Below are 72,089 nucleotides of genomic sequence, written 5' to 3'. Positions count from 1 at the left end.
TTAGGAGCTGTGGAAAGTCAAAGTCAAAGTGAACTTTATTGTCATCTCAACCATATACAAGTATACAGATAGACAAAATTGTGAAGCTCAGTGTCCACAGTGTAACAATATGACATGCAAATAATAAATAAAAATAGAATTTAAATTTAAAATTTAAAATTAAAACACAAACAAGACAAGACATTGTGCAAAGACAAGACAAAGAAGTAGCAGCAATATTGATGTGTAAGATATGTAATTTAATAAATAAATAATAAATGATAGATATAGATAATACAGAAATTATCAGTGTATGATAATAGTTGTTTAAGACGTGTAAACAATGACAGATCAGAATGTTTCACAGCAGAAGAATATCAAGAGTGTCAAAATATTTAAAAGTCAGTATGAGATTTTCAGTTCTTTTTTACATGCACACTCGTCTTTGCAGGAAAGTGGCTTGCATGTATAAAAGTTCTATTTTTAGAGGTGGTTGAGGCCATGTGGAAGATCCCAGGGGCGGCATGGTGTTAAGGAGTCTAACAGCTTGAGAACACCCTTACATAGAGTCATAGGCAACATCTTTTTATGACGACTCAGATTGGCAGCAGAATTTTGTTTCGCTAACCTTTTCCTTTAGCATTTTAAGTTCTCCCCTTAATAATCTAATTTTTATTGAATAAATTAATCATTTTATTACTTTAAGACTCAACTTGACACTATTCTAGGTTTAGAGAAACAAAAGTAATGGTCTTTGTGTTGTAGTGTTGTCACTTGTACAGACAATTAAAGTTTTACTTGCCTCTCTGGCCAACTCAGCACCATAATAAAAAGAATGGATTAATATACTTAAAAGAGATGTGCAGGCCTCATTTGTGAGAGGTCATCTATCCAGTGCACCCACTGATGATGTTGTCACTGAAGTGAGGTCCATTTAAGCCCATTACAATTTCTTTTCTTTCCTCACCCAAGGAAAGTGGCAAGCAAGATGGAGACATGATAAGACACAAGGGCAATTCATGAGGGATTTGAAGAAGAAATGTCCCCTTAAATGTGTCTAAATCAAAACCAGTAAAATATGCGTACTTTTTGTCAAACCCAGAGTGAATACTGAAGTTACATTGCATTATTATACAAGCTCCTCTCTGTAGTTACTTTTACACATGTATTTGTCCCTGTCTACCATTGACATTAGTGGGAAGAAAATGACATCCAACTGTTCCAAACCTGTTTGATGGTCTGTAGTTCTCTTGTCGCTCTATTCAAAATGTTGCTGCAAGAATCATTACAAAAACTAAAAGGTATGACCACATAACTCCAGTCCTTAAGTTCTTACACTGGCTTTCATTTTAGCTTAGGGCCAATTTCAAAATTCTTTTTCTTACATATAAAGCCTTAAATGTCCAGGGCCCTGCTTACTTGTTTGAACATATTGTTACTTACAAACCAGAGCATGCTTTAGGATCTGAAGGTGCTGGCCTACTTAAGATTCCAATGATTAATGCAATAACAGTAGGAGGTTGAGCTTTTGGAATGATCTACCTGCTAATATAAAAGATACCCCTTTAGTCTCAGATTTTAAATCTGAAGACTCACGGCTTTAGTCTAGCATAGCCTGAATAGAGATGCCATACTGTAGCCCTGTGTCTTAATCATTTGTATAAAGATACAAGTAATACAATAATTATGAACCTGTATTAATCCTCCTCTATTCTGTTTCTCTTTTTGGTTTCCTGCTGTGGTCATCTGTACCACTGCTCTACATCCAAGTGTCTTTCCTGGCCACAGAAAAGACATCTGAGAAACAGGGAGCATTGAAATCAAAAAATTGAAAGGTTCTGTCAATATATTAGACAGCCCAGCACAGACTCTGCTATAGAATGCTCAGAAGAGGGCATGTGGCCAGTTTTAAAGGGTATATTGAACCATTCTCAACGCTGGACATGGATATCTGTACAACTATGTTATGCATTAGAATAGCAGCCATGTGAGTGAGAACTGTTCAGATGAAGGCATTTACCATATTCAAGTTTTACCTTGATAAAGAAACTTAGACAGACACTCATCCACTCAGCTATGCACTTTATTGAATTAGATAGGTTGAAATGAATCATCTGTTCCCACTGCATGTGTGGGGGAGAAAATGAGGGGAGACATCCACTTCATGTGGGATCAGGAGCCTAATCTTGGCTGCGGACTGGATTTTATGCAGCAGAGCTTTTCAAGATTTGACCTTCGATCCAATCCCAGTACAGTGCCACATTTGTGAAGACAGTTTTATGGTTAGGATCTTCACAGTTTTCGTCACCTCGATTTGACACAATCCCCACTGCTTTAGATTTTCTTATTTTATCCAGACAAATAAGGGGGCCTCCTGAATCTCCCTGAAAGAGACATGATTTGTAAGAATGTATAAAAACATCAAGCATATCATTTCACTAGGCTTCTTTCAAAATGCAATATTGTTTGGATTTAACAAAACAGACTTTGGCTGCCAGAGTCTATGGAGATGAGAGTCATCTATCCTTACATTGCAGGCCCCCATGGTCCCAGTGCCTCTTGTGCAGATGTCCGATGCAAATTTGCATTTTTCCTGGATGACCACCTCCACCTCTCTAAGCACCTTGCTTGACGATCCATTACACGTGGTTCTACCCCAACCTGCCACAACGCAGCGAGTGCCAGGCTTGATGTGCTCATATCTCTCGGGGATGCTGATGCTTTTCACTTCATCTTTCATTTTGGCATCGTGCTTCAACTGTTTAGGAAAAATCGAGATACCATCAGTCTTATCATTAATTACTAGAGCCTACTAAACCTGCCCTGGCATATGTATAGAAAAAAAGCCCACTGTGCCATCTTACACTAAGAGGTCAGACTCAGTTGGGAGTGCTGATTATATTTTAAAGGGGTTTCACTGGTAGATATCAACAAAATGTATCACCATTTCATTTTTTTCCTTAATTGGTCCTATGGGAAAGTTTGGCCTTTAGCATTATATACCTTAGGTTTTATGAACTTTAAGAGGGGTTGAATTACACGTCAAGACTGATTTATATGTCACTCCAAAAACGTATTTCTGCACAACGATGGGCACATGCCACATAGTTGGAGAAGTTGTCATGATTTTATTATTGTGTTTACTTTCTATTAATATTTGCCATTGTTTTGTTTGTTTTCTGCCATTTTGTATTTCCAACATGTCACCATGCCACACATCATGTTAACTCTATAAAATGTGGTAATACAAATTAACTTGAGTCTGATTTTTAAGACAGCAAGGGTGCGTTTACCAAAAACGATGATTCTTAACGATTAACAAGTGACTTTACAATGTGCATACTTAAAGTATGAGTTACTTTTTTGTGCATTTCCCAAAACCCTTCTTAAGCAGCAACTTTAGAAACGAGCATGAAATACTACTTTGTTAATACCAAGTTGCCTTAGAAACAGTATCACAAGTTGATTGAAAAACATTTGATTGGCAATGCTTTCATTATAATCCTCCTGTGGTATGGAAAATAGTTGTGAAATGTGTTCTTCATAATTAAAAAACAATATAAAATAGCACAAAGTTGAACGTGTATTGCTCCAGAAAAATATTGTTTCTGAAAAAAAAATACATTAAAATGAGGAACACACATAAAAATCAGTTATCTAAAAATAAATAAAGAAAATAAACCCATCTTTGGGATAACACCAGAGTGTCGTGGTTTACTAAGGTACAGAAATAAGAAGAGAGTGAGATGATGCAAGCAGACCTGTGAGGAGTTTGCATGTTTTCCCCCACTAAATTTCCTCAGGTTCTCTGGTTTCCTTCCACAGTCCAAGACATGCAAATTCGAAGAATTACCTTTGTTAAATTAGCCCTATTCACTGTGTGTGTGTGTGTGTGTGTGTGTGTGTGTGTGTGTGCGTGTGCGTGTGCGTGTGCGTGTGTGTGTGTGTGTGTGTGTGTGTGTGTGTGCGCCTTATCCAGTCTCTGCCTTGCTCCCGATGCTTGCTAGGATAGGCTCCAGCCTCCCCATGACCTTGTCCTGCATAAGTGGAAATAATAAGCCTGCACATCACAACCTATTAAACTCTCTTTAGGACACATAGTCACCACTTGGGCAGTCTGGTGGAAATGTATACATTATTCAAGTTACACAAAGTAAATTAATTCCATTATTTTTTAAAAATTCCCACACTCCTTCGGACATTGCAGGGTGTGTTTATTTCTCAACTATATACTGACCATGATGCAATGCAATAAAAAAACAAAACAAACAAACAATACTTACGAAGACACATGTTCCACATACAACAGTGCACTCCCATGCTACTTTCCCACAGTATCCCTAAAAATTCCTTACAACAGGTGTAGCGAGACTCCAAGAAGGTGGATGTAACAATGGTACCAGCTACAGCCCACTTATTTAATTCAATTAATGTGTAAGTGCTGGGTTTTTGCGCTGGTGGTCGAAAACACAAAAATAGGATTCAATGGATGTTATTCTGGATGGGCTTTCTTTATCGTGGTTTTCTCTTTTTCCATCCAAACGTATCAACACCCAGTTCCAGTCCTTCTTTTTTCCTTCTTCTACCACTCAATGAGGGTCCAACCAGGCCATAAAACATATATTTTTGTACGTAATCTATTGGTTTACATGTGAGCACTTAATTTTTGAGTATTTACTACTGACTTGTGTATGTACAATACTGGTTTCATTCACATGATATATATACGTTCATGTCTGTATATTTATCAGTCAGAATTTACAGATTTCCAACACAAAGCTGCGACAGGCTGCGTACATATAACTGGTTTGTTTCGAAAGTGTAACCGATATGGTAAACACATAAAACCAGCATGTTACACTTGCAAAATTGACAAAGTACACACATAAAACGTGTTGTGCACACACAAAGGAAATAAGTATGCATGCAAACCAAAAAGCAAGAAATCCAAAACCATCTCAGATTGTAATTTCCCCAAAAGTATCTATATGTCTATCCCAAGCTTTTGTTGTGTGCTGGGTGCGGCAACATGCTGTACCAGTGCACGCTTCTTAACCTGACTTGACCTAGTGTGTGTTCAGACCATTGTGTGTATATTTATTTAGTTATGAATTTATTTATTTAAAAAGCTTCTGTAAAAAAAAGCCAAATTTCTTCATGGGGACAAATAAAATTCTATCTATCTATCTATCTATCTATCTATCTATCTATCTATCTATCTATCTATCTATCTATCTATCTATCTATCTATCTATCTATCTATCTATCTATCTATCTATCTATCTATCTATCTATCTATCTATCTGTTTCGTTCCACATTTGCATGAATATTTAGTTATTTAAAATGTTAAACAAAATTTAGTTAGGCACTTTCTGTTTCAATGAACTCCTTTTGAGTATTAGTTTCAATGTTTTCGACTATTTCCTTTATAAATTACTTACAAATTGTTTTTTGTTCTCACAAATCACATCAGCAGTCACAAAGAAGAAACCCAGGCAGAAATAGTAAAGATAGGTGAGCAGAGTAGTGTTGAGCAAAATGGTTTGGGTGAAACTGAATTTGCAGCAGAACTTCCAGAAATTCGAATTCATTCAGATTACTTTGAAGAGATCTGTTTCCACCTTGACATTAAAGAGTCTTTTTACTTGACAAGTGTTAAAAAAGCCGGATTAAACAAACTGTGATTCAATGTTGTAAAACAATAAAATAGGAGAACTTCCTAGGGGTTGAATACTTTTCATTGGCACTGCATACTTTAATCTTACATGTAGAAATGTGCAGAACGTGATGTTTCTCTTAGCAAGGAGGGCAGTGTGCTGTGGTGTCCATGGCATTGATTGACCTTAAGATTGTCTGTTCAGCTTGCATGGCTGACTAAATGAGTAACTCTGAGTAAATCACTTAACTCTCTCTAACTGTAATTCTATGTAGAGATTTGCACTTGTGGCCTCATGTTGTAAGTTGTCAGACAAATATTTAATAATAAATGTACAGTGGACAGAAGGTTTGCCCTCAGTAACAGGAGGTTTCATCATATCCACTTTATTCCCTTTAACATCCAATAGTATGTCTTCCTCATGTATCATTGGCTCATGGCGTGCCAGCTGCATTGTGGGAAGTGTGGGAATCAATTCCAGCCACCTTTTGCTCATGTGCAATGAAATGGCAACTGTTATGCCAGTTATGAAAACACAAAGTGGCCCAGCAGCTCCACAGCTCAGACACCCACCTCCTGCCTCATTCCCAAACTGACCGCCTTGAGTAATCTTCTGACAAAGAGTGTTTAAGAGCAACTGTATGATGTTTTAAGCAGCTAAACAGGAAATACAAGTTTAGGGAATAAAACCATAAACAAAAAAAGATTTTTCCCATAGACTGGAAATAAAGCTGAAAGCACCATTGGCTAAGGATTGAGAGTTGTTTTTCAATCCAGAGGGTTACAAATAATCATACTCAACAAGGATTACAAAGGCTGGCCCACCAAACTTATATTATTTTTCAAGAGTGAAAACACTAAACTGCACATTAAGTCTAAAATACAAATTAAGTCAAGAAGAAAGAGCTGCAAATCAACTAGAGTACTGAAATCTGGGATATCTAACCGCACTTACTCACTGATCAAATCTACATCTCGGACAAAGGAGCCCCTGCACAGCACAATGTGACGCAAGTCAAGGAGGAGGTCCACAGCAACCCATTATCCACCTGCAATGGCTTCCAACATGGCATTGTGACAAAATTCAGGTTTAAATGAAAAAAAAAATGCTCAACTTTCTCAAACAAGGAAATAAAATTCAAACGTATTCATAAAAAACAAAGCTCAAAAATTAAGCTTCCAAAATATAAAACCCTGAAGACCCTGAAAAATGATCTGAAGTACACAAAAAGTTTCTACCCTGACAAAATGGCTCTCCGAATTCTTAGCAACAATGTGCCTTCATGCTGAGTTGATTCCGAAGAAGGAGAGAAAAACATCAGATTTTGATAAGCAAATACAACATTCTGCTAAACAAATTTCTGTATTGCCTTTCAGAAGAATATCCATAAGCATGGTCACTCAGAGCAATGAAAGAGCTTCATAAGCAGTGAACGTGGCCAACATAGCTCAATTACCTGATTCCACTTCATGATCAAGATGAATCTTAAAAGACATGGAGGAGGCATCGTTTCCCAGTCATTATGTATTCCATCTGCCCCTCTGCACACATCATGGCACTCACCTTTAAAAGCATGATGTCATTTTCATGGGTCTTATTATTATATTTTTTGTGATGGAAGAATTTCTGCACTGGTATCATCTGCCAGGACTTCTCCTTTTTAGAGACATCATGAGCTCCCAGAAGAACTTTGATGGGCCTGTTGATGAGAAAACAGGTGGCAAGTCAGGGAGGAGTATAGGGAGGGTACTGTTGGTTGCTAAGTGATTGTTGTACGAGATTTCTCATGAGACGTGTAAGGCCATCACTACATAGATATGACATAAAAGAGAGGCATGTACTGCAATAAAGAAGGAAAAACTTGTAGAAAGACAAGAAAGGGCAAAGCCATAAGGCTAGAAATGTGTTGAACATGACCATACTAAATAAAGACTAGAAAAATGAAGGAACCAAAAGAAGGAAGTCTAGGCTGAAATCTTCTATATTTTTAAAGGAAGTGCTTTGTATTTTGCTTTTTTAATTTTTTCAAATAGATGTGAGATGTCCACCAGTTTATGAAGTAACTAGCTGCTGTGACCCAGTTTAAGAATGTCTATCTGTATAAAATCCAACATCTGTCTGTCTGCTTTTCACGAGAGAACTTCTTAATGAATTTAGATCGGGTTTTTTCTATAATTTGCTTGAACATTCTGGATGATTTTGCAACCTCTCTCATCGCACTAAGCATCATAGTTCGCTTCCGGTACCGATGTATTTATGCAAATCCAAGAGAGAGGCTGCGGGCCATGCCAGCCTCCGCTCGAGTCGCTCTACCTCTCACCACGTGTTGGAGTGCACCTTGCCTCTGCTTAGCTAGTGATACCTGTTGGTTCAACAGACATTATCACCTACAGATTGTTAAGGAGTAACGTTTGACATTTTTGAGAGAGAGATCAGAGCTACTTGAGTTTGGTGGGTAGCTGCTGATTGGCAGAGATATCATGCCCACATACTTTTCTCCCCCACGTGGGGGACACTCTCCTGTTAGACCTGAACATGATCAGATACAGAGCCAACGTCTATTGATTTTTAAAGTTTGTCCTGTTTCACTACTATGTAGGGACAGCCGCGGGGGACAGTTAGTATAAAATAAATAATAAAAATCACACTCTTAAAACCAGGAGTACAAAACTTTTAGTCAACTTCTAAGGGCCACTATAGGCATCTTGAGAGTTTCTGTCTGGTCTGTGCCACCATTTCCTTTCTGAATCTGCTTTTCCTATGAAAAGTTTGCAAAGTCGCATACTGGGTGGTCCATAATAACTGGTGTTAAACATGTGTGCTTTGGGCACGGCTTAATGGCTCTGGTGACTAACACCTCTACTCTTCCTCCCTCTGCAGACTGGATGATTGACAGCCCTACCACCTCTGACATCACCTCCAGTGTCCATCCCTCTGGACCCACCTCTTTCTGCCTGGCCTATACTTAACTAGAGGTGTCACCTTCTTGAAGCACTCAATATTGAGACTCGCATCTGCAGAGACATTTTGCCGTTCCTGACCCATTTATACTTTGAGTTTTCTTTCAGTTATGTGGGGTTTGCCTGTGGGTGCCCCAACTCTTTATGCTTGTTTTTACTTTTCATTATACTGGGTGTACTTGCTTGCTAAATGTTGGGTCAGTTATGGTCACCTATTAACCTACAGTTAAGATTAGACCTCACCTAGATCTTAACCTAGTAGTTAAGATTAGAGTAATTAACCTTTGTGTTGCTCCACTTGGTTCTGAGCTCCTCACTTGTGATGGTCATTTTTATAACCGTGACCTGTAACACTTGTTTCAACACAATCCCCAAGAGTGACGTTATTCAATTTCGTCACTATTGAAACAAGCTTCTGCTAATGAGTAAATGTAAATGTAAACCTAATGCACACAAGTATCCAATGAAAATTTACACTGATGCGGATTAAAGGATTACCCAAAAATAATCCTTCTTTTATCTGTTACTTGTGCTGTTTTGTTTATAGTAATGGCAGAGAAAAACGTTAAATTTCATGTTTTTATGGAGAACAGAGATCCTGACATAGTAGGCTTCTATGTGAACCAACACTGAACAAACAGCAAACAATCTCAAAACATCCACGATGAACATCCCAATTTACTCCTGTCACCTAACCCAGATGTCTGATATTCAGTCCTCTGTTCACATCTTCACAATTATGTGTGTTCTGGTTAAAATGTTGTTAAATAAACTACTCCCAAAATATCATCTCATGAACAGTGAGATAGACGACAAGGATCTTTTGAACTGAAGACAGACTGGACAGAATCCAAACACTTACTCTTCATAGCAATGGGCGGCTGTCAAGACGTAGTTGGGGAGAATTAGAAACCCTCCGCAGATGTGCTCTCCTTTCGCATTTCTCAGAGAGGCCATGTAGGGCCGTCTGTGGGCTTTGGTTTCCTTTCCATTAATGATTGTGTATCCAGAGACATCTGACAGGAGAGAAGTTCAGCATGTGAAATGAGGCTGTAACTCAAAAAAGTTTGCAATTGTCATACTTGCTATCATGCTTTAGGTTTTAATTTCAAGTTTAAGTACATTGAGAGTCTTACTTCTATATCTCCAGAAATGATGACAGCAGACAATGAATACAACATACAACATCAGGTGATAGATAAGTAAACACACCTCATGTACACTCAATCAGTTGTTAATACGCGTAGCTGTCAAGCAGGATAAAAACCACTACTGAATCCCATGGTAATGGTCCTGGATGGAGCTGGGAGAAAAGTGTCTGTGCAGGACAGCAGATGCCTTTAATAATATTATTAGCTTTTCTAAGTCAGTATGTGTTATTTATATCCTGCATAGAAAGCATCTGGGTGCCAGTAATATTCTGTGCCACCTTCACCACCCCCTGTAGTGCTTTGTGGTCCTGAGGTGCCTTAACACGATGTTATGCAGCCACACAGGGTGCACTCTGCTGTGCACCTGAAGAAACTGGTTAGCATAGATGAAGACATTTTGGCTTTTCACAGACGTCTAAGTAAGTGAAACAGTTAGCCAACCCTCTTGCTGATAGTCAAGATGTGTTGTGCCTCCATCAGTTCCTCAGAGATTTTAACTCCAAGATATTTAAAGCTACTGACATCCTCCAAAGCAACCCACCACAAATGATACACGATAGTGGTCTGTTTACTGCCCCTATAGTTTATGACCACTTGTTTGACTTTGCTGACATTAAAAATGAGATTGTTATCCTGGTACCACTGAGCCAGCAAGTAGATCTCTTTTTTGTAAGCTGTCTTATGATTGGTGGTGATCAGGCCTGTGATGGTGGTTTCTTTCGATATACTGTACTTTATTATTGAAATTGATGGTGGTGTCATCACCAAGCTTAACAATGGAGTGTGGACTGTGTCTGGCAACACAGTAATGGGGAGCTCTTATAAGCACTTCCTGAAACCAGGAAAACATAACTGACCCCTACAAGTGACAACTTGGGACCCAATCCATTATGTTTGTTATGTAGTGGGTGCAGCAACACGCTATCAGTGCTTGCTCCTCACCTCCTCCTATGAAATAAAGAATGGGAACTAATGACCTTAATGTAAATTATCAAATGGGTAAGTGGAGTTAACACGCACAATACTGATTAAATACAGAAGGCCTACTCCTCTCTGGACCCCTCTATTACAAGATAGAGACTTTCTATACTGCAGATACCTACACCTCCCACACTTTTATTCTAAACCACCCTGGCCTTTCTTCTTCGTTGCCTGGTGAGTCTTTGTTTCTCCACTGTGTCCAACTCCATGCTCATCTGACCTGAGGCAAGGAGGTCATTTTACAAAAGCATCCATGAAATACTTCCTGGGCCAAGCTTGGACCTCTGACACCAGCTGGACTATATATCCCAGGGTATCTCCTGGTGACCCCAGGCATCCCTGAAACTTCATTGGGCCTTCCTTCCTTAAAGGGCCAAGAAATTCTGCAGGAGCCTGAAGAACAAAAGCTGCTGGACTCAGTTGCTTCCACCTAATGACTCAATGGGAAGACCAGCCAGTGATCCCCACTGTTCTTCCATTATTAATATATTCCTGGTGTCAGGTCAGGTCAGATTACCATAATTTCAACCCTCACAATGTCTAGACTTATTAACAGTGTAGTTAGTAATAGGTTTATAGAGTCATTGTTGTCTTGTGTGAAGAGTGGAGTGAAATCGTTACTTGCACATGCTAATCAACATGCAACATGTTCACCACTCTCCAGCAGAATTATTATTGAGTATAATAGGCCTACCTTGAAACATCTGTCTTCCATACTTCAAAAATCTCAAATCACAATAGGTCAATAATATTCATGCAGATGTAGTGAATCATTTTTTTCTCATATATTTTTTAGATTTATGCATTGCATCATGTGAGCTTCAAACCATCTGAACATTCTATGAAACTGAGTTAGATGCAACACCAGTCCAAAAACTAAAAGATAAATCGGATATCAAGTAACACATCAATAGATATTGAAGCAATACAAAGTTTTGCTGAGGTCCAGCATAGTTAATTATCAACATTAATAAACATCTAACACATTCTTTTGAATCTTTGCATACATTCTTATGAAGTAAATGTTATGTTTGTTAACTTTATGTAAAGCGGGATGTCCTTTTCTTAATGTGTTAATGTGCACAGATTAGGATTCTTCTTTTTGAGCAGAATAAGGCAATGTAAGTTGCCACAGCTGATTTAGCATTAAGCAGTGAAAAATCCCATATTGTGCTTTTAGAGGGTTAGGTGCATCTAAAACTATCCGAAAAATAAATAAACAATGTGTCCCAGCAGGTCTGAGTGTGGGATATTCCCTAGAATTTGTGAGTCAAAAAATGCAGGTGCCTGATGACAGCACTCACAATTTGTGTATTTTGGTTAATTCAAGTCTAGACTAACATGTATATTGTGTAATTCTGTGTTGAGCTGAATCAGGTTTCATGGCAATTGATGAGCAGAGTATTTTATTATTAACATTAATTTAATATTCATAAAATCTTTGATTTATTCTTGAAAAAACCAAACCAATGATATGCATGAGTGACAGATATAATTTAAATGGATGTCACGGTATAGTGAAGGTCTTCAAATGAATGCCCCCAGTCCCCCATTTCAGTTTACCTGCCAGTGCAAAGCAGATGATAACGGCGGCGCTCCAACACAAACTCCTCATGGCTTCACACCTGAGTGTCTTCATGACTCTCAGCCTCTCAGTTCTCATTTTTATATATTGAGATGGTCACAGTGGAGTGTGACGCTTACAAATGGACCACAAACCACAGCACAGTCACTGCAGTCAGATGACTAAACCAATGTCTTCCTCTACAATTACTGGTAGGGTGTTGTAACTCTTTAGGTGATTTCAATAGTTGTATCAACCTCATAGCCAGCAGTGATCAAAATTTAGATGAAGCGAATGTCTCAGACTCTTCACCACTTTTAGAAACAATCTGGTGATTATGCCAATTACTTCTATGCAGGACATGAAGAGTGGAGAACATACAAGTCAAGCCTCATCTATCTTTGAAAGAAAGCTCTATCACCAGTGGCAAGAAGAAAACCATATGAAGTGCCTTTCATCCTCTTCTTGTCTGTTTACCTCGTTCAGGGTTGCCAGGAGCAGATGTTTATCACAGCAGCAGTAAGCAGAAGTTGAGAATCAACCCTGGATGAAGTGTCTGTCTATTGACATAGACACACAGTGTGTGAGGCCAGTTTAAAATCCCTAATCATCCTAATGCAAGCTGGTGGGAATACTTGGTGGAAAACTCCACACAGACAATGACTGGGTGTGGAATTTGAACCCAGGATGCATGAGCTGTAAGGCAGCAGAGCAAACTACTCAATTATCATGCCTCCTCCAAACAAATATACTGATAAAATTTATGACAAAACTCGATAAATATGTAGGGAACATCACATGAAACATACACTTTAGTAGGGAGGAAAGTTTAAAGAGTGTCTAAGAAGGCACACTGCAAGGCACCCTAGATCATTCATTTTGCTGAAACTGTTTGTCCTCTGGGTGGCAGGAAGCAAAGGTTTTATCCAAAAATAATGAGCATAGGGCCCAAGGAAACAGTTCTGTCTGTCAAATGCCTAAAGGTTATCTTCTTCTTCTTCCTCTTTAAGTTTTCACACTTCTATGTGGTATCAATGTGTCTGATCAGCCTTCTCCAAACAACCTGGTCCTGCACCTCCTCCTCAGTCAAACCCTTTTCCTTCAGATCTTCTTTTACTTTCCATATTCATCTCTGCTTTGGTCTTCCTCACTTTATCTTCCATTATACCTTAATTCCCAACATTCTTTTGCCCACATATTCATTGTCTCTTCAAATCCCATATCCATACCAGTTCAACTTACTTTCCTGTACTTTCTTAGATGTCTCTACAAGTATTGTTGTACCTCTGATTGTCTTGTTTCTTATTCTGCCCTTTTTTGAAACTCCACACATCCCTCTCAACATTCTTATTTCTGCAACATCCAACGTCTTCTCCTGTGCCCACTTTCCTTTCAGGTCTCAGCTCCATACATTATTGATGGTCTTACCACTGTCTTAAACACCTTACTTTTACCCTTCACCTTAATTCTTTGATCACACAATACTCCTGATACCTTTTTCCCACTTGATCCATTCACACAGCACTCTCTGGGTTTCTCTGCATCTAATTCTCCATCTTGGGCTACCACTGGTCTTAGATATTTAAATGTATCCACTATTTTCAAATGCTCTCCCTACAGACTAACTTCTGAACCCTGATCATCATTAAACCTCAAATATTCTGTCTTCTTCCTATATATTTTTAACCCACTGTCTTCCAAAGTCCTTCTCCATTCTTCCAACTTCCTCTCCACCTCATCTTTTCTGGTTGCTACACAACACAATGGTATCAGCAAAAAGTCTGCACCAGGAGGATTGGTCTTTTATCCTACAAGTCAACACATCCATAACCAGATCAAAAAGGTAAGGACTTAAAGAAGATCCCTGGTGAAGACCTACTCTAACTGAGATCTTGTCTGTTACCCCAACACTGCTTTTAACCCGAGTCCCCACTCCCTTATGTCCCAGCCAATCCTCACATACTTCTCTAGTACTCCTTTCTCTCTTATGCACCTCCACACATCTTGACGTGGCACTCCATCATAAGCCTTCTCCAAATAAATAATCATGTATGCAAGCCTTTGTGTTTTTCTTTCTGTTTCTCTAGCTGTTTCAATGCAAAGATGGCATCTGCTGTTCCTCTTCATAGCATGAAATCAAACTGTTCCTCTCCTAGGTGATCTCTTTCCTGAGCCTTCTCTTTATAACGTTTTCCCAAATTTTCATTTTGTGTCACATCAGTTTTACAGTTTCCACATTTCTGAATATCTCCCTTCTCCTTATAAATGGGTATAATCACACTGTTCCTCCACTCCTATGGTATTCTCTCCTGTTTATAGATCTTCTGCATTAGATCCCAAAACATGTTGACTCCCTCTTCTCCTACACCAACATTCTTTGGCAGAAATTTTAAGGGTCATGTATGCCTCACTAACTTGTAGGCCTTTGGATGGTTTAATTAATTTATTCATTAATGTATTCATTCATTCATTCATTTTAACTCTGTTTTTTCCTGTTGAGGGTTATTTGGCACCATGCTGAGATGAACAGGCCAGCCCTTGCTATATTCAGCTATTCCATTTGACAGTCCATTTGAGGATTCCCAGACGCTCCCAGGACAGTCAAGAGATATAACCACTTAGCATATCTTCGGTCTACACCTCAGCCTTCTCACTTGTCCATTCTGGTTACGTGCCCATACTACCTCAGATGATTTTTCTTGATCTGGATGTGCAGTATTTCAATCTACAGTACGTTCCTCATCCTCATCCACAGTCACAGAGAGGGAGCATATCAACCATGTACAGAAGCCTCATTTTGGCTGCTTGTACTCACAATTTTAGGTGAGAATGGGGCTGCAGACACCAGTAAATCTACAGCTTCTTCTGTGCACTTTTGCTCTTCCTTCACTAACATGGTCGGGTACAATGCTTATAAAATTGCTGTGACTGCCAAGAAAAGAGCAGGACCTCAGATTCGGAGGTTCAAAATCTTGGGTCTGAATGGGTCAAGTCTGATAAGGCCAAGAGGAAAATACAGTCTGAAAAAGGCAGAAACAAAGTTTTTTTTTTTTTTTTTTTAACATTTACTTATTAGCAGTGGTGGGCCACGCATTTCACACTTAGGCCTTCAGTGGTGTCCTACCTGAATTAATCCACCTCTTAATACCATCATTATGATGCCACAGCTATAGAAACCATCAATATTAAACAGAAATGCAGTATAACAGGGCATTGCATCACAGACAGGTATCTCATGTAGCAAGAACAAATGCCATTACTAAACCAATAAACCCAATTAACACAATTCAACAAGACTCCTTTCACTGCAGCCACAGATGCACCACATACATCATCTCTAGCAGAAGCATCAATATTAACCTAATAAAATGACAAAAATATAAATAAAATGCATTGTATTTTTTCAATATTTCCCTATTTTTCTTCACCTTGCTGTGTTTCGTTTCCCTGCACACTTGTTTGTTGAGCTGTTGATCCACTCTGGTTTCCCCAAACGTTTTCAAAAGCACAGTTGCTTGTAAGTGTCCGGCTGTGCTTTGGTGTCTCACTGCTGCCTTGGTTAGACAACTCAAGTTTTGAAATCCAGTGTGGCTCCAAACACCAAGTCGATCCATTGCAAATGACAGGCATTCCCAGCAATGCAATTTGCAGTGCTCCATGGAGGCTGTGAGCTCGTAGTTATTGGATTGAAAGTGGCAGACAAACCCTTTCCCCAGCTGGGACAGGCTTGCTAGCTTCGGGGTTGGCCAACCTTTTCTCACGATGTCCAGCTTTTCTTGAAATGTCCATCTTGAAAATGGCTTTGTAAGTAAATCTGCGACCAAATCGGTTTCCTCTCCTCTGTCAGCCATTGTGGGTTGACAAAACAGCTATTAAATCTACACGAATATGTTTTGGCTTGAGCAGGTTGCTACAGATCACTCTCTGACCATCCAATCACAGGACATGAAAATGCCAACGTCAGCGTATGCCTGCTAAATGACCCCTGTGTCCCCAAATTGCAATCTTATTGGTTCTAGTTTAAACTATAGGCACCCGCACTGTTGATTCTGAAGGCTCAAGGCAGATTTCTTTTACCCTGACAACACATGATGACTGAAATATAATTGGATAAGAGCTCTAACATAAACATATACTATTGGAAGCAGCTCAACCAAGAGAAAACCTATGAAATGAATAGAAAAGACTATTGGGAATTATTTAATACACATTCATGGAAAAATATGGTAATAAAAAATAAAAAAAATAGTACAAAAAATGTAAATCATTTTTGTGATTGTGTTTAGGCCAGCAAAGAAAGACTTGCTGGCCTTGACAGCCCACCACTGCTTATTTGGCTGACACCAATATCCAAGGCAACTTACAATATCTATGATGTGATTAGTTACGTTTGGCTTTCCAATTGGAGCACAGGCAGGTCAAGTGACTTTCTCATGGTCACAAAGTCCAAAGATTCCCAAACTGGATACCCTCCAACGGTGAGCTGTACCTTGATATCCTGTCAGTAAAATTCAAGAAGAGAAGGGATCAAATTTTTACTTTAATATTGCTGTATAAATCAAGTAGACTTGAGACCACCTTGACCTGCCAGTCCTCCAACTTCTTCATAATATGGCAGCCAATAATGGTAGCCAAAGGTGTCAGCGATGGCTCAAACTCCCTTCAATCCTGAGTTTGATTCAGTTAGCTTTGAGAATGTTATATTATTATCATTCATATCCTTCCATCCATCATCCAACCCGCTATATCCTAACTACAGGGTCATGAGGGTGCAGGGTGAAAGGCAGGAACCAAACACCAGGCAGGGCGCCAGCCCACCGCAGGGCACACCTACACCCACACACCAAGCACACACTAAGGACAATTTAGGATCACCAATGCACCTAACCTGCATGTCTTTGGACTGTGGGAGGAAACCCATGCAGACACGGGGAGAACATGCAAACTCCATGCAGGGAGGACCCGGGAAGCGAACCCAGGTTTCCTATCTGTGAGGCAACAGCGCCATTCACTGTGCCACCGTGCCACCCTATCATTCATATTTATTTAGAAAATCACCATTTTTCATATTGTATTTGTGCAAATACAATGCTAATAATGATTAGAGAGAAAAATGTAAAACAGCAAAAAACTATAACTCTATAAATTGATGAATGAATTTGCTTGACAGTGGATGGGGTCAGTACTGCTCTAGTTATCTAGGAGAAGATACAATCCTTAGAAATAACTTTTAAATGCTGAATTAATCTACAAAAGTTTTCTGTAGATCAGAAAGCAGATCAGGTGTGTGGATTCTCTCAGACTTGCGGCCAGCTTTAGAAAGCTGTCGAGCTGAACACACCAGAGGTCTGAGGTTTCACTTTCCTGTGCATCTGAACTGTTGACGGGCAGATCTTATGAAGCCTCCCGGCATCAGATACTTTATGTTTAAACTAAAATCTTCTCACTATACCTTTTGTTAAAAATGTGTTTAATATACATGTTTAATAGTATTCCTCAGGAAAAAAACTGAATGTAGACTTCATAAATTGGAAATGCAAATACAGAAATGACAGGGAAATGCTGAAATGGGGGGAAACACCTGAAAATGTCCCGGAGTCTGATCAGTTTAGGAAACTATGATGGAAAAACACCCAGAAGTGGACTGAAAGTAAGAAGTGATTCATGAGAGCAGCTTTACAGGACCAAAAGAGAGAAAATAAAGAAATGGCGAAAAAGAAAAGTGCACTTTGAAAGATCTGATTAAAAAAATAATCTCACAGACAGCTTCAAGCAGAGACCTCCACACAGGTGAATACAATAAGTGATCATAACGACTTTGGTGTCTCTGTACATAACTATACACCAAGCAGTCACAACACTAGCACCACCAGCCTGATAGGTGAAGGTCCCCCTGGAACCACAAAAAAACAGCTCTGAAGGTGTCCTGTGGTATCTGGAACCACGACATTAGCAGTAGATCCTTCAAGTACTGTAAGTAAGCGACGTGGATTGGACTTGTTTTTCCAGCACATCCCACAGATCCTTAATCAGACTGTAATCTGGGGAAGTTGGAGGCCAAGTCAACCACTTAAACTCGTTGTCATGTTCCTCAAACCATTCCTGAACAATTTTTGCATTGTGGTAGGGTGCATTATCCTGATGAAAGAAGCCATTGTCATCAGGGAACACATTGCCATAAAGGGATCTGCAACAATCCTTAGTTAGCTGGTACGTGTCAAAGTAACATCGAATTGAATGTCAGGAGCCAAGGTTTCCCAGCAGAACATTGCCCAGTACATCACACTGCCTCCGCCGGCTTGCCTTCTTTCCATAGAGCATCCTGCTACCATCCCTTCCCTGGGTAAAAGATGCACAGACACGGATGTCTACATAATCTAAAAGAAATTGGGATTCAGCAGGCCAGGTCACCTTCTTTCATTGTTCCATGGTCCAGTTCTGATGTTCACGTGCCCTTTGTAGGCACTTTCAGTTGAGGACAGGGGTCAGCACGGGTACTCTGTCTGGTCTGCGGCTAAGCAGCCCCATAAGCAACAAGGTGTGATGCACTCCATAAACAACAAGGTGTGATGCACTGTGTGTTCTGACACTTTACTCTCATGGCCCACATTATTTTTTTGAGCTCTTCTATGGGACTGTAACAGACGGCTTAGCCTTGAGTCTTGTGCGCCCATGACCCTGTCGCTGGTTCACCAGTTGTCCTTCCTTAGACCACTTTTGGTAGGTACTAATTACTGCATACCAGGAACACCCCACAAGACCTGCTGTTTCAGAGATACCACAATTTGGCCCTTGTCAAAGTCACTCAGATCCATATGCTTGCCCATTTTTCCTGCTTCTACCATAACTCCTTCAAGAACTGATGGTTGACTTGCTGCCTAATATATCCAACATCTTGACAGGTGCCATTGTGATGACAAAATTAATGTTGTTCATTTCACCTGTTGGTGGTGGTTTGAATGTTGTGGCTGATTGGTGTGTATGGAACAAGCATGAAAGTGTTCTTTGGGCAGATTTAACAACTGTCGCAGGAGGCTGGGGGACAGACCTGGAAGGACTGGGAGGTGGCATATTCGTCCTCCGGGCCATGAGGAGGCAACCGCCCTGGATCGAGAGAGGACCACGGGAGAGGAGCAAGGAGGCTCAAGCCCGTTGGGGCCCATGGCCCCCACCAGGGGGCGCCCCGAGCCTCAGGGAGCCCGGGAAACGTGTACTTCCGCCACACCCAGGAAAATGGAGGATAATCCTGCCATGGATGCCCGGAGTGTTTTCGGGTGCAAGACCAGCATTTCTGCCACACCAGGAAGTGCTGCCGGAAGAACATCAAGCACCTGGAGCACATCCAGGTGAGAATAAAAGGGGCCGCCTCCTTCCAATTAGACAGCTGGAGTCGGGAGTGGGAGCAGGACGAAGCTCCCATGGAGAGAGGAAAGGCGGCCCACGAACAGTGAGAGAGAAGCCCGGAGGAAAGGTGATTAGTGCTGGGACCACAGTGTATTGTGCGGGACTGTATTGTGCAGAGAAGAGCTGTAATAAACGTGTGTGTTTTATAAAGATGCGGTGTCTGTCTGATGGTGTCTCACACAACAATTCCAAATCTATTGAGTACAGGCACAACAGATGTAGCTGGCATAAAGTGCAGATCATAGTGGTCATGTGTTGAAGAAAGTGGGACAGAAAATGAATGATTTGTGGAGGATGTTCCTTTATTTAGAGTGTTTTTTGATTTGAAAGGCATTGTAGCTACGTTTTCCCAAAGTTTCTAAAGTTCTGCAGCTCAAACTCAAAAAATGGGATTCAGCAAAGGCCTGACGCGCAGAAATGATTCCACAGACAAAATATCTTCGTTTTTAAAAGTTTAGTTAAATTTTAAAAGTAAAACAGTTCACACAAAAATAAAGGAAGAAAAATTAAAATAGCAAAAAAAAATAAAAAAATTATAATAAGAAAAATTTACTTCTAAGCTTAATCTTGTTACATCTTAAATCGTTACTAGTCACTTATAATTTCTGAACCATTTCAAAACGGTCAGAAAACTGTATGCTTATCCCATTTCTAAACTTAAAATGGTTTTATCAAATCCCTCTTTACTGGGACCTGTTCTAAACACAACTAAACTTAATATCACACTGTTTCTCAATTATAGCAAGAAGATGCTATCTCTTACTAACTTATAGGGGGAAAAAGACTACACCATTGTCTATGACTATAGAAGAAATTATGTTCTATTCAAATAAAGCAAACATTAATATGAGTTTAACTCAAAACTTTAACTTTCTAAAATTGGCTCTTACAGGCACTATACAAGACACAGTAACTGGTTTGACAGTAAAAGGCAAGCAAGTGCCAACTTGTAAGTAAATAGATAGATAGATAGATAGATAGATAGATAGATAGATAGATAGATAGATAGATAGATAGATAGATAGATAGATAGATAGATAGATAGATAGATAGATAGATAGATAGATAGATAGATAGATAGATAGACAGGAAAGGCACTATATAACAGATAGATAGATAGATAGATAGATAGATAGATAGATAGATAGATAGATAGATAGATAGATAGATAGATAGATAGATAGATAGATAGATAGATAGATAGACAGGAAAGGCACTATATAACAGATAGATAGATAGATAGATAGATAGATAGATAGATAGATAGATAGATAGATAGATAGATAGATAGATAGATAGATAGATAGATAGATAGATAGATAGACAGGAAAGGCACTATATAACAGATAGATAGATAGATAGATAGATAGATAGATAGATAGATAGATAGATAGATAGATAGATAGATAGATAGATAGATAGATAGATAGATAGATAGATAGATAGATAGATAGACAGGAAAGGCACTATATAACAGATAGATAGATAGATAGATAGATAGATAGATAGATAGATAGATAGATAGATAGATAGATAGATAGATAGATAGATAGATAGATAGATAGATAGATAGATAGATAGAGGAAAAAAAAAGTTTGGGGCAGCCACCATGTATACTTGAAGATTTGGCCAGAAAAAGAGAGCAAAAACTCATCAATATGTCTTTACAGAGATGAGTCCAAAACAAAACTGATTCTGACTTCTTTGTTAACAAGCTAGCATTTTTAAAGTCAGATGGAGGAAGTGATGTAATCAGGCCAGGAACTGGAAGTAATATCATTGGGCCCATTCATGGAAGTGTCATTGTTGGGTCCAGAAATGGAAATGATGTTTGATAACCAGGCAGAATTTCCCTCGGGTGGTCTACAGAAGAAAAAGAGAACACACAGAGAGCACACTGATACCCCCTGGTCCGGTGTAGGATTTCCATCTTTAGCTAGGCACATGTGTGACAATAGATAAATAGATAGAACTTCACTATGTTTCACGTTCTGTCCAGAAAAATTGTTCCGTCTGGAATGCTCATTAGAATGTTTATATGCCACAGTAGTACTTTTTTAAACCACTCCATCCAACTCAGAGATTTCATTAAAGAGTATCAATTTGCCAGACCTTGATGCATTGAAATAAACCCTGGATATGGATCTGTGTGCAATGAACTTTCTGCCCATAACACTGCTTTGTTTAACACAAGGTCCATCACAGGATGCAGCAGTGCTACGTATGACTTCATCGTGGACTTTAGTCTTTGCACTGTCATGTAAAAAAGTAAAGGCACTCCACTGAAATTGTTGACTTTTTCAATGTAGTTTGAACAGATGAGCTGTTGATCTTCATGCAAACAGTGCTCACAGATAAAGATGATCTACTTGGAACAAAAACTACAAAATAGCCTTTTCAATTGTTTATTCAACAAAAATATCAATAGATATAAAGGTCTGCTGGGGAAAATTAAGTCCACCCTTGGTCTCAGAATCCAGTTTTGCCCTCTTTAGCAGAAAGGCGCTCTTGTGTGTATTTTGCATAACTGTCCATCAGTCTTTGACACTGACTTGAATAAATCTTTGACCAATCAACCATGCAAAATTTCTTCGGCTGCAAGATGTTTGTGGGTTTTCTTGCATGTACCACCCATTTCAAATGCCCCCACATTTCAATGGGATTCAGATCAGGGCTTTGACTAGGCCAGTCCATAATCCTTCATTTCTTCTTTAGACATTCCTTGGTGGGTTTGCTGATGTACAGTACTTTGAATTGTTAATGTGTTAAAATGTCCATTTTGGACAGATTGCCTCATATTCTCCTCAAGCACACTTATTTATATGATGCAACATTCACAGCTGAATTGATGACTGCAGCCTGTTCAGACTCTCAAGCGACAAAGCAACCCCAAACCATAATACTTCCACCACCATGCTTCTGAAATGCTGTCTTTGGTATATGTCTACATATATCTTCTGTTACTGTGGCCAACCAACTCTACTTTTGAGTCATCTGTCAAGAGCACATTGTTCCAGAAGGCCTGGTCTTTGCCTGGATGTGCAATGGCAGGCTGTAGTCTTGCTCTAATGATCTTTTTGGGCAACAAAGGCTTTTTTCCTGGCACACTTCACATACAGCTCAAATTTCTTTCTGATTGTAGATGCATGAACATGTAACCTGCAGTTCCTATGGTAAAATTGTAGGGTTCTTGGTGACTTTTAGTATCAAACGTTCAGCTTATGGGCTGAATTTGCTGGGCCGGCCAGTCCTGAAAAAATTAGCAGTCACTTCAAATCTATGCCATTTGTAGATTTTACTTACAGTGGAATGATTGATTTCTAATAATTTGTCAGTCTTTTGAAATCTCATGCCAGGCCCATGGGCATCTGAAACCTTTATTCCGAGGGTCTTAGAGAACTCTTTGGATCTTGGCATGATAACACCACAAAGGGCAATAGCAAAGAGAACAGCAGACCCTCGGTATCTGTGGTTTAAATAAGACCACCTGCATACACCCTAAGGAGGTTCTAAACATTGGTGCCTAGTAGTGTGGAATGGCTGATTCTGTTTTAATGGATCTGAAGTGCTGATAAATGTAGGGATGGACTTACTTCTTCCATGTCACAAAATCTGCACTTATATTATAAGAATGGATACACTATGTCAGTGTTATGTGTCATTTGTTCAAGTATATCACTTTTGTCTGTATGCACTAATGTTTGCCTGTTCAGATATGTAGAAAATGTCAACCATTTACATGGGGTGTGCTTACTTTTTCACATGACTGTATGTTATGCTGAACTGGCACATTGCAAATACTGAGAGTCTGAGTCTCTAAACGATGAATTCCATCTGGTCTGTTAACTTGCAGCTTCTCGCAGCTCAGATCAGGGTGGCAGTCTGGCTGTAAATTGAAAAACTTGATCTCAGCATCAAAAGAGCACCAATTGAATGGCCATTGTCCACAAGGGCTTGGCTCTGAACAGATAATAAAATCCGGTCTTTATGGTATAGTGGGTCCACAGCTTAACAATAAGGAGCCTGTTTTAATAAATGAATTAATTGGCCGGCTCGATCTCTGTGGGTGTGTGTGCTTGCGTAGCTGCAGGAGGTTGGTGGGGTAGTTGAGGCGAGATACACCTGCACGTGAGGGTGCCGTCCATCTCAATTGTTTTATCAGCCTTCTGCAGTGTGAGATTGAGGTGCTGCGCCCATGGAGGCATATAAGGGGGGAGCCAGCATGACGAAAAGGATTGGATAGGGAAAAACAAAAGCAAAAAAAAATGGAGTTTAAAGGAACGAGAAAGAAAGGTAGGAGTGAGTGATGCTGGTGCAAAACAGGAAGAAGCAAGCGGACGGGAATGGAGCCCCAGGAAGGAGCAGGTGGCCAACGCTTAGGTGGGGGCTATAGAATTGCTCCTGTTAAGAGACCAAGTAGCAGGAGCGGCCATTATGCTCAGGGTGCACTCTCGGCCAGGAGGATCCAGCGTTTGGCAGTGGTGGGAGCAGAGCAGGGCTCGGAGAAACGTGGGACTGGTGGCAGGGACAAGGGCCGGAACAAAAGGTTGTCTGTGCCTGTTGGATGGACATCTCTCTATGCTGCGGGTCCCAATCAGGGTAAGATGGAGAGATGTCAGTTTTAAAAGGAAGCAACCAGGGCTCAGAAATGTAAAGGAGAGTTTCCTGCCTGTGTTTTTAGCCTAGCTTTAATGGATTCTTATTTATTTGTTTTTAACCTCCACTTTACACTGTTTTTATGCATTATTTATTGTGGTAAAAAATAAGGCATCATACAAGAAAAAAGGTTTGGGGATGGCCATTCTGTATATTGAAAAATTGGCAAAATAAAAGAAACATGTCTTTAAAGATTGGAGTTCACAACTGAACTGAACTAACAGGGTGAGTCTTCTCTATAAGTATAATGGATAGGAGGAAGAGGTGGAGTCAAGGCAGCCAGATCAGGAACTGATGTGGCAGGAAGGTGAATTCTGGGTACTGAAAGTGATGTCAGAAGTGATGTTAGTGAGTGGACCGGTGGTGATGTCACAGAAAGGCAGGGCCTTCAGCTGAACTGCAGAGGAACAAGAGGAGAGAGGATCAGGTGAGAGCACCAATCCCCCGGTCTGGATGTTGAAGAGCACTATTTGAGTCTGTAATCTGTCCCCCTATGCTCACGTATGTGACATTATTTATTGACTGATGGAGCATTGCCCTGTTTTTCGACACTTGATTTCTTTTTGTTTGAATAAAAGCACTAATCACTTTTGCACATACCCCTTGCTTTGCGTGTTGTGTCCTCATCCGCTGGCTCATCCCTCGGGTATGTTATTAGTGGTAGTGGGATCAAGAGGCTCCTTAGAGCAACTAGGAGTGTTGAGCCGACCCACACCATTATAGTCTTACCTTACAGATTGCTCTCTACAATACAATGGATCAGTCGATATGATCCTAGACAGTCATTCTTTGTTGGTATTCCTAGTGTAACCTTATGCAAATTATGTAATTTGGGTTTTTCTTTATTCCTGCTTGTTGTTTTCTATTCTAATTCAAAAACTTTGCATTTCTCAAATTATTTGATGTTTAATGTCTTATATTACTTGGTAACCAATATTACTATCTTAGATTGATAGAACTTTATTTCTGCCCTGGGGGAAATTTGGCTTTTTACAGAAGCTCTTTAAATGATTATTTTCATAAATAGGTAAATAAGAAAGTAGAATGTTTTTTATTCTATCATTTGAGTTTACCACATAATTTTCAAATTGCCTTTACTTTGTGCATCCCTTCATAATAATATCAATTCACTTCAATCAATATCTTCTACCACAAATGATTAGCCTGTATTTTTGCAGGGGCCTGGTGGTCTTGTGGCCTTGGAACCCCTGCAGATTTTGTTTTTTTTTTCTCCAGCCCTCTGGAGTTTTTTTTTTTTTTAGTTTTGTTTTTTTCTGTCCTCCTGGCCATCAGACCTTACTTTATTCTTTTGTATGTTAGTATTGCCTAATCTTATTTTTATATTTTTATTTTATAAACTTTTCTTTCTTCATCATGTGCTATAGAAATAAATGTTGTTGTTTTCTCTACCTACCACAGGGACACTGTTTCACAATGACTAGAGAGCAGCAGTTGGCACACAATCACTTTAAATGAATAAATATTGCATGTTACCTAATGTATTGCTTTGAAAATCTGCAGAGTTTAAAATGTGTGAGATTTACTTGACAATGAACATTTAGCTCGTGATGTCTTCAGAATCCCAAGCCATTAGCCTTTCAAACATGCCCGAGAAACATTAAGAGATGAGTGAAGCTGCTGACTTCTCCAAATCTTTTTGCGTGGGTCACATCATGAATGAAATTACTGCAGAGGTGACAGAGAGCTGTGGATGCTTATTCACCAACTGGCTCATTCTGCCCCTTTTTTAGCCTCATCTCACTAAGTGAAGCCCGTTCCTGCTGAGTAACAGAAGCCGCGTAAAGCAGCCACCCCATCCTCCACAGACTCACAATGTGAACATAACTCTTAAGATTTGTTTTTACAAATAACCGGTTTGCTGAGTCACACCGCCCACCATCCATAGCCCACATCAAAATGTTGTCTCTTTTTTAATGATCATTATTCATACCTTTTCAAATTCCTAGAATAGGCACAGTTGTGATAAATTAAAATAAAAATAAATGTGTTCTGCTGTGAATTTATGACAGCTAATTTATTGTAATTGTATTGGGGGAGTTTTATTTAATGAATTGAATTTATTATTATTGTATTGGATTAAAAACATAGTTGGACTTAACAGACAAGATCCCAGTTTGAATAGGTCTGCACCAGGGTTCTTCTTGAGGTCCTTACCTGTTTGATTTCATTATGGATGTGTTGTGGGATGAAAGACTCCACTCCCCTGGTGTTTGCTTTTTGCTGATGACATTGTGTTGTGCAGCACCAGAAAAGAGGAAGTGGAGAGAAAGTTGGAAGAATGGAAAAGAACTTTGGATGATGGAGTGTTGAAGATAAATATGAAGAAGACAGAATATCTGAGGTTTAATGATGATCAGAATTCAGAAGTTAGTCTTCATGGAGAGCTATTGAAAAGGGTGGATAAATTTAAATATCTGGGATCAGTGATAGCTTGAGATGGAACACAAGATGTAATTAGTGCAGTGTGAAACAATTTGAAGAAGGTATCAGGAGTATTGTGTGATTGTATTGTGAGAACTAAGTGAAGATTTTTAAGACAGTGGTAAAACCACTAATGGGCGGCACGGTGGTGCAGTGGTAGCGCTGCTGCCTTGCAGTAAGGAGACCCGGGTTCACTTCCTGGGTCCTCCCTGCATGGAGTTTGCATGTTCTCCCTGTGTCTGCGTGGGTTTCCTCCTGGTGCTTTGGTTTCCTCCCACAGTCCAAAGACGTGCAGGTTAGGTGCATTGGCAAACCTAAATTGTTCCTAGTGTGTGCTTGGTGTGTGTGTGTGTGCGTGCCCTGCGGTGGGCTGGCACCCTGCCCCGGGTTTGTTTCCTGCCTTGCGCCCTGTGTTGGCTGGGATTGGCTCTAGCAGACCCTGGTGACCATGCAGTTAGGATATAGTGGGTTGGGAAATGACTGACTGACTAAAACTACTAACGATGTCTGGAGCTGAGGCATGTGCAGTAAAGGGAGCACAAAAGAAGACACTTGAGGTGTCACAAATGAGAATGCTGAGATGGATGTGTGGAGACAGAGTAAGAACTGAGAGAATCAAAGGTACAAGAAAAGTAGAAGGGATAGCTAAGAAAGTACAGTGGAACCTCGGTTCATGAACATCTCGGTACACGTGCGAATCGGTTTACGACCAAAAAGTTCGCCAAACTTTTGCCTCGGTTCACGACCACACACTCGATATACGAACAAGCCAGTTTCCCTTTCGGTTTGTACATGTTCAGTCTTTCCCTGTGCATTTCCTGTGCAGCGAGCAAGAGAGAGAGCGAGACACACACACACATACACACACAGGAAGGCAGTGTGAGAGAGAGACGCACACACACAGGCAGCGAGAGAGTGAGAGAGCTGGACACATAAGGTAGGAAGGCAGTTAAAGAATGCACTGGGCTTGATTTTGTTTTCACTTCTGTTTACAGCGATTGGTTCGTAGCGTGCATGGTTGCAATGTTACTTTTCTTGGTGGTTTATTAAATTCTGTTTTTTTTCAAATGTTCATTTTTTTCCCTGTGCTTAAAACTCATTAACAAAAAAGTGTTTTTAGCCAGCAGTCGGTAGCACTATAGTGCAAACTATTGCAGTGTTAGTTTTCTCTGTTGTTCAAGGTTTTCTCAGTGTTATTCAATGTTTTTACTTTTAGTTTACTATTACGCTGTGCATTCTATGGTTTAATTAACTATATTTGTGCTTAAAAACTTAAAAAATAGGGTGAGAAGCTCAGTCATCCGGGAGGGGCTCAGAGTAGAGCCGCTGCTCCTCCGCATCGATAGGAGTCAGATAAGGTGGCTCGGGCATCTGATCAGGATGCCTCCTGGACGCCTCCCTGGTGAGGTGTTCCGGGCACGTCCAACCGGGAGGAGGCCCCGGGGAAGACCCAGGACACGCTGGAGGGACTATGTCTCTCGACTGGCCTGGGAACGCCTTGGGATTCTCCCGGAAGAGCTAGAAGAAGTGGCCGGGGAGAGGGAAGTCTGGGCATCTCTGCTCAAGCTGCTGCCCCCGCGACCCGACCTCGGATAAGCGGGAGACAATGGATGGATGGATGGATATATTTACATACAGTTCGTATGGTCTGGAACGGATTAATTGTATTTACATACAATTCTATGGGGGAAATTGCTTCAGTTCACGACCAAATCGGTTTACGACCAGAGTTTTGGAATGAATTATGGTCGTGAACCGAGGTTCCACTGTACAGGAAAGTAAGTTGAAGTGGTATGGACATGTGATGAGGAGAGACAAGGAATATGTGGGCAAAAAGAGTGATGGGAATGGAAGTGCAGGGAGAGAGAAAGCAAGGGAGGTCAAAATGGAGGTGAACAGATAAAATAAAATAGAAGATCTGAAGGAACATACTTGACTGGTGAGGGGGTGTAGGACGAGGTGTTTGGAGAAAGTTGAAGAAGAAGAAGAAAAAGAATTTATCTTAACCCTTTCAGCCCTGGATTTTCTGTTTTTATGGGAAAAATTATTTTGTGAGATATTCTAACTTTGGGGTGTCTAGGAAGCTCAAAAATGAAAAAACAAAAAAAATATATATCACTATTAATATACAAAAGGTGCCAAATACTTCAGTACTACTTGTTTCACTTCCGTGTTTTGCGGACTGTATATCAGTCTCTCCAGACTGCTGTTAATACTAGCACACCCAGTTCTAATGGCTGCAAACATACTTGTGATTTACAAAGTCAGCTGCAAATATACAGTATGTACTAGTAATAGGATGTCAGTCCCGAAAGGGATAACTATCTATTGTTTACAGTCAAAAAGTAGATGCACTCTTAGATTTTTTTTTACAATTCAGAAGTTAAACACGCTTTTCCCTGCACAATAAAATGGTGAGAACTCCATTCTAGAAGACTGTGATATAGAAACAACTTAGATATATTGATCTCTTAGGACATTCCTGTTGTTCACATTTATGAAGAAATGACTTGTAACACTGACACCTCTTTAAATAAGTTTAGTTCAGCAAGGGTCTGAATGTTTTTGTCATCTTTTATATATTATTTTGTATCTTGCATTATTAGCTATTATTTTCATTCTTTCTGCATTTTATTTATTGAATATTGTGTGCATTGATTTTATAGTTTTGTATCTTATCATCAATGTATATATTTGTGTTTCAGGTTTTCTGCTGAGCCTCAGGGGACAGGACCTCCTAATGTTGCATCTGGGGTCCACCTCCAGCTTATTGAAGAGGAAGCAGCCATCATTAGGGCTGTATCAGCATTAGAGTTTGTTCCAGTCTTGTTGGTTGTGCTTTGGTTCTGATTTTGATTTGCATGTTTCTGACCCCCTGCTCTCGTTTCAAGGTGCTATGGTTTCTGATTTGTGAATTTGTTCACTTTTAGATTTGTCTTTTTGTTAATCATTTTTGTTCCCTTTATTTTTTGTGCCCTGCTTTGTTGTTCTGTTGATCCCTTTTGAATTCTTAAAAAGTACTTAAATGTTAAGTGAATTTTGTTTAGTTTCTTTTCAGTACTTTTTTTTCTCTTTTCTGGTGAAGATATTTGATATTTAAGGTGGTTGCCCCGTTTTTGGGCCTGTGCAGGCCATAGGTCTGCCTCTTAAGTTTGGGGCTATGCCGCTTTAGGGTAGTAAGAGCTACTCTGTTAGTGCAGACCTGTGGATGAGTGCAGGTGTAGCTTTTGTTTTTAGAATTGTCATAGTTTTGGATATTAAGACCAGGAAAGTTCACAACTCATGTGACCAGCAACTGTAAGCAACATGGCCGTGGCTATGCAGACAGACACACAATGATTGACTGGTTTTGTATTTCACTGTTCATTTTAATTAAATTCCCTTAAATGTTTGATACAAGCTTGCACCAGATTGTTATGTTCCAGCCAGGATTCCCCCTATATGTCTGTTTTGTTCAATTTCAATTAATTAATATTACTTTTGTCTATTATTTACATTGTTCTTTCTTTTTGATTTTGTCTCTAAGCCTTTATTTTGTGCTTTTGTGTTTTGTAGGTTGTTCCATAAGAGACGGGATGACCTGCTCATTACCAACAGGGGCTGCCCTCAGCTTTATAATGGTGGAGGGTTTCCTACAGTTCCTGGGAGTTCATTCAAATGAGCTAAGACGTCTGTGAGTGTTTATTGTTTATTATTGTTTTCTATTGTGTCTTTTGATTGTGCTTGTTGTGATTACTGCAGTTTTGACCTTCTGCTCTTGTCTTTTTTTTACTTCACCATTAGATTACTGTATTTGGGCTTACTTGCTATCTGACTGCCTTTGCTATGGGCGACTCCTTCTGCCTGTACTATGTAAAGCTTCCTTTTGTTACTGAGCATTTTTGAAGGATAAATATTTTTTATTTTATGAAGATCCTGTATTTGCTCTTATGTCTAGCCTGGGTTTAATGATATATCTCCCTCTAGTGGGCATTTTGGAGAATTGCAGTGCTCATGTGTGCCATGAACTCGTTCTTACCACTGAGAGTATCAATTAGGACTATTGCATTTGTTGGTAGAAGCTACATTTTAAATTGTGTCTTTTTATACAATACACCTATCTGGGAAGATAGTGGGATCTAAATAAAATATTGTTTTTTTATTTTAGGGAGGTTCTTTGTTTTTCTAAATATTGAAGCTTACGTTATAATATTGTAGTAACAGATGGCTTTGACATCCTAGGATGCTCTGTGGCACTGCACCTAAAATGAGACTTTTAATGATAATTTCTTTGATGGGTCCTGAAGAGCAAGGCCCAACGGGTTCCCCCTGGCAGCCCAGATATCCAGATAGCTCTGGTGGAGGTTTTCATTAAGGATACCTCTCTGACATTTGCTCTGTTCAGGTTTCCCTCCACCCTGTCTCATCTCTCAGGCCCTGCCACTAAAACAACATCCCCACAGCAAGATACTTCCAGCACCATTCTTGACCTCTGGAAAGGTATTGTGCAGCGGATGAGCGGTACCTGATGTTATGCTTAGAATTAAGGCCAAACAGTTCAATGTTGGTATTATCAGACCAGAGAATCTAATTTCTCATATCCTGAGAATCCTTAAGGTGACATCTCTGCCAAAAAGCCCAGATTAGTGTCTGGAGTTTGGAGCTCAGCCAGAGTGACCATTGGGTTCTTGGGCACCTCACTTACCAAGGCACTTCTTTTATGATTGCTCAGTTTAGGCAGCTGGGCAGCTCTAGGAAAAGTCATGGTTGTTCCACTTAAGAATCATGGATGCCATTATGCTTTTGGAAACCTTCAATGATGCAGATATTTTTGGTGGCCATCTCCATATCGGTGCCTTGACATGATCCTGTGTCTTAACTCTGCCAACAAATGCTTACACATCATGGCTTGGATTTTGCTCTTATACACAATGTCAATTGTGGGACCTTCTAGAGACGGATGTGTGCCTTCCCTAATCATGCACAATCAATGGTGGGCCCCAGATAAGGTATAGAAACATCACTTATTCTTCTTTTACTTTCGGCTGCTCCCGTTAGGGGTCGCCACAGCAGATCATCTTCTTCCATATCTTCCTGTCCACATCATCTTGTTCTATTACACCCATCACCTGCATGTCTTCTCTCACCGCATCCATAAACCTTCTCTTAGGCCTTCCTCTTTTCCTCTTGCCTGGCAGCTCTATCCTTAATATCCTTCTCCCAATATACTCAGCATCTCTCCTCTGCATATTTCCAAACTAACGCAATCTCGCCTCTCTGACTGTGTCTCCCAACCGTCCAACTTGAGCTGATCTTCTAATGTACTCATTTCTAATTCTATCCATCCTCGTCACATCCAATGCAAATCTTAGCATCTTTAACTTTGCTACCTCCAGCTTTTATGGTCAGAGCCACACAATGATGGTAAATAGAGTGGGATGTATCAGAGCCAGATTTCAAGTGTAATAGCACACGGTCTGAATACTTGAGTCAATGTGACATTTTAATTTATTATTTTCATTTTTTTGCACTTTTTCCTCAAGTGTTCTGGCTATCCTAACTGGAAACTCTAAATTCTCCTATTATGTGTGAGTGTGTCCTGTGGTAGACTGGCCACCCATGTAGGGTTGGTTCATGCCTTGTATCCAGTGCAGCCAGGACAGGCTCCATCCCATTGGTCCTGAAATGGACAAAGTTGGTGCAGACATTGGATGGTTGGCTCAATTAAAATTAACAGTAATATCATTCATTTCATTATTTGAAATATTTATTTAAAACGTTCAGTTCTTTTTTTAGTTTATTTGAATAAAATAGCATTACATACAATCAAGTAAAACGTGCACAAGAAATGACTTCATAAAACTAGCAAAACAAACAAAAAATGCCTCACTATGAAAATGTTCAGTTGTTAACAATGGTGTTTTCAAAACAGATTGAGAAAAACTCTTAAAAAAAAAATGATAAAAAATCATTCAGAAGAGTCTGTGCCCCCTGAATGGCTCTGACCACAAGTTTTCTTTGAGGTCTTCAGGATTTTCTGAATCCATTTGAGGTACCAGCCCGTCTTGATGTACACATTGGGGGTCTCGGGTATGTCACACTTTTTGCCTCCACGGTATGATATGATACCCTCTGCAACGTGATTGCAAACCAGAGGCCCACCGGAGTCCCCCTGAAATTAAAGAATATTTAAAGCTCGCACTGTTAAAAAAATAGTCTACTCTTTAAAGGCAAAACCACAAGCTACATTTCTCTTTTTATCCATCCATCCATCCATTATCCAACCCGCTATATCCTAACTGCAGGGTCACTGGGGTCTGCTGGATCCAATCCCAGTCAACACAGGGCGCAAGGCAGGGATTCTCCTTTTATTTCAAGTGAAAATATAAAAGTTACCCTATGTTACTAATATGGTTTACTTTGGTAAATCATAAAGATTTCCATCCATCCATCCATTTTCCAACCCGCTGAATCCTGAACACAGCTATATCCTAACTGCAGGGTCACTGGGGTCTGCAGGAGCCAATCCCAGCCAACACAGGGCACAAGGCAGGAACCAATCCCGGGCAGGGGGCCAACCCACTGCAGATCATAGAGATTTGTGTAACGTAATATAAGTTTCATACAAACAAACAGCTTTACTTTGTGTGGTGAGCATCTTTTTAAATGTAAGACCCCCTCATGGTACAGATCTGGAGTCTGCCTAGTTACTTACATGTCTAACATCTGCAGCACTGAAGATTTGTGTTACTTGCACAGAATCGGCTCATTCAGTGAGTCAGAGGTGTGGATCAGACGGGCAGACTGTCATTGGGAGTTCTCTTCATTAAGGTTGTACTCACACTAGGCACATTTCTTCCGTACCGTGCCCAAGTGTGATTGTTCCCCCCCCCCCCCCCCCCTTCCCTAGTCCCCCCTGCTGGCCTACACTCACACTGCCCTTAACATTCTGGGCACGGGCACACGTTTGTCATGACCACACAACTTCACGTCAAGCCAAAACAAGATCTGAATACGGAGTGACAGCATGCATGTCAAAATGATTTTACTGATTTTGTGGTTGTTTTGGAGTCGTGCAGGGCAGGATAGCGTTCTACCCCAATGGTTCCCAAACCCAATCCTGGGGACCCACTGTGGCTGCAAGTTTTTGTTCCAACTAGATTCACAATTAATGATAATAATCGATAACAACTGATCTCATTTAATTAGCTGGTCTTTTTTACTCTTTTCTTATTCTCCATTCAGAAAAACACAACAGTATGGTTTTCACATTTATAACACATTTAGAAATATTTCAATTTTTTCCTAAAGCTATAAATGCTTAACTCTTTTTTGTTGTTTTCCTATTATTTTCCCCTTTTCCTGTGTAGTTTGCTCCCTTCATTTAACCCTAACAGTGACAACAACCAGCACAGCAGACTACCAGCCTGATGAAAGCAGCAATGACTTTAGTGTAAGACCCACTAAATGGTAAATAATCACATAAATACCCAGAACATCAGGAAAAGCAGAATGAAAATTAGGGTGAAAATACTGTTAATGACTTAAAAAACCTACATATTCCCCATATAACTGCTTATTACATTTTAATAAAAATCTACCAAACTTAGTTTGTAACTTCTACATTGACTCCAAAACACAGAAACTGGGAAATAACAACTCACTTAATGGAGCTAAGAGTCCAATGAAAAACACAAGTTGATTGGAACAAAAACCTGCAGCCACAGTGGGTCCCTAGGATCGAGTTTGAAAAGCGCTGCTCTGCCCTCTTACTGATCTACTGAGGGTGCAGCGTAACATTTTGCTGTTAATCATGCTGAACGTACGAGAAGATTTTTACAGTGAAAAATGATGTTAAGGGAGGAATTTACAGCTTTTCTTGCCAACTACAATTCACGTTCATGTGTAAGGTGAGAATAAAAACCTGTTTTTAACTCAAATGATATTGAATGAAATAAATCTGACTTGTCGCATCATTGATGTCATGTCTGCTTTCTGTGCTCAGGCATGTTTAGTGATCACACTGTTCCCGAATGCTACTGAACTGTGCTGGGGCCCACCTCTTCCAAGCAGGCCAGGGCACAGTAAAGCTGGCCTGTCACGGAGTGATCGCACTAGTCAAACGAACTAGACTTTGTGTGGTTACATGTGGACAAATGTGCTTGAGAATGGAACGAATTGCCAGTGTGAGTACAAGGGCGGAGTGGTGGCTCTGATGCTAAGGATCTGCGCTGGTATCCCAAAGGTTGCCGGTTCAAATCCCCGTCACTGCCAAAAGAGGTCCTACTCTGCTGGGCCCTTGAGCAAGACCCTTAACCTGTAATTGCTCCAGTGGTGCTGTACAATGGCTGACCCTGCGCTCTGACCCCAAGGGGTATGTGAAAACTAACAAATTCCTAATACAAGAAATTGTATAAGGCGAAATAAAAAGAACAAACAACAAACCCTTAAATGTCGGGCTGCACCCCCTGCTCCTTAGGGTATGAGTGAGTGCGGTACGCTAGACACAAATAACTCAGCGGAACAGAGTAAGATTTGAAGGTGACAAAGTCCACAAGCCTAATACAATAAGTGGATGAGCTAAGTGTCTAATATGTGCTTTGTGCTGCTCTTGTTTATACATTGGTCCTGAAGGATTCTGCTAGGCTTTATTGATGCACCAGGCCCGTTAAGAAAGCAAATCTGACCACAATGCAGCCATTCATCGGCACCTTCCTCCTCTTGCTTTCCAACTCCAGCTTGTACCAGGACCTGCCTGGGCTTCATCTGATAACAGTGGTGTAAATCAAAGTTGCAAAGTAAATCAAACTGTCATCTCTGCAGACTTCTTGAGTCACAATGAACACAATGAACTCAAAGAAGAATAAAGAGCTGTGATTCAAGGAACGACAACTCTGATGGACAGAAGAACTTGCCTATGAGGATACACTGATTCTGTAACTGGAACTGACTTTAGTCCAATCAGAAGAAGTTACACATTCCCTAAAAGCTAGCTACCCTCATCCCTTTTGGGGATTTTCTCTGCACATTCTCATTGAACTCCCTGGGGATTCTCTCAGGAAGGGGGGAACTCTACAAAATGACCTTCTAAAACTTCTCTCTGAAACTAAAAGCTGTTCCCTCTTCTGGAGGAAGATAAACTTGCCAATTCTCTTCTCTTTGTGGATCTGAGAGCTGAGATCCAGTTTGCCAAAATAAGCAATGAATCAGTCTGAAAGCTGAGAAGCAGCCATCACTTCAAGAAGAGAACTTCAGCATGTAAACGCTCCTTCAAGACAGAGTAACGCTCATCCTATGAAGTTGCAGGCGATACAGCAGAGGGCCTAACTGAGAAGAGTGCTGCACACCATAAACAGAGGATGATGCAACAAAGAGAAAAAGTGCACTTGAACATGTGAAGACACCGGAGTAGCAACAAAGCAGCAACTCCACACAGTGTCAGACATCACCTTCATAAACTCAGTATCATAAAAGTATTTATTTGTGCCAAGATAAAATACAATTCTAAATAGCAAGCAGACAGCCAGCATCTCTGTGTTATGTTTGTCTGCCTACTGTAGTCTGTTTGCATCCTGTCCTTATGTGCCAACATACATATGTAGTCATCATATTTCTGTAATCCTTGTGTTTATCGATAAATTGTATTATTCTTTTTCTTAAAACGAGTGTGCTTCAGTCACTTGATAAATGTTTAATGGCCGGAGACCCCGTTCTACAATAGAGAAAAGTAAGGTAAATAAATAGGAGCCTTGCTGAATTATTTGATTAATTACTGGCATTGCCAAAGGCAAGAATAATAATTAATTCACCAGCTTAAAATTAATCTTTCCATTTCCAACATTTATTGGGGACCCTCTGGGTGGGTACCTTATTTATTAATAATGATCAATTCCTACATAAGAAAAAAGAAATAAAAGTGTATATATTTATACATACAGTCACACATGTGCATCTTGAGGACAGCTTAAAGCCCAAGGTGATGATAATTCCGCACTGATCCACAGGGTGGCACTGTATACTAACGACTCTTCTCTTCCTCCCTCTGCAGACCAGATGATTGACAGCCTTACCACCTCTGACGTTACTTCCAGTGTCTGTCCACCTGGACCCGCCTCTTCCTGCCTGGCCTGTATTTAACCAGAAGTGTCACCATCTTGGGCAGTCTAATCTCAGACTCACATCTATAGAGACCATTTTTCACTGAAAAGCATTATTTCGTTTGCATTTACAATATACAGGGTTGCAGTGCTGCACATATAGTTATTCTATATTCTATATAGATAGATAGATAGATAGATAAAGTATCTATCTATCTATCTATCTATCTATCTATCTATCTATCTATCTATATAGAATATAGAATAACTATTATAATAACTGAGTAAAAAAACAGCATGTAAAATTAAAAAAATGGTACATGCAATTATCAAAAAATTAATGTGTGGAATTAACATGCAAAATTGGTGTATGATATTAACTTCAAAAAGTGAGCGCATGAAACATGTATAAACTAAACAAAAAAGAAAATGGATATGTAATACACAACGGAAATGTTGCCTGAAAACAGAAGTGATGTTCACTTGTGATGAAAGAAATGATTTGTGCGTAATTGAACTTGTAGTGAAATTCAAGTTTTTGCATCCCAAAATAATTCCAGAAACATATGGCATTTTGCTTCCAATGAAACTCATGCCATTGACAAGACAAGAATAATTGTGTTTATTTCCTGTCTGGAAGCATTTTCTTGCATGAATTCCTTATGCATCTTTCTGTCATTTACTATTTACAGAAAGATCCACAGAAAAAAAAACAAAACACTGGACACGTGAAGATATTTAGATGAACAATGGGATGTGTGTTGTGACTGTCCTGGTAGTGCGATGCCCAATTTTCCAATTATCACAACAACAATTTGCAATCCTATAGATGTGTCTGAGACTGAATTGAAACTCCCTGACATATGAAGTGTCAGATCCCTCATCTGCAGGAATCAAGAAACAGGAATGGGTGGTTGCTAGGAGGCTTAGTAAGTTTTCCTATGATAATAATATATTAATTTACCGAGCAAAAAAATAACAAAATTCGAGCATTGATTCTCAGCAATGTACAGGGAAATCTTGGGGGTTTGTGGCAGGATTGGCACTCCAGACACCGTAAAAAAACCTCACACCATTCCAGTGTGGTGCTGAGGTGTCACCTGTTGCACGGCTGCACTCGAGTCCCAATCCCGGTGGTTCATCGTGTGGTGGGTGCGGCAAGACGCTATCAGAGCGTGCTCCCAATCTGACTCACTCATGCCAGAAAGAACACCACTCAAAATTTAAATAATTATCAGTTCAGAACAGTCTAACAGAACAATGTAAATATAATAAAATACATCTCTGTTTTTGCACTGGGCGGCATGGTGGTGCAGAGGTAGTGCTGCTGCCTGACAGTAAGGTGACCAGCATTTGCATCCCGGGTCCTCCCTGCATGGAGTTTCCCCGTGTCTGTGTGGGTTTCCTCTGGGGGCTCCGCAAGTTAGGTGGATTGGTGTCTCTAAATTGGCCCTAGTGTGTATGCGTGTGTGTGTGTGTGTGTGTGTGTGTGTGTGCGTGTGTGTGCGTGTGTGTTCACCCTGTGATGGACTGGCACCCTGTCTGGAGTTTTTTCATGGCCTTGCTCCCTATGTTAGCTGGGACAAGCTCCAGCAGCCCCCGTGACCCTGTTCAGGACAAAGCAGCTTAAACAATAGCTGAGTGGCTTTTCTCCACCATTTGTGAAATATATTTTTCCGGATTACACAGATAAGCATAAATGCAGCCCCTGCTCAAACGCATTGTAATGAAGAGGACAAACACCTAAAAAGGAAGCGGCCCATGGTGTGTGGACACCAACAGCACTACACTTGTTTACACAACACAACTTTAAAATTATTCTGAGGCATGTCCAGATACTGGATTTATTGCATAAAAAACTAAGAGCTGCTATACAGTATCATTGAAGAAAGAAAACTCAAAGTTATGGGGTTAACTCTATGTAATGTAACTGAGAGCCCAGTGGAAACTGGGCCTTCACAATTTTATGCAGTACAGTAGAGAAAGAGGCAGACACCCTGTTGCGGTGTCCTATGGTGATGACAACGTTTATTGTCACAATAAGGGAACTAAAATAGCATTAGTGGAGGCCATAACTATTCAGGGAGCAACCAAGACAGTAATATAAGGGGACCCAGAAAGTTAAGAATGGTTTGTGTCCCGGTGGTCTACCAGATAGCAGTCAATCAAGCACTAAAGGGGGTTTGACTGACAAACTGTTAAATAAAAGGATACCACTAGGGGGCGGCAGTCAGGATAATGACAAGTGGGTTTGCGTTGGAGTTGCCTCAGACTCAAGTGAAAGCAGTGAGTCTCTTCATGACCTACCAGAATGGAATCATCAAAAATTTTATTAAAAGGACCAGGAAATAAAAGGGTAAAGTCATCGTAAAAGCATTTGATATGTTTGAATGGATCTACCTTTTCACCATATTGGAGAAATTTGGGTTTGGCCCAAACATTTCTGCATAGATTAAACTACTGTATACCAAGCCAGAAGCTTCAGTTTGTATTAGATAGATAGATAGATAGATAGATAGATAGATAGATAGATAGATAGATAGATAGATAGATAGATAGATAGATAGATAGATAGATAGATAGATAGATAGATAGATAGATAGATAGATAATAGGCACTATATAATTGATAGATAGATAGATAGATAGATAGATAGATAGATAGATAGATAGATAGATAGATAGATAGATAGATAGATAGATAGATAGATAATAGGCACTATATAATTGATAGATAGATAGATAGATAGATAGATAGATAGATAGATAGATAGATAGATAGATAGATAGATAGATAGATAGATAGATAGATAGATAGATAGATAGATAGATAGATAGATAGATAGATAGATACGTTATTAATCCCAATGGGAAATTCACAAATTAACAACATTTGCTCAGACTACTTCAAACTAGAATGGGGTACTAGACAAGGATGCCCCCTGTCACCACTGCTTTTTGCAATCGCCATTGAGCCACTGGCAGTTCACTGTAGAAATGCTTATGAGAAAAAGGGGATTATCAGAGAAAGGACTTGAACACTATATGCAGATGATATGGTACTGTATATATCAGACCCACAAAATACTGTGCCTACAGTCCTAACAGCACAAACAGAATTTCAAGAGATTTGTGGTCTCAGAATTAATTTGACTAAAAGTGTGATCTTTCCAGTGAATTCTCAAGCACACAATATTAGATTAGACACCTTCCCTTTTATCATCACAGATCAGTTTAAATACCTAGGGGTAAACATCACAAGTAAACGTAAAACTCTTTATCAACAAAATTTTGCTGTCTGCATTGAAAAAATTAAGCAAGACTTGCATAGATGGTCAACCCTTCATCTCACTTTAGCTGGAAGAATTAACATTGTCAAGATGAATATCCTTCCTACGCTTGTCTTACTATTTCAAAACATTTCTTTATATATCAACAAAAAACCTCATTTATTTATAATTGAAAACATCCACATATCCAAAGGGCGATCCTACAAAGACCTAAAGTCGAAGGTGGCATGGCTCTACTTAACTTTCAGTTTTATTGCTGGGCGGCAAACATACAAGCTATAAAAACCTGGACATTGACACAGATAGCTGAACAGACATAGGCTTGGTCCGCAATAGAAATAAAATCCTGCAGTACTTCTTTATATTCCATGCTTTGTGCCCCAATCAATGCCAGTTTTCGCCAATATACTAACAACCCAATTGTGCTTCACTTATTCAGAATATAGAACTAATGTAGGAATGCATTTTAAGATAGAGAATTTTTTATCGGTGGCACCTCTGCACGAGAACCACCTTTTTCCACCCTCTCAAACATATGCAGTTTGTAATGTGAGGAAAACATTTAGGATTAAATCACTTTAGAGATCTGTACATAGACAACGTCTTTGCATCCTACGAACAATTACAGTCCAAATGTAACTTTCCAGCAACACATTTCTTTCACTACCTTCAAATTCGAAACTTTGTTAAACAGATCCTGCCCAATTTTCCTCACCTCCCACCTCCCTCTGTGCCGGAAAAGATATTGCTCAGTCTTGAGAACTCAGACAGCATTTCCATTACATATAAAAACATTTTAAAGTCCCTCCGTTTTAAAAATCCCAGAGTGCAGTGGGAAAGAATCTCTCACTCAACATCTCAGAAAAGGAGTAGAAGGTAGCAATGCACAGAATTCACTCGAGCTCTGTATACGCAAGGCATACAATTATCCATCCATCCATCCATTGTCTCCCGCTTATCCGAGGTAGGGTCGCGGGGGCAGCAGCTTGAGCAGAGATGCCCAGACTTCCCTCTCCCCGGCCACTTCTTCTAGCTCTTCCGGGAGAATCCCAAGGCGTTCCCAGGCCAGTCGAGAGACATAGTCCCTCCAACGTGTCCTGGGTCTTCCCTGGGGCCTCCTCCCGGTTGGACGTGCCCGGAACACCTCACCAGGGAGGCGTCCAGGAGGCATCCTGATCAGATGCCCAAGCCACCGGCATACAATTACTCAACTCAAAATTATATATCGAGCACAAAATTATCCAAAATGTTTCCAGGGCAAGATCCAACCGGCAAACGCTGCAATCAAGCTCTAGCCTCACTGGATCACATGTTTAGGGCCTGCACCAAATTAACATCATTCTGGACCAAAATTTTGAAATGCCTCTCAGACAGCCTTGGTGTCACAATCCCTCCTAATCCACTAACAGGTGTGTTTGGTGGGCTCACAGAGGGGCTTAAAGTGGAGAAGGACAAACAAACTGTGATTGCCTTTACTACACTATTGGCACATAGACTTATCTTGCTCAACTGGAAGAATCCTAACTCTCCTATTCTAAGTCAGTGGGTAACTGATATTATATATTATTTGAAACTGGAAAAAATCAAATTCTCACTTAAAGAATCAGTACAAAACTTTTTCAAAACCTGACAGGATCTAATCAATAACATTTTAGAATAAGCATTTAAATTGAGGAAGCAAATTCTCTCTCCTCCTTTTTATCCTATTTATTTTTATTCATTTATTTATTTACTTAATTTTACTATTATTAAAGTTTTACTCTGTTGGCCTAGCTCTCTTTCTCATAGGTGGGGGTTGATTTTTGTTAAACTTGATTTGCTTGTATGGAATGCTTTTGGATTTTAATAAATTCAATAAAATATTAAACCAAAAAACTCTAAAGTGGCCATAGAATTTTCTACTAATTTTCCTTCCTGGTGTTCTGCACATTTCCCCTAATCTGTAACCATCAGTTTATTACTGTATGTATTTTTTGCCACCCCCTGATATTCACAATGGAGTAGATTAAGAGTTTTACACACCTCACAGAAGCCCCCATCAGTCTCACTGCCTTTGCTACAGATCACATTTGCTATAAGACTTTTTTTCCAGGAACGTTTGCACTGCTTTTTATCCATCACTGTCACGTTGGCAACCTGTAGCTTGTCTGGCATCTTCTTACTTTTGGTGTATCCCCATCCTGAAACCTCACAGATGCTTCCTGGTTTGATGCTCCTGTCCTTCTTCGGCAGCTTGATCAGGTCCACATGACTGATATTTATGGCCGGTTTCAGAAGCTAGTTGAAAGGTAAAAAAATACATGTTTAGATGTTAAGCACAAATACCACTCATGTACTCCATTATTCTAAAAACAAGTTTGGATTTCATTCAGAGGCTGTGCATAATGACAAGCATATATGAATGAATGATTTTGTTCAAAAGTTGATCCCACCGTAGATATGTTTTGTTTTTTTGTGATCAAAATTTTTTGTTTTAACTTCAGTAAGCACACAGAACACATGTAGGAACTGTTGCAAAAAGTACATATTGTGTCCATGGAAAGCAAAAACAAGCCCTCACTGCACCTGAAACCCCCAAGCAACCTCCAAAAATTGTCCTGTAAAAGAGGTGATATAGGGGATTAAAAGCACTAATGTCCATTCAGACCAGCAACAGAAAAACCCATACAGACACAGCGAGCCCCAGAGGAGTAAAGGAATAAGACTTGTATGTTTCACATGCTAACAATAAAGTGATTCTGATCTGATCTGATCTGAAAATGAAGGATTAAGACTGGTGGCAGGACGCGGACCCCTCACCATCCAGCTCCAAACCAAGTGCACAGCAGCGTGCTGCTCCCCTATTTCTGAGCCAGATGATCCAATGATCGACACCACCAAAAATTCAACTAAGGGGTTATTAAAGAAAGAGGATTTCCAGATGTTTACATAGAGTAAGTCTCCAGAAGAGGCAAAAATGAGTTTAGCAGAGAGAGCACCAAGACAGAATAACCTCTGCAGGGTAGGAGCAGAGGAGGCCTTAGGGGTGTGCGGGGCCTAGGGCTGACCATCCCAACATGGGGCCGATTACGTCAAACTGTTACCAGTATGTGTGGACTGTACAAAAGTGCGCACAAATTTAATAAAAATAATGTTAACATACACCAGATTTTCTCATTACAGTATTCGGCTAAATTTATGCAAGATAAGACTCGAACTTTATCAAAATATAACTGGAGAATAACTTGACAAATCCACTCGAATGGGACACGTGGACCTCAAAAGCAGGGCCCCCTTAGGTGCGGGGCTTGGGGCAGTCGCACCCACTTGACCCCGAAACATCGCTCTTGGGTAGGAATCATGGTAAGAGAAGAGAGGTCCAGAAAAAGATATATAGGAAGCAAATGGGGAATTTTAATAGAAAAAATATTAGAGAGGCAATGGGAATCTTTCGTCCAAAAAGCAGAAACTGGAGGGCAGTCCCAAAACATATGGAGAAATGTGCCAAAGACCTTTAAAGTGATGGATGGGATCAGCAGCCAAATGCATAGCATAAAGTTTGCACAGACTAATAGGTTTTAACCCTTTCTATTCCGGGCCCATCCAGGCAAAGCAAATGTCTAATGGGTGCCTGGTTGACACTGACTACTGCCTCACATGTGGAATCCACCTTAATAAAGGATTAAGTGTCTGTGTGCCTGTATGTATATCCATGCTATGTCTCTGCCATCCCAAAAGAGGTCACATCACAAACATTAATACAGCTTTTAAGAATCTCATAGCAAATGACTTATAACAGAGACATATGTATTGCAATTTACATTTCAAGAGATGGCCCATCACAAACGTTAACACTGCTTTTATGAATCATATACCAAATGGTATATAAGAGACAAAAGCATTCCATTTGTCATTCCAACATGATGCCACATCGCAAACATTAGTGCAGCTTTTAAGAATCTCATAGCAAATGACTTATAACAGAGAAATATGCATTGCACTTTTCATTTCAACAGATGGTGCATCACAAACATCAACACTACTTTTACGAATCCCATACCAAATGGTAAGAGACATATACATTGCATTTTTCATTCCAACAGATGGTGCATCACAGATATAACACTACTTTTATGAATCCCATAACAAATTGCATATAACAGAGACATATACTTTTTATTTGTCATTCCAACAGACAGCACATCACAAACACTAACACTACTTTTTACAAATCACATGCCAAATGGTATGTAACAGAGACATATACATTGTTTTTGTCATTCCAATAGATGGTGCATCACAAACATTGAGACTGCTTTTACGAATCCCACACCAAATGGCATATGACAAAGACATACACATTGCATGGTGTAGTGCAAATAGTAATGCTGAGTTCTATGTTGATTTCTTAGATTTCAGCAACACAGCTAGTTACAAAATAAAAGCCTCCTTGTCTCCATCTAGACAGTGACTTGAGTTGCTTTTTATTCTTTCAATCATATCAGAAGTCTGATGATAACTCATGAATTGTTTCATAGCTGCAAATATTGCTGTGGCCTTATGGTCTTGAAATTAATTTGGTAGAAAAAAAAACAAGAACACTTTATTCTTTTTACAGGGCATCTCAAGCACATCCAAAAACTGATATTATAAAAATAATTGTTACTACTTCTCCTAATTTTTTTCTTTTAATATTTTATTTGACTTAATAAAAAACTGAGCACAAAAATGAAAATGACATTGTCTTTTGTACAGTAAGTTTGCAAATATATGGTCAAATAGAAATAACAATTATTTACTGATATATAGTGTCGCAGATATGCCCTCTGTCCACCTCTTGGACCCTCAGGTACCACTCCAAACACGAGGTAAAAGCACAAGACTTCTTTATTTTCTTGTCACGTGCACAAAGCACCCTCCACTCCACACTACTCATATATTCAATAATCACAATAATAAACACCAATCCTCCTCTCCCAGACACTTCGCCACCCTACCTCCCAGCTCAGCTCAATGTACTGGGCTTTCCCAGAGTCCTTTTATACACCCTGACCCGGAGGTGTTCCTGTCCAATCAGTCCACAGTTCCTTATTCCTTCCGGGTCAGGGTAAACAGTCCTTTTCTTCAACCTGGGAGCACGTTGTATCTTCCTGTCACGTGACCATGATGTACTCCCGGGTTATAGGGCACATAAGAGCCTCCGAGTCCTCCTACAGCGACTCCTGGTGGCCCCCAAGATATCCAGCAGGGCTGCGTATAAAAACTACATAGTCCATGAGTCCCTGCTGGAACTCGGGGCACATCCACGCTGTCCGGAGAGCTCCTCCCGGCGACCTGGGGGTGATGGCCGGAGTAAGAAGCCAGCAATCCACCACAATAGAAATAAACATATTTTCAGATATTTGTAATTCATTTTAAAATACCTTAGAGGCACATCCACATATCTTAAAATGCATTTTGAGATCTCACTAAATATTCATATTCAGTAAGTGAATTGAGAGTCCTAAATACAACAGATGTTCAAAATCCACACTCAGCACATTTATCTTACACTAGCCGTCCCTGGTGTTTCCCCCTTTATCAGAAATTACGTCTTGTAGGCATTTTCCATAACTGCCCACCAGTATTTGACATTAACTCAGTGAAATGTTTTACCACTCATCCATTCAAAATTCCTTCCATGGCAAGATGTCTGTGGGTTTTCTTGCATGTACCTGCCATTTTAAATTCCTCCTCACAACGTGTCAATGGGATTCAAATCAGGGCTTTGATTCCTCCAGTCCTCATCACCTCCACTTCTTCTTAATGAGCCATTACTTGGTGAATTTGCTAGTGTGCTTCAGATTGTTACCTTGCCAAAAGGTCCATTTTCAGTTCAACTTCAGCTTACAGACAGATGGTGTCCCATTCTCCTCAAGTGCACTTTGATTTGATTCAGAATTCATAGTTGACTTGACTTGGCCCTGATTCAGCAAAATGGCACCAAACTATAAAATCTCCACCACCATGCTTCACGGTTGATATGAGGTTCTTCTCCTGAAATGCTGTCTTTAGCATGCGCCAATTGTGTCTACTGTCACTGTGGCCAAACAACTCTTTGATTCATCTGTCCAGAGCACACTGTTCCAGAAGGCCTGGTCTTTGCCTAGATGTTCAGCGACAAACTGTAGTCTTGCTCTGATGTTATTTGTGGACAGCAAAGACTTTTTCCCCACACATCTCACATACAAGTCATATTTGTGCTGTCTCTTTCTGATTGTAGATAATAATAATAATAATTCATTACATTTATATAGCGCTTTTCTTAGATGCCTGTGCTTTCACACCAACTGTGTAAGAATTGAATTCGAACCCTGGTCCAATGTGTGCCTAGCATGCGCTGAGTCTCATATCCTTCTGAGCTTATGCTTAAAGGCTGAAGCTGTTATTTTATTATTCATTATGATAAATGCATTTTAGTTATTCTGTAGTAAAAGAAAGTTATATTTTAAGGTCTAATCATTGTTATGCGCTAAGTTTCCTGTTGATGGCAAACCTAAGAAGCATATGGTTCAAATCAAATTAGAGCCATATGCATCCTGAACACACTCTACTCCCAATCAACATAGTGGATGGGGTCAATTGTGGCTATTTAAGGTATCAACTCTTGTTATGTCCCATTAGCAACTGGGTGTAACCAATCATGTTAAAAGTTTTCTGATTATGTAATGAATTCCTTAGAATTGTGATCTAATCAATGAATTAAGATATGCTGTTGCCTCTTGCAAGATTTAGATAAAGAATAATGATTGATGTTTTCTCCTGCCTGTGTTTTATTGCTTAAACTGGGGCATTCCAGTGGGGGGTGTCCATTAAAAAAGTTTTCTTCCACACCTGCAGATGTCACAATGAAATTTTTGGGTTCTTGGAGGCTTGTTTTAGGATCATACAGTGAGGTCTTGGGCTGAATTTGCTGGGCTGGCCAGTTCTGGATAAATTACCAGCTGATTAAAATCAACATGATGATGATTTTACTTACAGTAAAATGATTGATTTCATATAATTTTGGCCATGTTCTTAAATCCCTTGCAGACTCATAGGCGTCCATAACATTCTTTCTGAGGGCCTTAAAGAGCTCTTTAGATCTTGGCATGATGACACCATGCACACATCAATAGCAAAGACAACACCAGACACTAGACAGTGTCCACCTGTACATTCCATAAAGAAGTCCTCATCACTGGTACCTCATCTGGAACACCAGATTCTAGTCTAATGGGTTTGAAGTGGTGATAAATGTAGGGGTAGATGTCCATGTGACAAATCTGCATTTTTGTTCATTTACCTTATGAGAATGAATACACCTATTGTTCGAATATGTCACCTTTATCTGTTGTCTCTATTCGCATGAAGATCTTGAGTTTTCCTGTTCAAACCTGGGCCGTCTTAACGCATGGGCATGTTGGGCAGTTGCCCGGGGGCCCCACGAGCATAGGGACCCCATGCTAATCTATGTATGCTGTGACTTGCTGAGTAGTTGTGTAGGTAGGGGCCTCAGTGCACTGCTTTGCCCGGAGGCCTATGATGTTGTTAAGACGGCCCTGGTTCAAACATGCAGGAAAAGTCAGCAGTTTCCATGGGGTGTACTTATGCTTTGACACAACTGCAGACTTTATAAAGTTCACACAAAAATAATCTTGTGCAATAATGTAAGAAGTGTGCAACACTTTTAAGAGTCCATTATTAGTCTTGATAGCCAGAAAACAAAGTCTTCTAGAGTGGAGAGGCAGCCACAGTTAACAAACAAGAGTGTTTAATTAGGAATAACTCCATAGCTTTGATAGCCAATAATGAAATATGGCAAATTTGTTACTGTTAGAAAGGTAAACATGGCAATCCAGGCAGAGGGAAAGATATTGGCGTCATCCTCAGTTTGTTAGTTTAACTTCCGCAACTCTGAGCTGGATTAAGTAGGTCTGAAATGAGCTAAACTGACATAATGGTATTATCCAAAATAAACATAAATACATCAGTCTGAATATTGCATATGAAACACCGTCATTGATTTCTTACACCATGAAGAGGTGTTTCACACTAACATCATGATATTATTTAACATAAAACAAATCACTTCAAGTTTCATAATAATGCAACCCCCAATGATTCTTCAGGTCATCTCCACACAAAAAAGAAAACCTCTAACCTTCAGTAGCATGATGTCATTCTCATTGCTCTTCTTATTGTACTGGGGGTGTTTGTAGTAAGCCTCCACAGGTAACTCTAACAGGTTTTTACGCGCTCTCAGACTGTGAGCTCCAAGGAGGACAGTTAAGGGGAGGATTCTGAAAAAGAAGTAGCAGTTAAAATAACAAGAAAAGCAAAGCCAGGTGCACATGTTCAAAGTGTGAAATAAGACAGACGACATGTGAAAGATGAGTGCTCTGCTCTTGTACAACCTGACAAAACCTCCGGATGCTGCCTGCACTGAGCAGCACGCCCATTGCATGTTCTGTTTTGCTAAACAGTCACCATGCTTTCCAACCAAGTCGATCAATTGCATTACTTGTACAAATTCAATTCAGCTCAATTCAGTTTACTTTTGTCTAGCGCTTTTCACTATAGGTGCAGAGTGCTGTGACAAGTTCTCAATAAAGTGCACGTTTAAAGTGTACAATTACTAATTAATGGAGAAACACATACAAAAAAAAAGTTTCATATATATATTGTAAATAAAAGCGAGGTCGTCCTTGACTTGTTTGCCTTCTAAGACTGATTTCTGCCATTAACTGAGTGAGTTCCAGATGCTCTTTGGTTGCCCAGACAGTCAACACCTTTATGTGGTGCAATTATTCACTGAAACATTATAGCTATCTATCTATCTATCTATCTATCTATCTATCTATCTATCTATCTATCTATCTATCTATCTATCTATCTATCTATCTATCTATCTATCTATCTATCTATCTATCTAGTTTTGCATGATGAGCAAGTCTGTAATCCACTGTATTTGGACTATTGTATCCCATTTCTAACACTAATTCGAGGTTACCTTTGGTCTATTACATGCTCACCGTCCAAGGCCATCTTAATTCATAAAGCGACTGCATAACAGGCAGCCGACATGCAGCGTCGACATCACCGTAAACACGCAACATTAACACTAAAATGACACAATCTGATCAGGACATACGGATCTGTGCAGTGGGCAGCCGTCATGACGAAGCACTTGTCCACCAGGAATCCTCCACAGATGTGCTGTTCTTGGTGCTGAAGAGAAACCATATATGGTCGGGAGTGGGGCTGAGCCTGCTCCCCATTAAAAATCTCATCCGTCAAAGACTCTAAAGAAAAGCAAGAAAGAAAAAAAAACATAAACAAATAAATAAAAATTGCTACACTCGAAACAACTGAGTCTTTTGATTCAGACACACCACTGGCAGTAAATCTGAGAAGAAAGCCAAATGCGAAGAGCAGAGCGGCCGGGACGTGCATTTTCAGTTCTTCCCGTCTTCGTCCTGCAGGTCTGATAAAGAGCGCGTACTCGAGCGGCTCTCCTAGACTTGGGCGGAGTTTCACATTTCGGCTGGCAGACGAAACATGAAAACACTTATATTTTTCTTTTTAGTGTTCTAACCGTACTGCTACAGAATAACTTAAATTTCACTTACGATGACATGTTTTAAACGATGAAATTACGAAAAAGTACAGAAGGTTCATGAATATTGCAATAAACTATATTTAAATGACACTTTTTTAAGTTAATCTGATTAATGTTCTTGTGGAAAATAAACAAACTTGTACTATTAAGAGAGAGGAGGTTGGCAGCATGCGCTGGTTACAGTACGTTGCCACACCCACCACACGGCGAACCATCCAGATTGAGATCCGAGTGCAGCCGTGCAACGGGCGACACCTCAGCACCACACGGAACCGTGTGACTTTTTTTTTTTTTAACAGTGACTGGAGTGGCAATCCTGCCACCAACCCGCAAGCTAGTTAAAAAAATGCATCATGGCGTAATATACAGGCATTCTGAGCAGGAGTAAACTGTTTTGAAAGACTTGGACGTTACGTGGGTGTCTATTTACGACCCCCTGAGCTCCGTCTACGCCCCGTATCGTGTGTTTACCCTGTGATGGTCTGGCGTCATGTCCGGGGATTGTTGCAATGTCTTGCCTTGCATTCCATGCTTGCTGGGTTTGGTTCCAGCTTCCCTGTGTCCCTGTCTGGATAAATTGGTTTAGAGCAGTGGTACCCATACTCGGTCCCGGGGACCCCCTGTGGTTGGAAGTTCACAATACAGTAAGTGATAATAATTGAAAATAACTGATATTTTTAATTAGCTGTTTTTTTCCTCTTCTCCTACTCTGCTTTGAGAAAAGCACAGCAATATGATTTTTACATTATAAGACATTTAGAAATATTTCAGTTTTTTTGCTATGGCTTTAAATGCTTAACTCTTTTTTTGTTGTTTTTTGCTTTTATGTTCCTCTTAGTCTGTGTAGTCTGCTCCCTTCATTGTAATAATGACAATTAAAAACAAGCAGAGACACTCGTGCGAACTGATGAAAGGCTGCAACAGCTTCTGCATCAGACCCACTAATCTTATATACAGTATACAGTATATAAAAGCCAAACCACTGACTCACTCATCACGAAATCTCCCGAACCACGAGGACTTGGGAGTTGACATTTGGAATGTAGCTTACCCTTGGCCCATAGGTGCTCACTAAGAAACAGTTTTAAAAATTTCGTGGTCCAAGTGCGTTCTGTCTGTATGTCTGTCCGCTTTTCACGAGATAATTACTTAATAGATTTACATCTGGTTGTCTCTCTATTATGAAAAGAAATCCTGTCCTGGAAAGCAAAAGCAAGGCTACGATACGTGATCTTCTCGGAAGACATTTAAAAGACCCACCAGACCAAAGAGACTTGCCACGGTGCGGGGACCGTAAACATGAGACATTGTGCCAAGAGATTGACCCAGGACCGTCTCGCGATGACGTAGAACATGAGATTCTTGCAAGACACGCGCTACTTACAATCTATCAAATAGGACAACAGGGCATCAAAACATTCAGTCTTGTGAAGGATTTGAGGACACACAGATCCAGGGCTCTCAGCGCATATAAAGCGTATAAGGACAGTACGTTATAAATGAAATGTGGACATCTAAGCTAAGAAGAAAGCAGTGTGGAGAAAAGAGAAGCAAAAGCGTTAGAGAGAAAAAAGAGCAAAAAAGAATAATCGAGGTGCAAATTCAGAAAATAAGGAAAGTAATTATCAGCCTGGAACAAGTGGAATTGAAAAAAAAAGCATGTCCAATCCGGCTCAGAATTAAAAGACAATGAGTAAAAGACAAAGTAGAACTTCACAAAGACGTTTACAAACGTTGGCGCTAAACACATGCAGAGCAGGTTAGAGATTATGAAACCAGTGAAATTAGAAAGGCTCAAAAAAAAAAAAATAACGTTGGCGCTATACACATGTGGAGAAAGTCAAAGGATATGAAAGTAGGAAAATTAGAAAATGTTAAAAAAGAAAGTAAAGATCGCAGTAGTGCAAACAAACAAACTGCCTCCTTTAACTATGCACCAGTCCAACTTTGGTTTTGCACAATAATTACTACACTATTGCACCTTAACACTTAATTCTACTTTATTCACATAATTGTACTTATTTATTATGTTCTACTATACTGTTATCTTTCAATCTATGACTTTTTGTTAATCTGATATTCTTCTAACTTTGCACAGTTTTTGATAAGCAGATCAGGATGCATTTCACTGCTTGTTGTCCTGTATAACTATGCATGTGACAAATGAAGAAACTTGAGAATTTCAAAAACAGAGTTTACCGCACATGCATTTATCGGTTAATTTGTAAAAATAATAATAATAATAATAATTAACTGCTGATGATGTAGATCGTTTTGTCTGTGCTGAAATTCCAAACAGAGAAACCTGTCCTGACCTCATTAAAAAGATTTAGCATATTGGGACTCGCAAGATTACAAATATTGTTTTTACAGAAGTTCTGAAATAAAAGTGAAACTAATGAAATAGCAACAATTCAAAGAAAAAAAAAATCTTAAAAGTGTGTATCCGGAAAACCAAACACGGGGGTTGGCGAGCGAGGCCCCCTAGTTTTCTATAATTTGCTTGAACTTTCCAGTTGATTTTGCGACTTCTGTCATCGCGCTAAGTGCCATAGTTCGCTTGCAGTACCGATGTATTTATGCAAATCCAAGAGAGTGGCTGTGGGCCGAGAGCAGGAGGGCGGGGTCTCCTTCATTCACTCACCAGCCTCTGTTCGAGTCGGTCTACGTCTCGCCACGTGTTGGAGTGCACCTTGTCTCCGCTTAGCTAGCGATACCTGTTTGTTCAACAGATATTATCATCAACAGATTGTTAAGGAGTATCGTTTGACGTTTTTGACAGAGAGATCAGAGCTCCATGTGTTTTAGAGGGTATTGATTGCCAGAGATATCCTGGCCATGTGCTTTTCTCCCCACGCGGGGAACGCTCTCCAGTCAGAGCTGAACACGATCAGATATGTGCCAGAGTCTATTGATTTTTAAACTTTGTCCTGTTTCATTACTATGTGGGCGCAGCGACGGGTTGCAGCTATAGTTAATAATGGAAAGGCAGAATGGAGATCAGGATGAACATAAATAAAAAGAAAAAAAAATGCTATTATCTACATATAACTGCTTGATTTTTATTAGAATGTATTAACCTTCTTGCTTTTGTAATTTCTTCTTTGATACCAAAACACAGAAACTGGAAAATAACAGACCTGCACTTAATTACAGGCTAGGAGTTGTTTTTCTTTCTGTTCTCCCGGCCATCTGACTTTATCACCGGACTGACTCATTCTTAGAGTCTTACTGTACATCATGACACTGCACATAAGGACACTACTCTTCTACTTGATATTTACCTTTTATAAGATCTATTAGATTCGGTTTTTTTTCTTTCTTTGTTACTTAAGCTTTACTATTATTGAATAATCTTAATTGGTTTTTTTTTTTTGGTAACTTTTTCTTTTTCATCTTGTAAAGTAGCCTACTTTGAGCTACATTGTAAGAAAATGTGCTATACAAATAAATGCTGTTGTTGTTGTTGATGTGCGGCTCGGTCTTTATTTTAAGAATTCCGTCCCTTAATTTACTTGAGATGCACATGAAATTTACTGGCGTACAGTTACTTGGATAAGCCCAAGTTCGTTCTACTGTAACTTTGGTATTAAAATCCAGCATATTAAACAAATACAATCAATACTCGTGTTGATCGAACACAAAGACACTTTTACTAGGCTGCCGTATTTCTTTTATGTCCCGAATAATTGATTCAGTTAATTTACATGTTAGGCATATTGGTTCGAATGGTGGCACAATGAATAGCAGTCCGCTCCTGCTTCATGGCTCCGGAGTAATGTCTCATACTATGATACATACGCGAATCAATATAGTTCATATACAAACCAGTGCTATACATATACAAACGGATATAGTTCACGCACAAACCGATAATATATGGACACGAACCAATATAGTTCATATGAATGAAACCAATATTGTACGCACACAAACCAATTAAGTATGCACGCAAACCGATAGTAAATATTCATAAACCAATAGTGTTGATACGTAAGCCAATAGATTACACACAGAAATATATGATTTATGGCCTGTTTGGCCCCTCATAGTTTTCTGCCTTGTGCTTCAGTTTTGAAATACTTGCCAGCTTCGCATAGCTGTGAGTTCCCCGAAATCGCGGAAATGTTTGCGATATTCGCTGAACTTGGTGAAATGCATTAAAGTCAATGAACTACATTTGACTGGATTATAATGGTGCAGTCGTCTAAAGTGTCCCTGGGGCTAGGGAAATGTCTGTCAAATATACTGGACCAATTAATATAGCCAAAAAGCTGGCCTGAGCTGTGCGGCAGCAGTACTAACCACTGCACCACCATACCTCCGTGAGATCAAAGAAGAAAGAACGCAGACAGAGACACACAATCACATATTTCGTCAAAACAAAGTGAAAATGCCGAAATCGTAATCAAAAGTCAGAACAAACATGTAAGTCTTTTAAAGGCAGAAATTTCAAAGTGGCGCGTCATGATTGAAGCCGCTGGCTCGTTTTATTTTTTGAAGTCGCGCCGAAGGCTCTCGAAACTGTCTGTGCTGATGCTTTGTACTTTTTCTCCTATCAAAAAGACGTCTTGTAAATAGTAATAAATCTTTCCTTATTATTATTTCAAAGAGTTTGGGGGTTGGTGGCATCGGGCTCCTTCGCTTCACCTCCCATTTCTGTTTGGCTGCCACTTAATGAAGAAAATAACCAATTCAGAGGACTGAATCCTTCAAAAACAACAAGGCTGTTAAAATGAAGGGAAAAAAAGTTAATTATCAGTGAAAACTGATCACCGATTAGGAAAAGGGTTAGAATGAAAATATGCAGCAACTGTGCCCCCGGGACTGGAGTTGGCTTAAATATTGTGTGTGTATCTCATGTTATTTGTATAATGATTTTTTTGGTCATATCTATTCTGTTTAATATGTCTTGATTTTGTACATGTTTTTGTTTACTGATATGTCATTTATTATCTTGTTCCCTGGTTTATGTAAACATGATATGATTTTTCTAAATTGGATATGACATGTCTTTTGTAATATATGTTATATTTATAATTGGTTGTGTATTTACTTATACTATAGGGGGCTCTTCCCCCTGCTCGCTTCGCTCGCCCACCCCCGGGTTTGGTTTACTGGATATACGTACAATTTAGAGATTGTTATTTTCATGGGAATTGTTACGTATGCATTATTTTCACTTTTACTTTTACACTTTTATAAAAACAATACTTGTCCTTTATTTCCAGCCCTGGGCATGTTTACATCTCTTTCTCGCAGGACATATAACGCTGCTCGTGTTGTGAAGTGGGGGAGGCTGAACGCATGTTAAGGAGATGCCATCGGATCATCTGCTGTCTTTTTGCTGCTTTTGCTGGCGAGCTGCATGTTGATAATTTAAAAGCCTGTACAGCAGCTGTCCTTTTACCATTTCTTGTCTCTGCCGCTCGCGTTGTGGGGGTGGTGGGCTGAACGCACGCTAAGGTGAAGCGGTCAGTCATCTGCTGGCTTGTTGCTGCTGACGAGCTGTGTTTTCTGCTTGTCGCTTGTCATTGTTTTAAGAGCTATGAGCACATGAAGTGTTTCTGCCAAAAGCATTCCAACATTAGATCTAAGTGAACTTGTTTTAAATGTTGTCTCACTGCCTTGTCTCACATGACATTAAACTGTCTCTCGCAGGACATCAAATTGTCTTCTGAGAAGATCACGTCTCGTCTCTCTAGTCTCCCTCCCAAGATTTTTTTTTTTATAATAGAGAAATAGATACATTTTTTGTGTAAGACTTTAAAATATTTGTACTCAGTAGATCTATATTTTTTTCTTGTATAAATATTAAAAAATGATACATTTTGTATTTATGTTTATAACAGGTGTTTATATGCTGTAATTAATTAATTGAATAATTAGTACATAGTACAGGAAATGTCTGCTTCCTCAATGTGTTTCTTTTAAATATTTTGGTGACAATGAGTCATATCTAAAAAATAACAGTGACAGCAGACTGTGATTACATGTATTAGTAGAGTACACAGCTTCCATGTTTTTTAACAGGATTTTATAATTTCAAGTAGTTAAAAGTGGAGCTCATGTAGCTTTCTGGTAGCTGAAATAACATTCACAGACAACAAATTCCAACTTAATTGATGTCAATAATTGTATCAGTTGGTGGGCTCATTAGTTGTTCGTTGAGGCGGATCTGCGACTAATGGCCATTCATACTTCTTAAACATAAAACGTTTGACAGAAATAATGCAAGCAAAGTCAAAATTAGTACAGAAGTCTCAAGCTAAAACTGTTGGTGGCAACAACATTGATGGACAAAAGGTCAGTGCATCACTTTGTTGATAAATTAAAGAGCTAGTGAATCATTATAATATGCAGAGAGTGCGACTGTGAGGATGTAAGTGTAACATAAATCCAAAGCATATTTTGTCGCTGTAGGCATAACTGCTTACAGAGCCACGCTTCATGAGCTCCATTCCTGTATCATTCATTTCTACATACGGTTTGCTTTCCTTGCTTGCATTTTTTACTGTCTGGTTATGAAGATCATTTGTCTTACCTGGTATGACTTCAAGCTGCAGGAGAAGTGCTTTGGTATTCCAGCAATTCAAAGAAGCCACTGGTGTGATAATGAGTTCCCTCCTCCATGCACAACTCTGCGGTGATTTCAGTAACTTGAACTGGGAATATGTTTTAACCATCAGAAACGGCTAACAGACACATAAAAGAGAATATATACAAAATTCACAAGTTCAGGTGACCCCTCTCAAGATAAATTTGTTACAGTAAATTATGCAATAATTGAAGTCACACAAAATTTTTCTCTATTTTAGGATATTTACCAGTTGTTGTTTAGATACTGTAAGTACTAATCAAAGTTCAAAAATGTACACAGCTTGCTATTTGGAGCCATCTTAGTGAAAACTGAACTTTCCTGCCAAACTGTAGTAGTGCATTTCAATGTAATTGGTCTACTAGGAAACAAGATGTTTCATGTGGACAGACACTCAGAAATTATATATATATAGAGTGTGCTGCAGGGGACGCACCAACTCCCTGACGCATACAGATGCAGACACAAATTCCAGCACAACACATGTTTTTATCTTGCTGTGGGAAACTATTTCTGTTCCTTTCCCACCTGTACAGCACAGTACAGCCAAGTACAATGAAACACATTAATAAAGCAGAACACAACAATGCCTTTTCCTTCTCTTTATCTCTTCTTCCACCTGCACTCCTCCAGCAAGCTTTCTCCCTAATTCAGGCTCTTCAATGTGAGGCAGGCAGCTCATTGTATTTGATTCCCAGAAGTACTTCCGGTGTCCCAAAGGCTTGGTTTGGGAGCACTTCTGGGCTAAGACTGAAGCCCCACAAAGTATGGCTTCCCAGTCTCTGCATCACCCCCCCCCATCACCAGGGCTGAATTACAGAACTCCAATTCCCATGATGGCCTGTGGTAAACCATGGCACTGTCATAACCTAGGGGAGCTGGCATCTAGTGCTCTCGGGGAGATAATCCCCTGTTCATACTCTCTCCCCTGGTCCTGCTAATATGTAGGCATCCATATATATATAATATATAGAACAAGAAAAAGCAAACATAAACAATCAAAAGCTATACATAACAGTGCATTTTATTCATTAATTTCTTTCTTAGTCCGATGTTTGCAGGGTCAAGATTCTCAGGAGATCACTGGGCACAAGGCAAGAACCAGCCCTGGACATGGTAGCAGTCCATCAGTGGGCACACTAACACGCACATCCACACTCACTCACACTGGGCTAACCTAATGTGAACATCTATGAGATGTGAGACAAAAAAAAGTAGTTGAGTTATAAGGAGACATCTCCCTGTCGAAACAGAGCGAAATTAAACAAAGACAGTAACTGGCTGGGGAGTTGAAATTAATGCTAAAAGGTTCTCGATAAACTGGAAAACTTTGTGGTGTCACAATGCAGTTTTTTGAATGCCAGTTGGAGACTGGGTCCCCCTCAGTGAATCGAGGTCGATTGTCAAAGTGTTGTCCTGCACGATCACCAGAGCGTTAGATGAATCAAGTGCAATCTTCAGTTCTGTTCCTCTTTGGTGAATCGAACACAGTTGTTAGAGTTGGGGTTGGGGAGGTTGTCCGGGATCGGCTGTGATCCACCTGTGATGCTGTGAATCAAGCACGATTATCAAAGTGGTGGTGTTGTTATTTGGGGTCGGTCCATAGTTTATGAAATGACGATATATAAATTAATCCAATAAATAGATAATATTACAATATATATATATATACATTAAATAAAGGTTAATAATATAGCAATGTAATGTATAGTACTATTACTCATAAACCAGCAGGCTGGTACAGAACACAATGCAGGTAGAATCAGGTTACTGGGACAGCAGTGATCATATGGGGTAAGAGGCTGTTCTTGAAGCTGGTGGAGCGAGTGGTGGAGCTCCAGTAACTTTTACCAGAAGTGAAAACAGCCGATGAGCTGGGCGGCTGTCGTCCGTGATGATGGATTCAGCTCTCCTCAGATATCTGGTTGGATGGGTGGTATGAAACTGTGGAAGGTCAGCCAAAATGATTTTAGAAATTGTATGGACAGTCCTTTAGAGGAGTTTGTTTACCAAACCACACCTTGAAGCATCCAGTCAGGATACTTTCAATAGTTCAGCGGTAGAGGTTCACACTTGTTTAATAATGTCTTATACAGTGCATTCAGAAAATATTCAGACATTTTGCTTTGCTGCACACTTCTGCTAAAATCATTTACAATACATTTTTCCCTGGATCTAGCAACACTCAATATCCCATAGAAACAAAGCAAAAACAAGATATGACACTAGATAGATAGATAGATAGATAGATAGATAGATAGATAGATAGATAGATAGATAGATAGATAGATAGATAGATAGATAGATAGATAGATAGATAGATAGATAGATAGATGGATAGATAGATAGATAGATAGATAGATAGATAGATAGATAGATAGATAGATAGATAGATAGATAGATAGATAGATAGATAGATAGATAGATAGATAGATAGATACTTTATTAATCCCAATGACACTTGACACAGATGCATCCCATTCTACAAAGAGATAGATAGACAGATAGATGAGAAAGGCACTATATGATAGATAGATAGATAGATAGATAGATAGATAGATAGATAGATAGATAGATAGATAGATAGATAGATAGATAGATAGATAGATAGATAGATAGATAGATAGATAGATAGATAGATAGATAGATAGATAGATAGATAGATAGATAGATAGATAGATAGATAGATAGATTTTGTAAAATGTGCTTCATGTAGCATACAATCTCATAGGTGTCTAAAGTAAAAGATGATATTGACTGTGATGCTTTCAATGTTTTATTTCATCATTCAACATGCATACATATAATATTTCCCCCAATAACTCAACAGCTAAACGGCATGGGACATTTTTAGTCATATCAGTAAAGATGACATGTGAGATAATCCAATACTGCAATTTTATTCAAAATCTGAGATGTAGTTGTTAAATTTTTAAAAAATTTGTGGTGATCTGTCATGGAACAACCCCATTGAAGAACATAGCAGTGGTTACGCAGACCTCGTTGCTGGCTGGATAACAGTTGCGTTACAGTTCAAGCTTCAGGACCCCAAATGTGTAGGTCCGCCACTGGATTGATGCATATATCATAAAAACATAATGAAGAACAGACACATTGCAAATTATTAAATAGAATGTTATGATGGAATGAAGGAAAAAATGTGTATTGTTATGTTAATTTTCCGTCTGTCCGTAAACTTTATTTTCTGTCCATACTAAAAATATAACAGAATTATTCTTTAGTTTTTCAATATTACATATAAAAATTAAAATGAAATAACTAAAATTACACTTAACCCTTAATAAGTAATATAGGAGTAACTTCCTATTTCTGAACTTCAGCTACGGACATCCGTAGTCCCATAGTGGACACTGAGGGGTTTTGGCATTTTATGGTGGTGATGTGCACAAACACATACATTCATCCATACATACAAAGGGAAAAAAAACAAAACGTATTAGACAGTCGAAACTGAAATATTTACAAGAGCTGTAAAGAGCAGGTACCAAATGCGTTTAAAAGCTACAGGTGAGTTTATGCAATTTCAGCATTTTAAATGACTAAAACTTTGCTTTATATGTTAACATGACAGCATTGTTTGACACAGTGTTATCTTTGTAGGCTATTTTATATTATTTAGCAGCATAGAGAGTGTTACTGCTACCATATATTAGTATGAGAATATGGATCTAAAACCGATATTATTAAAAATGTGAAATTTCATTTCAGCTTAATGTGTCTTTTACTTCAATGCAGCACAACACACTTCATGATATTGGGGCTGACATATTGTTACATGTTTGTAGAAAGTGTTAAGCGCAATACCAGGTGAAAAGCCATACTTGAAATAAACAATAAGCCATAATTTATTTCAATAATGTTGTTTTTTTTAATTGTCACAAATAAAAGACCAACTGTTAAATTAATTTAGAAAACTGACCGTGATGCCCACTTTGTGGTCGTGTGATGAGCTTTCATTTTTTAGCTGAATAAGTTGCTTATAGCAGGCCCCTCAGTGTTGATTCCTGTAAAAGCCCACAATGAGAACGGAACAGAGATGGTTGCACTTAAAACCAATGCCTTTACTAAATAAATATACATTGACCACATCATGATTAAAAGATGCTCACAGCAGGGGATAAGAAACCAAAAAGAAATGCAACCAAAGTCAGTGACTACCTAGGTGCGTCCTCAAAGGCTGAGCTTTGCAATCACTAACACTCTGGATCCGGGTGACTTTTGAGTAAATGGACTGCTGTAATGGATAAGGATGGACTCCCTTCCCTTACCTGGCTGGAAGGCTCAGGTGACAAAAGGGCAAAAAGAATGGCAGGCCATTCCCTGTTTAAGCCAGGAGAATGACAGAAAATGCCAGTACAGAAGTGGGCGCACTGGCGTCATGATGGGGTTGGACAAAGAACAATATCCAGTCATATGGACAGAGAGAGACTGCCTGTAGTCCTGACAGGGTCCCCCAGTACCCTAGATGGCAGCATCCCTGGGTCTGGATTTCCACATTGATACCTGCAGAGCATGCTGGAACCTATAGTACCATAGGGCAGCCCTATTGGGTTCCGTGGGGGTTGCCAGGAGCTGTAGGTGAGATTTAACACCACTTGTTCTCTGTCATGGCCCGGACTGCTCACAAGCCCCAAGATGTCATTTAGGAATGAACATCACTGTAAAATCTGCAAAGTACAGAAGCACAATGAAAGAAATTTGGGATAACCCGTATTTCGTACATATGTGAAAATACGGGATACTTTTAAATACGTACAAGATAGAGTTAGATTAGTTAAAAAATGGCATAAGTGTGCTTTGGAGCTACCTAATTACGACTTTACCAAGCCCATGGTGTTCTAGTTTGATGTCACTTTTATTGCTTATAGCACAGTGATAACAAAAACAGACGGGTGGTTTTTATTTATTAAAGGACCGTGAAAAGGTTTATGTATGTACTTTATGTTTACAGTTATCAGTTTGCACACATGGGCAGAGCCCCTGAGGGAACATGGTGTAATTTTTTTTTCTGAGAAACAATTTGGTGTGTGCAACTTACTATCTCTGCGGTGGGCTGGTGCCCTGCCTGGGGTTTGTTTCCTGCTTTGTGCCCTGTGTTGGCTGGGATTGGCTCCAGCAGACCCCCGTTACCCTGTGGTTAGGATATAGTGGGTTGGATAATGGATCGATGGATGGAACTTACTATCTCGTGCCCATCATTTACAGCACGGGTGTCGAACTCCAGGCCTAGAGGGCCGCAGTGGCTGCAAGTTTTCATTCTAACCATCTTCTTCATCATCATCATTGACCAGTGTTTGCAGCTAATTAACTTCTTTTGCTTACAGTTTTAATTAACTTGACTCAGGCCCCTTAGTTGTCTCTTTTTATAATTAGCAGCCAAACAATAATGAGAAACAAAACGAGCCGCCACATGACCAGCTCACCTGTGCCCATCACACAATATCTGAAAATAAAGAAAAATGAAGGTCTCAGTAAGGTTGATCTCTCAGGTCAGCAAAACATTTTGATGAACAGAAAATCAACAGTTTTGGAAATGTCTGCTGTGGCAGAATGAGAGCAGCAACAGGCCACGGAATTAAATGATGGGCTTAATTAACATCAAGAATCAGCTTCTCATTAATAGATTAGTTGGAGTGAAATTGGTTGGAGTTTGAAATCCCAGTATAGCTGCTCATCTGTTGGCTCGTTTCACATCTCATTTCTGTTTGGCTGCCATTTCATGAAGAAACGAATCAATTCAGAGGACTGAATCCTTAAAAACAGGGCTATTAAAATGAAGGGAAAAGGAGTCAATTAGCAGTGAAAACTGGTCACTAAAGAAGAAGATGGTTAGAATGAAAACCTGCAGCCACTGCGGCCCTCCAGGCCTGGAGTTTGACACCCCTGATTTTACAGGTATATACCAGCGTTTCTCAACCTTTAAGTATTTGCGACCCGAGTTTTCATAACAGTTTTAATCGCGCCCTCCTAACATTTTTTGAAAAGAGCCCACTAATACCAATTTGTTCTTTTTTAATTAATGAAATATCATAGATGCATATTTTATTATACCTACTTAACTTTTATCGACATTTATCTAACTCTATATTTATTTTTCTAGTATCAGAATGTAGTTTAAATTAATTTGTTTTGGTTTCAATAGATGTATTTTTCATATTTTTGATTCTTGTTTTCTTTTTTTCACATCTTCGCGCCCCCCTAGGGGGGGCCCACCCCACAGTTTGAGAACCACTGGTATATACTGTATCTCATGCGCACCATATACTATTCCGTGCCCACCACTTACCATAGCCTGTGCATGAGGTACTTTGAGGTCACACCAGCTCGTATTGCGTATGCGCCGCATTCATTCAGGTGACATCAGATACCATGGGACTGTACATCATTTTCTGGAAACAGGGCATAATGCTTAACAGTTTGATGTTTTACTCACAGAGTTACATTCCAGCAAAATGGAAATTGGCAAGTTTATAAAAGCAGGCTACACATTCAAGCTCAGGTCATTGGATCTGTGAAGTAGCAGCACTAAGCACTGCACTAATGTATAGTAAAAGGAAATGACATTAGTTAGCTAACTACTTGCATCTACTTACTAGCTCACAGAAAGCTTCTTATTTGCACAAGTTACGAAAGGAATTCATATTTCACATATTGTTTGCATGCAAAGTTTACCCAATCCAATGTGGGTACACTACTTTAAGTCTTTGGTAAACTTGGCACACTTGCTTATCCACACTGATGGACTGTGGGATTTAACATGCATCTAAAGAGTGAAATCCAAATCAGGCCACTTTAATTCTCATTGTTTTCTGACAAGAGATTTGCCCTTGTTAAAATGCCAAACTTGAATATTGTAGTCAAATCCACTGTATCCAGTTCTGCTTACTGCCATGACATGCAAGTATTTTTTCATACTTAGTTTGAAGAGAAGCTCATGACAGCACCTGAGCAGACTGTCAAGACACAAGTATGTGTCCAGGTTATTATTAGAGCTTATTTATTAATATTTGTTTTATTGCATGTTTTAAGCCGTTATGCAAACTGTACTTTGTGTAATCCACTGTAGGAACCAAAAGTAATGGCACACCTGAAAGAAGCATGCTTGTAGTACCAAGACCATCGTAATCTGCTTCAGTCTGCTATGGTCCTCCCCTGAATTCTGACAATGGAGGAGGGGGATGTCGTTTTTTCATTGGAAAAAACTTAAAACACTGGGCTTTACATTGAAGAAGAGATAGATGGCATTGTCTATCCCTTTTTAATTCAGTTGTCCAATGTTGAAGACATGCATCTGTTTTTAAATATTTGTGTGTGTGAATATATATACAGATTGTAAGAAAGGCGCTATATTGCACCCGACCCGACACAGATTCACCCGGAGACATGTATTAAAATAAATAATTTTTTTTTTACTTCAGCTGGAGGGCATGTCTTCCTGTAATCCCTCCAGACACAACACAGTCCCAAACACAGTACACTAAGCAAATCACCACCGCAAAACACTCTCTTCTTCCACCACCACTCCTCACCAAGCTTTGTCCTCCTCCTCCCGACTCTGGCCGTTGAGTGGTGGTCGCTGACCTCCTGTTATAGTCCACCAGGGGGGTGCTCCAGGTGTTTGATTGCCGAGTTCCAGCTACATTTCCGGGTGTGACGAATATGCTGCCCATGCGGGCTCAGAAGTCCCAGGTACAGCACCCCCTGGAGGTGCCTGCGGGATTCCCGCAGTGCTCCATGGGACTTGGAGTTGGGTGCAGCCCTGTTGTGCAACGGCAGCAGTATTGGTTATTGGTCAGTGCTGTTTGCCACGCAGCCCCTCCTCCTACAAGAGACGTAGCCGCAATGACTGACAGCACGGCAGAGGAGAGTGCAGGGAGGCAGCTGATAGACATCGGCTGCCAAACAGCCTTGCCTCGACTGCCGGCATCAGTCTAACGGGTGTCTAAAGGGGTGCAGATGGTAAGGGGTCTCCCTTCTTCCCATAAGGGGACCCAGGCCATCGGTGCACCCCAGAGCAGGAGGAGGACCCAGAAAAAGAAGACAGGGACTCCTGACAGTATGCAGCATGAGCCCGTCTGCTCGGAGAATGCCATGAGCCTTCAGCTGAGTGGACGTCGGGGCAGGAGTTCTCGTCCTGCTTCCACACCCGCAGGGTTCGGACTAAAGGGGAGTGGTGTTGCTACAAATGTGGCCGCTGTGGTCACGGCTGGAGGGGTTGTCCTTGGAGGACATCCGAAAGATGTGGACGTCAGGACAACTCCTCCCGATTTTGCAGTTTTGTTCCCACAGGACAGGCCTGTGAACCGGATGACGCCATCTCCCCGTCCTGGAGAAGTCCAGCCCTTGCAGGATGTGCCGCTGAGCCCAATGGGGCTTAGTTGAGAGAGGGGCAATGTGGCAGACGGCCGGGGTCCATGCCCAGCCGGGACACCCCTGCACACTATTTTCAGGGGGAGCATCCCTGGACAGTGCAATACCTCACCCTGGATGCTAGATGGCCGCCCACCTGGGTTGGAGCGGTGCCTCGGATTCCCGCAGGGCTCCATGGGACTTGGAGTTGGGTGCAGCCCTGTTGGCTCCTGCAGGCACCGCCAGGGGGTGCAGTACCTGGGACTCCTGAGCCCACGTGGGCTGAATATTCACCACTCAACGGCAGAGTCAGTAGGAGGAGAACAAAGCTTGGTGAGGAGTGGTGGTGGAAGAAGAGAGTGTTTTGTGGTGGCAATTTGCTTAGTGTACTGTGTTTGGGACTGTGTTGTTGCTGGAGGGGTTACGGGGAAGACATGCCCTCCAGCTGAAGAAAAATAAAAGTTTATTTATTTTTATACGTGACTCTGGGTGAATCTGTGTCGGGTCGGGCGCAATATAGCACCATTCTTACAATATATATATATATATATATTCACTGCTCAAAAAAATGAAAGGAACACTTTTTAATCAGAGTATAGCATCAAGTCAATGAAACTTCTGGGCTATTGATCTGGTCAGTTAAGTAGCAGAGGGGGTTGTTAATCGGTTTCAGCTGCTTTGGTGTTAATGAAATTAACAACAGAGGGGCAACAATGAGATGACCCCCAAAACAAGAATTGTTTAACAGGTGGAGGCCACTGACATTTTTTCCCTCCTCATCTGTTTTTTCACAAGTTTTGCATTTGGCTACGGTCAGGGTCACTACTGGTAGCATGAAGCGATACATAGACCCTACAGAGTTTGGTGGCACAGGTAGTCCAACTTCTCCAAGATGGCACATCAATATGTGCCATTGCCAGAAGGTTTGCTGAGTCTCCCAGCACAGTCTCAAAGGCATGGAAGAGATTCCAGGAGACAGGCGGTTACTCTAGGAGAGCTGGACAGGGCCGTAGAAGGTCCTTAACCCATCAGCAGGACCGGTATCTGCTCCTTTGGGCAAGGAGGAACAGGATGAGCACTGCCAGAGCCTACAAAATGACCTCCAGCAGGCAGGCCACTGGTGTGAATGTCTCTGACCAAACAATCAGAAACTGACTTCATGAGAGTGACCTGAGGGCACCGTGGAGCTTGATTGGCATTTGCCATAGAAGACCAGAATTGGGAGGTCCACCACTGGCGCCCTGTGCTTTTCACAGATGAGAGCAGGTTCACCCTGAGCACATGTGACAGACATGAAAAGGTCTGGAGAAGCCGTGGAGAACGTTATGCTGCCTGTAACATTGTTCAGCATGACCGGTTTGGTGCTGGTGCAGTGGGTTCTGGGGTCCTTCTGATGTACGAAAATGCCCGGCCTAATGTTGCGAGAGTATGCAGTCAGTTCCTGGAGGATGAAGGAATTGATACCATTGACTGGCCCCCACCCTCACTCACCTGACCTAATTCCAATAGAACACCTCTGGGTGTGACATTATGTTTCGGTCCATCCGACCTCACCAGGTTGCACCTCAGACTCTCCCAGAGCACAGTGATGCCACATCTGGGAGGAGATCTCCCAGAACACCATCCATAACCTCATTAGGCGCATGCAAAACGTTGTCATTCAAACAAGCACATGGGGGCCATACAAACTACTGAGTATGATTTGGAGTTGCTGCAATGAAAGTTCGGCAAAATGGACTCGCCTGCCACATCATTTGTTCACTTTGCTTTTCAGGGTGTCTTTGAATTCAGCCCTCTGTAGGTTGATCATTTTCATTTCCATCAAATGATGTGGCATCCTGTCATTCCTAACACATTACTCAGTCCATAGCAGTTTTACCTCATTGAGATTTGATGTGTTTTCAAAGTGTTCCTTAAATTTTTATGAGTAGTGTATATATATATATATATATATATATATATATATATATATATATATATATATATACAGTGGGTGTGAAAAACTATTTGCCCCCTTCCTGATTTCTTATTCTTTTGCATGTTTGTCACACAAAATGTTTCTGATCATCAAACACATTTAACCATTAGTCAAATATAACACAAGTAAACACAAAATGCAGTTTTTAAATGATGGTTTTTATTATTTAGGGAGAAAAAAAATCCAAACCTACATGGCCCTGTGTGAAAAAGTAATTGCCCCCCTTGTTAAAAAATAACCTAACTGTGGTGTATCACACCTGAGTTCAATTTCCGTAGCCACCCCCAGGCCTGATTACTGCCACACCTGTTTCAATCAAGAAATTACTTAAATAGGAGCTGCCTGACACAGAGAAGTAGACCAAAAGCACCTCAAAAGCTAGACATCATGCCAAGATCCAAAGAAATTCAGGAACAAATGAGAACAGAAGTAATTGAGATCTATCAGTCTGGTAAAGGTTATAAAGCCATTTCTAAAGCTTTGGGACTCCAGCGAACCACAGTGAGAGCCATTATCCACAAATGGCAAAAACATGGAGCAGTGGTGAACCTTCCCAGGAGTGGCCGGCCGACCAAAGTTACCCCAACAGCGCAGAGACGACTCATCCGAGAGGTCACAAAAGACCCCAGGACAACGTCTAAAGAACTGCAGGCCTCACTTGCCTCAATTAAGGTCAGTGTTCACGACTCCACCATAAGAAAGAGACTGGGCAAAAACGGCCTGCATGGCAGATTTCCAAGACGCAAACCACTGTTAAGCAAAAAGAACATTAGGGCTCGTCTCAATTTTGCTAAGAAACATCTCAATGATTGCCAAGACTTTTGGGAAAATACCTTGTGGACTGATGAGACAAAAGTTGAACTTTTTGGAAGGCAAATGTCCCGTTACATCTGGCGTAAAAGGAACACAGCATTTCAGAAAAAGAACATCATACCAACAGTAAAATATGGTGGTGGTAGTGTGATGGTCTGGAGTTGTTTTGCTGCTTCAGGACCTGGAAGGCTTGCTGTGATAGATGGAACCATGAATTCTACTGTCTACCAAAAAATCCTGAAGGAGAATGTCCGGCCATCTGTTCGTCAACTCAAGCTGAAGCGATCTTGGGTGCTGCAACAGGACAATGACCCAAAACACACCAGCAAATCCACCTCTGAATGGCTGAAGAAAAACAAAATGAAGGCTTTGGAGTGGCCTAGTCAAAGTCCTGACCTGAATCCAATTGAGATGCTATGGCATGACCTTAAAAAGGCGGTTCATGCTAGAAAACCCTCAAATAAAGCTGAATTACAACAATTTTGCAAAGATGAGTGGGCCAAAATTCCTCCAGAGCGCTGTAAAAGACTCATTGCAAGTTATCGCAAACGCTTGATTGCAGTTATTGCTGCTAAGGGTGGCCCAACCAGTTATTAGGTTCAGGGGGCAATTACTTTTTCACACAGGGCCATGTAGGTTTGGATTTTTTTTTCTCCCTAAATAATAAAAACCACCATTTACAAACTGCATTTTGTGTTTACTTGTGTTATATTTGACTAATGGTTAAATGTGTTTGATGATCAGAAACATTTTGTGTGACAAACATGCAAAAGAATAAGAAATCAGGAAGGGGGCAAATAGTTTTTCACACCACTGTATATATATATATATATAAATATATATATATATATATATATATATATATATATATATATATATATATATATAATATATACTGCTATTCTGTTGACATTTTGTTACTGTGTGTTTGAATAATAAACATTTTTTCTTTTGCTATTTTGTTCAAGTGAGTCCAACACATTTTATTGAAAACAACACATTTGGGCACTTCTGACAAAGATTTTTATAGAAATGTAAAATATTATCAATAGGTTCCTCAGACAAAATGATAGTATACAGAGTAAAAACAGTATATTGCACGATCAAGGGCAAAAGTTTAGAGAATGGCACAAGTATTGGTTTTCACAAAGTTTGCTGCTTCTGTGTTTTTAGATGTTTTTGTCAGATGTTTCTGTGGTATACTGAAGTAGAATTACAAGCATTTCCTAAGTTTCAAAGGCTTCTATTGACAATTACATTAAGTTTATGCAAAGAGTCAATATTTGCAGTGTTGGCCCTTCTTTCTGCTATTCGCCCTGGTATGCTCTCAATCAACTTCTGGGCCAAATCCTGACTGATGGAAGTCCACTCTGGCATAATCCACAAGTCCACCCAGCTCTTGAGGATTGACGACAAGTTCTCAATGGGATTAAGGTCTGGGGTGTTGCCTGGCCATGGACCCAAAATTTCGATGTTTTGTTCCTAGTGCTCAAGGCCCGGTGCTCCATCATGCTGAAAAACGCATTGTTGGTAACCAAACTGTTCTTGGGTGGTTGGGAGAAGTTGCTCTCGGATGATGTTTTGGAACTTGTGGTCAATCCTCAATGGGTGGGTGGTTAAACAAAAAATGAAAATCTTCATGCTTCACTGTTACTAGCTGAAACGGTAAGATTGAGTGTGACTGTAATTTTAATAGAGAACCTCCATAGGCAGAGTGGTGTAGTGGTTAAGTCTTTGGGTTGTGGGTTCAAGTCCTATTATTCACAGTGTGTGACCCTGAGCAAGTCACCTGTGCTCCAATTGGAAAGCCAAAACAAATGTAACCAATTGTATCATAAATGTTGTATGTAGCCTTGAATAAAGGTGTCAGCCAAATATGTAAAGTTATGCCACTGCACTGACTGCCGCCTTTAGCTTATTGCTCAGCCTCCCATGTGCACTTCTTCTTTTTTAGGTGTCTCAGGTGAAAAAAATAATGATGAGAAGGAAGCTAAACTGCACAGCTGACTCTACATGACCTTCTTTAAGGTACAAAGAGGCAAATACTTTTATAGATGTGGAGGAGTCAACACTCAGCCACACTTCATCCTTTCGGCTGCCTACTGCAGTGGAGAGTAAGTGATACAGACTTAGATCATCAAGTATTCATTCATTCATTTTCCAGTTTTATTTACATCATTGTGGGGGCACCTGTTGTGCAGCCTCTGCTGAAATCCCACCCTATCATAGCCCAGAGTCCTGCACATAAATACACAGTCAGAAGAATACGAGAGTCAATTTAGAGTCACCAGTATGCTGAATGGGCACAATGTGGAAGAAAAGTGGAGTACTTTGGGAAATACAACATGAGCACAGGGGGAAAAGGCAAAATCCACCAAAAGAACACCTAGGCAAGGATTTCAAGTGTAGATTATAGAACAGCAATGCTAACTGTGCTAACTCCCTATTAATACCTTTATTAAAGAAACATCTTCAATAATTCTAGTGAACCTAATATGGTAAGTTTGAAATATTGAGAAACCATTGAGAAGACTAATAGAATGTTAGATTATCAAGTACCCTGATATGCAGAGTACAAGTCAAGGGGGATTGCATTTAAGTTATAAAACTCACTAGTGAGGCCTCACCTAGAGTACGGTGGCCAGTTTTCGTTTCCATATTACAAAGTAGACATAGCAGCACTAGAGAAAGGTCAGAGGAGAGTGACCTGGCTGATTAGGATGGACAGGTATGAGCTAAGAGGAGAGAGTGAAGGAGTTGGAGGTCATCCACCAGGCGACTGACTTCAGAAAGCTGTTTCATCAAAGCAAATTAAGTAAATATTTTAATAAATCTGAGCATGGCATTAAAAAGGAGTAACATTTTAGATGGAGTTCTCCTCTTTCCTTTTTGCACTCAACTTATCACATTTTTCACCCTTTTTGCCTTTGTTCCTGTAATCCTCACTCTTTGGAGTTCAGGCGCTGATGTGTCTGCAGTTCTCATGACAGCCTTGTTTCTGCTGTTCACACCAGTTGCAGGACTGCTCTCCCCATCCTCTTCCGTGACTCCTTCTGTTTTCTGGTCAACAGGAAAATCACTGTACTTTTTGGGGCTCATTATCTCTCTGTAAAAAGCAGAGTGCAGGTTATTGCTTCCTATCCCAGTCAGATGAACTGGGTGAGACTGGGGATTCAGAACAGTTCATCCCCCAGTATGTGAGGGGTCTCTGACAGTCAGCCCACTAACAAAACTTTTCATTCACTGTAAACAAAACAATGAGCACTACGCTCTGCCCAGCATTGTGTGAGCTGAGCCATGAAGGGATGTTGATTGGCTGGTTGGCTCATTTACCATCCCTGCCGAGGAGTCTCTGCTTTCAAAACTTTCCCTTAACTATTTTTAAAATGTGTCTGGGTTAGATATTTTGAAATCTCACTTTTAGCAATCCAATGGACCGAATGGGCTGCTGCTCTTTCATCTCCCTCATTTACTGAAAGGCCTCCTTTATTTTGTCAGTTATCTGTTAGTTCTGTTTAATAAAGAAAACTGACCAGGACAATGGTCTCTATGTCGTCTTGTGCTGAGCTTGTGAGGTTTTAGCTAACTAACTTGCAGGTCTTGTCTGCAGAAGCCCCTCGGTGCTGATTGCCTGTAAACGCTCACAGTGACAGGGGAAGAGAGATGGTCACACTTCAAACCACTGCCTTTTCTAAATATATGCATGTTGACCACAATATGATTAAAAGATGATCACAGTGGGGAGAAATAAACCAAATGAAATGGAAACAGTCATCGTCTACCTTAGGTGTGTCCTCATAATAAGCTCTTACGGTAAAGGCTGAGTGTTGCAATCACAGTCACTGTGGACACAGGTAACTTCTAAGTAAATGGGATGCTGTTTCCTGGATGGCCCCCTCAGAAATGGCAATTTTAAAGTCATCTACAACAGAACTGCAAGTGACTTGAAGCTCAATGACACCCCTTCTTCCCTTCACCAACACATTCATCAATATCTAATCTCTTTGTTTAGAAATGTATCATTATATGAATCTGAATAGAAGATAAAGAAATAGTAAAAAAAAAAAATTAAACCTCTTGTCATCAATTACTGAGGCAGCTTAGTCCAAATCAGGTCGATGGAGAATATCCGCACAGCTTTGGGTGCAAAGCAAGAAACAAACTTAGGCAGGACACCATTGCATCATAGGAGAGACTCATTCACACAATCCCATACTCACTCGTAATTTAGATTCATTAACAAACCTAACAGGCATATTATTGGCACATGGAAGACAAAAAGAGAGAACATGCAGGCTCCATACAGATAGTGACCAGAAGTGGAATTCAAATCCAGGCCTTTGGAGCTCTGAGACAGCAGCACTAACCACTACACCACCATACCACCCAGTGGCAAAGTCATCCAGTAAGTTCATTTTTTATTGTCATCTAAAAGTTTTGGCCCTGGATGGTGTATTGTCATAGAATATTCTATGACCCTGTAAACTTTATAATTATTTGAAAGATAAGTTTACAATTAAAGGTTCATCAAGGAGACATTTCTCATCATTG

General features: G+C 40.1%; 2 protein-coding genes across 2 annotated transcripts; both read right to left on the bottom strand.

The window, feature by feature from the left end:
- Nucleotides 1–2,048: 2,048 nt before the first annotated feature.
- Nucleotides 2,049–12,402, bottom strand: LOC114662722 (granzyme B-like). Its single transcript, XM_028816355.2, has 5 exons — nucleotides 12,293–12,402; nucleotides 9,460–9,613; nucleotides 7,201–7,336; nucleotides 2,510–2,737; nucleotides 2,049–2,363 (listed from the first exon to the last, which is right to left on the bottom strand). Exons 1-5 carry the CDS (start codon nucleotides 12,390–12,392, stop codon nucleotides 2,184–2,186), a joined length of 798 nt encoding a protein of 265 aa, XP_028672188.2. The 5' UTR covers nucleotides 12,393–12,402; the 3' UTR covers nucleotides 2,049–2,183.
- A 20,237-nt stretch (nucleotides 12,403–32,639) lies between these two features.
- LOC114662720 (granzyme-like protein 1) lies at nucleotides 32,640–49,736 on the bottom strand. The gene is made up of 5 exons (XM_028816351.2): nucleotides 49,553–49,736; nucleotides 49,312–49,462; nucleotides 48,322–48,460; nucleotides 42,183–42,437; nucleotides 32,640–32,946 (listed from the first exon to the last, which is right to left on the bottom strand). Exons 1-5 carry the CDS (start codon nucleotides 49,611–49,613, stop codon nucleotides 32,743–32,745), a joined length of 810 nt encoding a protein of 269 aa, XP_028672184.2. The 5' UTR covers nucleotides 49,614–49,736; the 3' UTR covers nucleotides 32,640–32,742.
- Between the last annotated feature and the right edge of the window lie 22,353 nt (nucleotides 49,737–72,089).

Source organism: Erpetoichthys calabaricus, chromosome 12 (genome assembly GCF_900747795.2).
Source record: "Erpetoichthys calabaricus chromosome 12, fErpCal1.3, whole genome shotgun sequence".
NCBI lineage: Eukaryota > Metazoa > Chordata > Cladistia > Polypteriformes > Polypteridae > Erpetoichthys > Erpetoichthys calabaricus.
This window is presented reverse-complemented; position numbering and strand designations above follow the sequence as displayed.

Bases quoted from the DNA above. Each gene is read 5' to 3' on its own strand.
- LOC114662720 (XM_028816351.2), bottom strand. From the start codon at position 49,613: ATGCACGTCCCGGCCGCTCTGCTCTTCGCATTTGGCTTTCTTCTCAGA. The intron at 49,463-49,552 runs GTGTGTCTGAAT...GCTTTTCTTTAG, and splicing joins TCTCAGATTTACTGCCAGTG to AGTCTTTGACGGATGAGATT. The intron at 42,438-48,321 runs GTTAGAGGTTTT...CCTTTCAACTAG, and splicing joins ATGACATCATGCTACTGAAG to CTTCTGAAACCGGCCATAAA.
- LOC114662722 (XM_028816355.2), bottom strand. From the start codon at position 12,392: ATGAGAACTGAGAGGCTGAGAGTCATGAAGACACTCAGGTGTGAAGCC. The intron at 2,738-7,200 runs GTGAGTGCCATG...TTTCCTAAACAG, and splicing joins ATGACATCATGCTTTTAAAG to TTGAAGCACGATGCCAAAAT. The intron at 2,364-2,509 runs GTAAGGATAGAT...TGTCTCTTTCAG, and splicing joins GGACCATGGGGGCCTGCAAT to GGAGATTCAGGAGGCCCCCT.